The 72,089-nt window shown below is 37.7% G+C and overlaps 1 protein-coding gene across 1 annotated transcript; it reads right to left on the bottom strand.

Annotated features, from left to right (window-relative positions):
* Positions 1–8,882: 8,882 nt before the first annotated feature.
* On the bottom strand, positions 8,883–23,611 carry DIO2 (iodothyronine deiodinase 2). The gene is given in 3 exon segments (XM_002919047.4): positions 8,883–13,938; positions 13,941–14,511; positions 22,630–23,611. Coding segments are annotated over 3 exon segments (816 nt in total). The 5' UTR covers positions 22,852–23,611; the 3' UTR covers positions 8,883–13,915.
* Positions 23,612–72,089: the final 48,478 nt, after the last annotated feature.

A 72,089-nucleotide genomic window follows, 5' to 3' on the forward strand; every position in this document is an offset into this window, starting at 1 on the left:
AGTGAGGAGATTAGGATCTTATATTCTGGGTGGGAATTAAGAATGATAATTTATAGGGGTGCCTTCTTGGCACAGTTGATTAAGCAGCCAACTCTTGGTTTGGCCTCAGGTGGCTATCTCAGGGTGGTGATCTCACAGTCCTGAGATGGAGCCCTGTCTACAGCTCTGCACTCAGCATGGAGTCTACTTAAGATTGTCTTCTCCCTCTGCCCCTCCCCCCTGCATGTGCATATGCACATGCATGGGCACACTCTCCCTCTCAAATAAATTAATAAATCTTAAAAAAAAAAAGGATAGTTTACAATACAGATATTAAAGCTAAGAGAGGAGACAGTGACAGGCTGCATAAAGGATAAAAGGTGTTTCTTGTATTTTCAAGGCTTACAGGCTAAAAACTAGGAATACTGTTGATTTGTTAAAGAACAAAATAGCAACATTGGGTAGGAGAATCAATTTCTGGAATAAGATAAATTCCACTTTAGACACCTTGACCTTTAACAGCTGATGAAATATTCAAGTTGCTAGTTCATATTAACAAATGCCTATGGGAGGGGCACCTGGGTAGCTCCATCTGGTAAGCATCTAACGCTCCATTTCAGCTCATGTCATGATCTCTGGGTCATGAGATGAAGCCTTGTGCCAGGTTCCAGGCTGGGGTGTGGAGCCTGCTCAAGATTCTCTCTCCCTCTCCCACTGCCCCTCCTACCATCTCTAAAATAAATAAATAAATTTTCAAAAACAAAAATAACAAATGCTTATGGGAAATAGAAAGCAGATGACAGTGTAGGTCTGAAGATCTAGATTTGGGATTCACTGTCCATTAGCATAGAATTGATGATAATAATGTTGTCCACTAGAATGGACAACATTCCATAGGAATGAATAGCAGCAAGTTCTGCTTTCAGTGATAGGATCAGCTATATATTCCAGAAACTATAAACCCTGAGAAATTCTGGATAAACTAAAACAGACTTTAAAATACGTAGATGAATAACAAAAAAGTTAGAGAAATTCACAGGTTAAAAAAAGAAGGAGGCCAAAAGGGCATGAAACTCAGTGTAAGCAGGTGCTAAAGTCATAGACTACTCAGGGGGCATCTCCAGACAGCAGGAATCTAGATGCTCATGTTTTAACAATTGAGACTTGGAAGGGTGAGAAAGACCTCAGTCTGGATCACAATAATAAGTCAAATCTGAGACTCTTAGAGAAAGTTGGGTTACTTGAAGAGATAGTCCCTCAATAAAAATGTAAGCCAGAAAAAAAATTCATCCACTGTAAAGGAGAGCAAAAGAGGAACCAGTTTGCCTTAGGTCTTGGTAGAAAGGAAAAATGACTCTCCCCTGGAAATTCATAATGACAAGCCTGCCTTCTCAAAGGTTAGGGACTTGAACCCTTGGTATCTTTGCATTCTAGTAAACTGCAAGCAAAATTAATTTTTAAGGGTTTCCAGGTTATTAGTGGCTCAGGACACCTGGCAGAAGGAAACAAGGATCTTGTTTAGAGGAACAATTCCCTTAACCTAGATTCCTCAAAATCTCCATAAATTAATATCAGCCAAGAGGAAGAATATAATATAAAATGATCAAAAACACAAGTAAACAAGGCACTAACAAGAGACAGAGCAAAACAGCCCAAGGTCTTCAGATGTTCGAATAATCAGATACAGATTATCTTAAAATACACTTTAAAAGTTTTGATGGATAAGGGAGAATTAAAAATAAGAACATAGAATATGGCACTTTCAAGAAATAACCAGGAACATTTGAAAAAGAACTCAAAAGAATTTTCACAAATTAATAATACAAATTTTGAACTTCAAAACTCAGCAGATTGCTTAAACAACAGATTGGACACAGCTGAGGAGAGAATTAGAGCCCTCACAAGAGAGATCTGAGAAAACCAAAAGGAAGGCAGTGCCTTTGGAATAAAAAAAATGTAGGAGATTTGGAGAACAGAATAAAGACATGCATACATCTATTTGGAGTTAACAAAGGAAAAAATATAAAGAAATGGAAGAAAATTGACATTCAAAGAATTAATGGCTTTGAATTTTTCAGATTCCCTGAAAGTCATGTATCTTCAATTCTGGAAGCACAACAATACCAATAAGAGTCAATAAAAGGACATTCTCATTTCAGTACACGATAGTGAAGTTTTAAAACACCAATGACAAGAAGAAAATCTAAAAATGCAGCCAGAGAGAGAAAAAAAAAAAAAAAAAACAACGACAACAAGTGGATAACAGACTGTCAGCAGATTCTCAACAGCAATATGGGAAACACCAACAGAATAGCATGTCCAAAAGGTTATCTATAATTTTATTCCTGCCGAAACTTTAATTTAAAAGAGTGAAAAAGGATATCCATAGGGGAAAAAAAAAAAAAGACAGAAAACATTTACCACCAGCACACCCTTACCAAAAGAAGTTCTAAAAAATGTACTTTAGGAAAAAAGAAACTCATCTTGTGAGCTAGGCCTGATATTCAAGAAGGACCAATAAGCAAATAAATTGGCAAATATGTAAGTAAATATAAATGAACGATGTCTGTGTATGAAATGATAGTAATTTGAAAAAGAACTAGATTATTGCACCAAAGTGACATGTCAGAATATGTGTGAGAAATTTATTGAGAAAATTACAAATCTTCATGGTAAGACATTAAAGAATATCTAAATAAATGAAAAGATGTATCATGTTCATAACAGAAAGGTGAGATACTATGTAGATACCAATTATCCCATAAAATAATCTATTAATTCAACAAAATTTCAACTAAAGTGCTAAAAATGTTCTTTCCTGGAACTTGGAAAACAGATTCTAAAATCTATATGAAAGAATAAAGTGCCAAAAATAAGCAAGATGCTCCTTAGAAAGAAAAGTATGTATGAGGAAATAGGGAGAGGAACTTGTAATAACAAGGCTTATTATGAAGCTTTAGGGTTAGTTTTAATTCACATGAAATTGACATTTTTATAGGTCAAAACCAAATATTGGTAACTGCTAATGGACCAACCTAATAATAAAGATGTAGCTTACAGAAAGACAAATAGATATGGTAAATCCAGGACAGAGAGCATAGGGACAGACCCATGCGTGCATAGCAATTTGCCAGAACTGCCATCATAGATCATTGGGAGAAAAGGAATAAAAGATGCTGCAATAATTAATTACCTGATAGGAAAGTAAAGTCAAATTATATTTCTTACCTAATGCCATAAACAAAATTAGCTCCACGTGGATAAAACACATACTTGTGAAAGGCAAATATTAAAACTGCTAGAAGAAAATATAGTAGAATGTCTTTACAAATATGTTTTCCCCTTCTACAGTCTAGAGTTTTCAGATGGGCACATGGCTGCCCAGAATGAAGACTCTATTTTCCCACCATCTTTGCAGGTCAGATTGTCTTATGGCAGAAGTTCCAGCCAAAGGGATGTAAGTGGAAATGTCCATAAAGCAGTTTCTAAGAATCTCTTTCTTAAAAGCAGGTACACACCTGCTTTGCCTTTATTTCTCTTCCTTTTTCTACTCTCCCGCCTGGGAGAGGGTATATAAGGACTTAAGGCCTCACGGGCGTGGAGCTGAAAGCAGGAAGTCACCTAGATCCCTAAGGACTTATGGAACACAGCTTGCATACCTGCTGCAGATTGCCCACCTCAGAAATTTCATTTGAGAGAGAAAAATAAGCTTTCTGTCTTAAGCAATTATTCTTTCAGGTCTCTGCTCCTCACAGGCAGACCTAAGGCTAAGTAGTACAACTTGTGACCACAATTCCTCCCTCCTTACTGCAGAAAGACTACAAGAGGGAAAAAACAGAATACACAGGAATAATCATGTGGGAACATCCACTTTTAACGGGTTAAATGAGAATAAGGAACAGTAAAAGAGAGAGAAGCTTTCAAAGTTCCAAGTGCCAAATGCTGTGAAATACAGAAAGCGAGGGCTGAAAAAAAATGACCTCTGGACTTGTCTAGATTAGAAGGAGGTCACTGGTGACTTTAGAGGATTGTTTCCAAAGAGTGACTAAGAAGCCAGTGAAGCAACACAGCACTCAAAGGATTATTGCCACTTGCACGTTATTTGGAGGCCTTCCAGCTCCACACAAAACCAGCATACAAACACGTTTGGTGTTTCTGCGTGATGGGTGTAACTAGATGTACCTGAATCATCAAGAGACAGAAATAGCCCTTACCCTGGATAATTTCTTGATGTCTTTTCCACGATCATGGCACACCCATTAGCAATACGGTTGGTCACTCCATCTGGTCACTAGAATGGTGACTGACAATTCAGCTGGGGTTCAACCTTTCTCTTTCAGTATATGAGGGGATTCTTTTTTCTTTAGGGTTTAGAAGGTAACTGGGTTTTTGTTTTGTTTTGTTTGCCATTAAATAAAACACATAGGTTACTATTAATGGTATATTTTATAGATGTGTGTATAAGTGTTTACCTGTAACAGAAAATGACAAATCTTCTTAAGATATAGCTAAAATAGTTCTAGATATATCCTTCATCAATCTCTATGTAGAAGCCCTAAGCACCAGATTGAGGGAAGGAGTGGATGCAGGCCAGAACTTTGAACTTTGCAAAACAGAAGGAGGCATTCCTTGGTATATCCAAAGGAGGGACCTTTAAGAAGTCTGCACAAAGTAAGAGCACATATGCCAAAAGAAATTTTCCATAAGAAATAGTGGTAAAGAATGAATTCAGGGGATTTCAGTCATTACAACATACGAAGAGTTGCACATCCCCAAAGTGCAGTAGGGAACACACTCCCATGGGGAAAGTCAGTAGTGGAGTGAGTTGACGGTAAGAGTGCTGGGTTTGATGAAGGAGACCTCTGCAATTACAAAAGCAGGGAGGTTTTTCTCCCCCCCCCCCGCCCCCCCATGACTGTAGGAAATGAGGGATTAGATGTGCCTAGTACCAACAAAGGGTGAGAATTCCTAAAATTCCCCTTAGGGTGTTTTTTCATTTTAAAGAATCTTTCCTAGTCATGCATTTACAAGGCAGTCCTTCTCCCATTAGAATTGGTAAAGCACCTGAACCTTAAACAGTTAAGGTAACAAAGGTAACCAAGGTGTAGATGGATAGAAACACAAAAGGCAATGAAAATGTGGTGGCTGAAGTAGGGTTGCCTGATCAATCTATCCTGCAGCACGAAGTGCATTTGTCACTTAACATCTGTCCTATGGGAGTGGCCTATGAGGATACCTAGGCCTGTGGTCTGGGCACATGCTAATAAATGGCTTGAATTGCCTCCTATGTGTTGACTAAAGCACATAAGTCAAGATTTTTGCCTGAATTGCATGAACTATATCCATTATACAATCCACTCCATCCTTGCCCATCTCCATACTCACTGCAGTCAGGTTAAAGTCCTTATCTTTTTCCGAGGGAGAAGGAAAATATAAAGGGGATGGCAAAGCCAGGGAGGAAAGAGAAGTTAAACTCCCTTTTCTGAAGTGGGAGTGGGAGTGGATGGGTCCCTGGATCCCTAGCATTCTCTCCCGTCCAATTTCCCTGGTTTGGACAAGTTACAATGGCCACAGTTTATCAAGAGAGACCTAGAATCTTCACAACCGCTCTAGTAGACATAGGTAGTTGCAACACCCAGAATTATTCCCCCCCTGGACATTTAAGCTACAAGTATCAGCATGTGTTCCATGAGGAGCCCAAACTAGCATGGCTCCAGCCGGTCTTGGCTCCTGCTAGTAGATCCCTTAAATTCCCAGCGGCTAGGTGTGCAAGCTCACCCAGGACATTGCATTAACTTTGCAACAAATGACCTTGCACTTCCCTGATTAAAAGTCGCCAGTTTTTGCACTGGCATATGTTGGGGGTTTATTCTATGCCTCTAACTCCGGTATACTTTTTGTCTCTTTATACAAATGTAACCCACAGCAGTTAAGATGACTAAGCCATAGTGAATCCTCACTCATGTGAAAATTGGAAAAGGATTATGAATACCTTTGCAAAAAAGGCATTATACTAAGGAATTTTATTACAAATTTTCCTGGAATGTCTTTAAGAGCTCAATGCTGGAGAAAAGATTCCTTTATTTTTTAAGTGCTCTTTTCTCTCTTTTTTTTTTTTCCCCTACAATTTCTTGTGAAGGTCCTTCTAGATGGAGTGAAATGGCAATACTTCAGGGTTTTAAGGCTCAGTACGTTTGGAGGTTGTATCTGGTACATTAGATTTCATGTTTAGATTTTTCATTTACCAACATGATTGTAAACAGTGTGGGAAACCATATTTCATACTGTTTGTATATACACCCACCAAATGTGGTATTTTGATGGCTAATGCTTTATTTATGACTTAGGAGGTGCTTAAAAGATTCATTGGTGGTTGCATTTTAGATATTTAAATGTCTGCTCACCCACGAGAGGGAAAAATACCAATTAAAAAAAACACAGCTTCTATCCTCAGTTCTCTCAACTTTCAATGAAGTGGATTGAATTTTCCCTTCCAAGGATGATGATTTTAATGTTTTACTTTTTGACAAATTTGGCTTTCTTAGTCACATCAAATGCACATTTTGTAAATACAGATTGACTTTCTAAATGAAAGACAGTCCATCTTCCTCTCTTTCTAAATCTTACCCATTCTCTGAGGTCAACTCCTTTTAGCCTCCACAAAGCCTCCTCTGAGAGCTCTACCCAGAGTTCTTTCCTTCCTTCCTCTGAACTTGTTCTTATTGATTGCACATATCCAATCACTTATTTAACTCTCATTATTAGGGAAGTTAAAGATATGGCCACTGAGTTAACTTCTGATACCTTTGGATATTCCCAGCACTTCTCACTCTCCTTTTGGTAGCAAACCCTGCTACCATGACAACAGAGTGGGCATGTAACACAAGCTCGTCCAATTCAAGTCCTTCTCTGGGGATAGGGTCAAACTCTACCTGAAGCATCTTATAGTTAAAATGTAAGTAATGTATGGCACAGTAACTATCATTAATACTGTATTACATACTGGAAAGTTGCTAAGATAGTCATAAAGTACTGATAATAAGGAAAAAAAAGATTTTGGAACTATTGTCGACCTAAATAAAGAGGTAAACTGAGTCAAGCTCAAAATTGTCCAAAAGATGTATCTATTCAGGAATAGCAGAAGAATTGCAATTTGGGACAAGCGAACTATAGCAAGCTACAAGCAAGTCCGCTGAAGGTCTGGGGTAGCTGTGTTTATGGGCAGGAGTGTAAAGAAGGGAGAGCTCAGTTCGGTCTGTTAAAATAAAAAACAAATGAAGACCAATTTTGAAAATTCGCTAAGCAGACAAAACCAGTCTAGTCATATAAACAAAGCTCAATTCAACTCATCTTGAGACACCAACCTGATCTGGGTCATTTCCTGTTCATGCATCTGGAAACCATAATCAAAACTTCCCAATGCTGATTTGAGGCAACTCCTGACCAACTCCCTATCATTTAAGAAAACTCCGATATTATCAGTTTTCTGTAAATCACGCCTCTATGGGAAATCGTCTCTCATTCCTTAAGTTTGGTTTTTTGAGAGTTCGTAGGTTGAAGTTCTTTCAAACTACATACGGTGACAAGTGTTAACTAGACTGATTTTGGTGATCATTTCACAATATATACAAATATCAATTGTTATGTTGTAGATAATATGTCAATTATATCACAATAAAAGAAAAAAATATATAAGTAAGGAACTTCCCCCGACCAGATCACCCAACATGGGAAGCTGATCTGAGAGAAAAAACTGACACCCAAAAAGAGCAGAGACAAAAGACTTAGCAAGCACTAAAGGTTTCTAAAATCCCTGGATCCATCCAACTTACCCTGAGGTAAGTTTCATCCCAGTCATTTCTAGGGTTTAGTTATATTGGCCAATAAATTCTTTTTTTGTTTGTTTGTTTGACTAATTTGAATTTGTCACTTGCAGAGCCTTGACAAACCCATGACAGGCTCCTGGAGGGAGTCGTATCTTTGTGAATTTCGTTTCACGGCTTTGACACATCTCATTGCACCCAGCACAGGTTACACCCAGCAAAGAACAGAATCTCAATCAATAGTTGTCAAAGTCATGATTCCTCAAATTTCCATTAAAATTCTGGCATATTATATAAGACTCCACAAATATTAATGAAATTATTATATGCAGGAAATTATGAGCAAGTTCAGAGTCTCAAGATATATTAATACATTGGTTAAGTCACCTGTTTTCAGGAACGAAATGCACATATTTAACCATGTTGTAAATATATCTCTTGTCATTAACAGACCACTGCCTACATAAACCATTCATATCATACTTTATGCCTTCTCACAATGCAAAGTATTTGATATAAACATGTTCAAATTTTTTTCATTCCACATTAATACCCTGCCAAGCATAGTTTATATATCTGTATGTATATATGTATGTGTGTGTATATATATATAAATATACACAAATATATATACATATATATATATATACACACACACACACAAACTTAAACCAACTCCTGGAAAGTTTATTTATTGCACTTAAAAAACCTGGGGCATAAATATAACAAAGTAAAACTTCGCTCCACAGTCTCAATAGGGCCCTTTCCATGAATTCTGTGTGTGACTTGTTCACGAATATGGAAAGTATCTGAAGATTTTCTTCTAACTTGTCTTGATTTCCTTGAAGACTCTGGCACACAGCATGAGATTAAAATAACCTGGCATCGCTGGTGTCTTTACCCACAAATACCAAGGAATAAATATTAGAATGATGGATTCTCTTTCCCTTGTCAACCATGAATGTGTTCCAGCCAGGGGCAAGGCCTAGAGAGTAATTTAAAAATAAACAGAACCAAAGAGTAACTTTATGCTTTTATTCAACGTTTATTAAAATACAAGAACAAATTTTAAAAGCACACGTACCACTCAGCACCAATATAATAACACTCTTTCTACTGATAACCTCCAAAGCATTTCTGTTTCTGCAACTGAGCAGCAGAGAAATACACACGTGCATTCTCACCACATTTACCCAGGACCCATAGCATCGTGCCCCAAATATTCTCCTTGCCAGGGAGACAAAGACGGGCAGAGGAAAACTAATGTGACTACATCCAACCACTAACTGAGTCGGTGACTCTTTCATCAGTAGTTATCATTCGCACACTGGTCACCTCTGCACATCCCCGTCTCCCTCTCTGGGTGCCTGATTACTTGGGCTAGTGATAGAGTCTGGCAATATGTGATGCAAAACTAAGTAAAACTGGCCAACATTCCCTACCCAATATCTTTTAATTGCTTTGGTTATAAAGTGCTGGATACTTATGTCTTCATAGTCTCTCATCCTAATACACATAAAAAGTACATGGGCCAGTGACATAGTTTGGAGAAATCTTGAGACATTTTTATTTATTCCCCACCCTCTTCTGTGGGCTTCTTTCATTTATATGTTTACCTGTTTGCTTTGGTTGTGGGGGAAGAAGGGGGAGTTTTGAACCCAAATAGTGACTTCATTCAACATCTCCTGGGTCCTTGAGATCTCCTCAGTAAATATTAAATAAACTCCCTGGAGCTCTGGTGCCACTGCCCCAGATGGGCAGCAAGCCCTGACTTGCGTGAGCAGTCTTGTTTGGATGTCTGTGCATGTTTGCTTTCTATTGGTTCAGACTCACCTTAGAACAGAGCTGTGTCTCTTAAGCCTGAGACCTTGCTTCTGCTGCTATCCAGAACATAGGCATTAAGAAGTGGCCCAATGTTTGTCTCATTCTAAAGTCATTCATAGACACCTAGCAGCCTTCTTCCATTGGTGAGAAGTTTCTTTTCAAATTCTCCCAAATCAGTAGACCAAATGGTCAGGGCCTAGCTTTTCCCAATTAGCAACTTCCTGACTCTCCCAGGCCCTACTTCCTTCTTTCATGGAGGACCTCAAGATACTCCAAGAGAATGCTGATCACCAAGCAGAGAATGATACTTGTGCCCCATTTTGGATGTACATATGAAGCCTAAGTTTGGATCCTATTGTTAAGATAAAAGAGAAAGTAGGGAGAAAGTTGAACTATAACCAAAAACATTTTTGCTCTGATTTTTGGCAATATCATTTTGTTTTAAGTTACTGGAAATGGAATTCTTACTGTTAATCTCTAGTGCTGAGAGACATGACATTGGACACGTTCTAAAAAGCTCTAAGTGCTGGAGAGGTTTTCATTAACCCTTCAATGGGACAAAAATTGGTGTCTACATTTTCCCCTTTGCAATGGCCATATGATTTTAATTTAGCTAATTTTTCAAACCATCAGTCAGATTTACAGAATGTAAAGTCCTGTACATCAGTGCATTCCTTTTGCTGTGGATATAACCCATAGGGCATGCTAAGAGCACCTTGTATCCAGCTGGGAATTCTCCCAAAGGCATAGATATTGTCTTTAACATGCCCTCTGGTATTTTATGCAGCAAGGCAGTACCCACACATGACCTTACCACAATTCATATTTTTTATTCAAGAGCCCAAATAGTGAAGTACACTTCAGGCAAAATAAAAGACAGCAGGCTTCTCTTCTTTCCTTGGTCATAGAATAGGCATTTTCTGCTTAAAGGCAGAATTTAAATCAATAGGCCATTTAGAACTTGATATTACCAAAAATCAAGGGTACATTCTATAAACAAGGCAAAGACATAGTACCAGAGATCTAAAACACGAAATAAAAAGTCATATAAGTTAAAGGACTGTCACTTTAGCTATACAAAGAACAGTTACGCGTCTGCCTCTAAGGAGGTCAGTTACATCTTAATATCTATATCAAATATTTCTACATTATTGTGTGGGCATTCATTCATGCCCATTCAAGAAAGTCATTGTTGATTCCACTAATATTTTTTCTAAGTAATAAAATAAAGTAAGTTTGAATAGTTCCAAGACATACGTCTTTCAAACACTAAATGTTTGAGTAAATCCAGATGCTATGATAATATCTAATATCGCTTGGAAACTATTTCAGTAATAGACAAGCTAATTCAGTTTAAAAGGCTAAACTGATAGCTCCATGTAAACAGCCTATGGGAGAGGGGATGTTTAAGTCTCAATTGTTCAAAGAAACATACTTTACAAAGTATGTTTGAACAATTGTTCAAAGGAACATATTTTACAAACAAGATAGGTGGGGTGGACGTTGATGATCTAGTAATTTCTGAGCATACCAGCGAAGCATTGATTCTCCTCTATTTCAACTAATGAGTTCTTGCTATGTTCATAAAAGATACATTACAGAAAATCATAAAAAAATCATGTTGAGATAAATAGGTTATCTAATTACAGGTTTATCATAACTCTGGTAACACCAAGCCATTCTACGTACTGTAGGATTCCTGAGCTTTGTCAATTCACTCTCTTCATTGGCCCCTAACTGCCTTTCTTCCAGAAAGTCTTCTGTGTTCTATTGAACACATCTTTTTCCCTGATATTCAGCCTATGCCTTTGTATATTTACTTCCACTGCTTCGTTTTTCCATTGGAATATCCTCATGGAGAGGAATTGCACACACACGACCTTCTTTTTCCTTAAACATATATCACGACTGGGTGCTTTTTCCCTCATCCTTTTTTCCCAGACAACTAGCACTGCCTTAGCCAAATCTCATCCCCCCACCAGCTTCTCTAACATCCTGTTCCATTATTGTACATGTAGAACAAAGGGGAAGTTTAAGGACAACAGGGCGAGTGTGCTGCAACCAAGTTTTCATTTTACTTTTCTAGGGTACCACATAATCTTGACACTGTTTTAAAGATAAAATTCAATGGGGCCCACTGAGCAGTCTGGAGTATAGAGTTTAACAACTGAGAACTCTGAAACAATCTGTTCTCCATGGGAATTTCCAGAAGTTTGTTAGATGATGCCACATTTTCAAAATTTGCTTTGTTTCTTTGCGGGTGTGTTTTATAGACTTTAAGACATTGGAAAGGTTAAATGTTGCTGTAAAGAAAATAATCAGTTAAAATAGTACTAATATGTCTAAACAATAACTAGTGATATGACTGATACATTGCTCCAGTTCTGTTTTGTTTTTTTTTAATATACTTTTGGTTCTTACACACTCAGTCCCACCTTTTTCTTATTTCAGGCAACTAGTTCCAGAAGATATTTTCAACTTGAGATTTTTTTCTATGACTTTTATTTTATGATTCAATTATTAATGGAATGGTCATAAGAACCTTTGATTGTACATATCAATACAACCATATACTGTGATTTGACAGCATCCTCAAATTTACAATAAAAAATTTATAATACAAAATTAATTGGTCTATTCTTTGGGGGTTATGATATTTAGATATTATATTATAGGTAAAACTATAGTAACTTTATTTTAAAGAGAAATATGGTGTGTGTGTGTGTGTGTGTGTATAGACACACACATACATTGTGTGTGTATATATATAAATATATAGCATTATGATGATGATAGAGGCCTTAGATTACTAGACCTCAGCTAATTGGAACAAAAGAAGACCCCAGTCCTAATTTAAATGTAAATGGGATTCCATTTTGCCAAATTCCATGCCACTGAGGGTTGCCTTATATGAAAGCCTCCAAAATTATTAATGAGAATTGTCTCAAACTAACTTTCTCTTCCTCTATTTTGTAACTGAAGAAATGTTTATTTGCACCTATTATTCATTATGGTTCACCTACTTTGGGAGGAGAACAGTGCGATAGCTGAATGGCCAGTGCTATAGCTGAATGACCTACCTCCCACAGCAGCTGAGAATATACTTATATATATTATAAAGAATATATTATGAAGAATGTACTACCCAGCTCAGCCACCATCATGGAGACTGAGAAACCAAGAATGAGTGGGGCCACATTATAATTGTAGGAATGGAGAGGGACAGACCAGCACCACCAGACCTACTGGTTTTCCATTTAATCAGTATCATGGGGTATAATTCACCCACTGAAAATATACATAAACTTGTTTCAAAAAGAAATTATTTCTACCAAAGAATCCTCATAATTAAAAATAATGAAGTGCGTTTTTTTCCCCTTTCCATCCCCCTTTCTCCCTCAATCGAGGAGTATATCATAAATACATTGATTTCATGTGTATATTCTCAATGCTAATTTCAGTTGAGCTGCTTCTTTTTCTGGCCCATGCATGTTTTATGTTTCCATGTTTCTGTGACTAACAAATTAGTCCCACTCTCTATAGCTTCAAGGTGAAACTCTGTGAAGCTTCCTCATCCTTCTGCCTCCTGTCCCTAGCTTGTCAATTTGACTTTCTTCTAGGGCTTTCCCCACCTGCCTAGAAAGGAACCCTCAGATTTCAGATAATCATCCTAATCCTCTGGGGAGGGATCATTCTTGATATCTGCAAATACACCTGTGAGTTCTGGGATGTTTAGACTGGCATAGAGCACCACATGGCTAGAAACTAGAACAGCAGAAACTACTCGAACATTGTTAAACACAAAAGCCTTAACCACAAGGACTGGGCTCAAGGACTCGTTATAAGCAAATATTTGGGAACTTTCCAGATGGGCTCTATCCGTGCTGAATGAAGCATAGGCAATACCCCTTACACTAATAAGAACAATAGTTCCCTAACATAGTAGTTATTCAGGTAAGTCTTTTCTTCAAGTCCCAAAGCATGCATCAGCTGTATCACTTCTTTCCCAAGGCAGAATGAACACATGTTGAAACAGGGTTTCTTCCTCTCCATCTTGGGATCTTTTCACTCAGGGCTCTTCACTAGGAAGAGTTGTCCTGGGGCTACTATTTAGCCAAATGCCATTTGAGTGGTAAAAGGAGCATGAAGATGTTAGAGGTTTGTGTTCTTCTGACATGTAAATTCTCGTCTTTCAGCAAGACAATGGGACTCCGTTGAAATAGTGGATTCAGTTCTCAGTTTCCTTTTCTTTACATAATTAAAAAAAAAACTCTTTTACCATCATACCTTTAACCAGCTAACCTAGATTTCATCTTTTGCTGAAATTCTTCTCCAGCCAACGCCTGACTTCTTGAAGGTTGTAGCAGAAGGGACCCTTTCCTCCCAGATAAGCAATTTTCTGTCTCTGCACAATACACACACGTTCAAAGGCTACCCCATAAGCTACATTGGCATTATTGTCCATGCGGTCAGCCACAACTCGGCACTGGGGCGGCAAGGAGAAATGCTCCAGAAGCTGGTGGGCTGCTGCACATCGGTCTTCCTGGTTCCGGTGCTTCTTCACTTCAAAAGACAAAGAAGAATCACCAGGCACTGCCCAACCATCTGAAGGATGAGCCTCATCAATGTAGACCAACAGGAAGTCAGCCACTGATGAGAACTCTTCCACCAGTTTGCTGAAGGCTGGCAGCTGGCTCGTAAAAGGAGGTCAAGTGGCTGAGCCAAAGTTGACCACCAGTGGGCGCTCAGGGCTGGCAAAGTCAAGAAGGTGGCACTCGGCTCCATCAACCATCGTCACCTGGGCACCATTTCTACCGTTGTCACCTCCTTCAGAATTGGAGACATGCACCACACTGGAATTGGGGGCATCTTCACCCAATTTCACCTGGTGGTGAACAAAAGAAAGAAGGGAGAGAATACCATATGAAATGCACTGTCACTCCATTTCACCGTATCCAAAAACAACTGGCTCTCATCAAATGTGGTATTTCCTTCATAGGATATCATTAACATATATAGATTTAAGTAAAGAGGCATCATGGCAGGTAATGTAAAAAATGGCCCTAAAAAGAGTAGAAGTCCTTTTCATTCTGTATAGTCACTGAGGATAATTGTTTTCACCATCGAAGGCGCCTTGGTGAACTCTCTTCATCATTACATTGAGGCTGGTATTCTCTACTACCCTTTCTTTGCTGTCAATGGTTAGCACACATTATATAACAAATGATTAATTGGCTTCATTTTAAAAGTTAAAAGTGAATGGTTTACTTTAAGAGAAATTATCAGAGTTGTGGGAGTTAGGTACCACCTTCTGAATTTTAAAATACTCCCAAAAGACCTTTTTATTCTTGCATGATGCTAATTCATTTAATCTCAACCAACGGTCAATGATCCCAATGAGATGTATTTCTGGCCGGAGCTAGAAAACCTGGGCTCTGCCATTTACTGGAAGGGCTACTCCAACTTCACTTCTTCAGGGTCTCAGCTCTTCCATCTGTAAAATGGTGATAATAGTGCCTGCCTTCCTTGGATAGTTATAGGGTGACAACATAAGAAAATGAGCTCTTGTACGCTATAAATCATCTTGTGGGTATAGGTTGCATTATTAAATGCCACCCAAACGTGCGAAACAGCATACCATCTTTCTGGGAAATTCTACATTTTAAAAAAAGATTATCCTTAGAAGTGATTTGAGCTCTTCTCAATATGATGTCCTTCCTGGAGGTTTCTTGATCTGCTGCTGACTTTCAGGTTTCCTACAACTAGAACCTTACCATTTCCATAGAGCAAATTATTAACAAAAACATGCAATTATTCCAGAATTCTTTTAATTCCTCATTTTTCATGTGTTTTTGGTTTGGTTTTGTATTCTTGTTTTTATCTAGGAAATCACAAACCATTTACTTGTCTATCATACATTCTATTAGCAAGCTCCTCTGAACTATAAAATATTCAGGCAGGTATAGAAGGTATGCAAGAAAATTGTTCCACGTGCCCCTTTGCAAGTGGTTTAAATAGCTGAACACAGACTGAAGGAAAGTTTGCTGGCCTTTGGATCTGTAAATTGAAAATAAAAAGCTGGCAATGTAAAAGAACCAATTACTTCAGTTTGAATTAACACAATCGGATCTTCCCCTAGAATGGTTTAATCAAAGCCAATAACATTAGGGACAACTTACGACAGCCCAATTGATTTTTATACACTATACTTAATAGTACAAAACACTTCCAACTGGATCGACTTATTCCCTTCATATAAATACAGCCACACATAACACTGCTAGTAATTGAAGTCACTTAGAAGTAGATGTTAAAGACCCAACAATCCAAACTGATGTAAAATACTCAAGGGCTTTTATTCAGAAGCTTCTATCCAATGTGAATGCATAACTCATTTTAACTGGAGAGAAAGAAGTAAAGAAGTTCTTTCTCTCCCGTCTGAAAAATCCTAGCAATGCAGATTTGAAATGATACTATTAGTTTTTCTAAAAAATCTTAGAATAACAACCTTCTTTTTTAAAAAAGGAAGCTGTTGGTCTGATTTAAATAAATACATTTGTTTTCAGTTAGTATCAGGGAGAAAGTTACTTTATTGATATTAATTTTCTTGGTTAATTTGCAAGCTACACTAGATAGAGAATCTCATAAGCCACTTTCAGCCGGGTTATTTTATACGTGATAAAGAATACCTCACTCATCTCTGAGGTGTTAAAATATACTTACAATTTAAAAATACACATTTTAAAGGTATTATAAACCTTTTAAGGTTGTGGGTAGTATTACCACTACCTTCTCATTAGATTTTTCCCACTTAAAGTACAGGTAACAATTCCAGGAGGGCTGCTTTCAACAATACTGTGCTGTGTTCCTCAATATACTGTCATGTAAAGATCTGAATGCATTCAGACGAGTCTAAACCCATGAACTGTCCTAGTGACTTCTTGTTAAGTAAGCAGCCCATACGCAGGAGAAAAATCATCTCTGGACTGTAGACTTGGAGGTTCTTGGTAGGTGAAAACAACCATCTGTTGTTGGAGTCATTTTAAAGACCTCTGACACCCCTAACTCTCACCCAAGCAGAACTGCTGATCCTTGCATTATTCTGGATTATTCAACTGAATAATCGAATCTGATGCTTCAGTCACAGGTGACTCTCTTATTACCTGTGGTTAATTTTCTTGGAAAGTTAAAGCACCTTCTCCTTCTTCCAGGGACACATAGTTCAGCCACATAATTCTTTTCAAAATACAGACTAGTCTACCTCAGAAAATTTCAAACAAGTATAATACATCCACTCCAAAATTTAAAAAGTTACCAAATACATAATGTGTGTGTGTGTGTGTGTGTGTGTGTGTGTAGTGCCAGGGGCAGGGCTGGCATTTTGTTAAGCTGGGAATTTTGTTGAGTGACTTACTGAATGAATGATAGCTATTATAATCCTAGGAGTAGGGGTCAATGAAGAATTTTATACTTAATAATAATCTTGACCTGCAATGAACATGACTGTGTTTGGGTGATGGATATGCTCACTGAGTCAGATAATTTGGAAATGTGAATCCTGGAGCCCTAATGTAGAGTTCTGCCATAATCAACACCAAATACTATCAATCTGTTCTTGATTATCTCTGCTGGTCTGTGTATGAAATGAAAGTAGCCAATCCTCTTTATTTTGCTAAGCAGCCATGGGACCCTACTGCAGATTGGAAAGTCATAAGCAGATATCTTGTTCATGAGGGTGACTAGGTTAGAGAAAATGTGTAGGTAAGACCAATGACATTAATAACCCTATGAGGGATAAAAAACCACACCATTATTTGTAAATCCCAACGTAAGCAGACCAGTGGTCTGCTTTTGTAAACCTCATCTACTAACTGTGAAAAATTTCTCCATTTTGCTAAAACGTTCTGATGACAACTTAGCAATGATAAAGAAAAAATAAACTTTAGAAATTTAAAAGATGAAAGTTCCCTTTAAACTACAAAAATAAATCTTTTAAAAGGACATTATTGTCCTTTCTCAATTGCCATTTGAGACCAATGTCATTTCTCATCTTTCCATTTGATCTCCGTGACAATTAAATTCCTATTATGACCAGAGTTTCAAATGAAGACTTTCTTGGTTTGCTCAGTTATATGCCCTGCTGAGACAGAATGGGAGAATCACCATTGTCTTCAATGATGGAAGATTCTTTGCTTTCCCCAGGAGCAAAGCATTCCTTGACAAAGAGCCAGAATGATGAAGAAAATAAAGTTCGTCCCACAATAACATTTAGGCTGCAGGAAAGAAGCTCAACAAAAACAAGTTATCCCCTGGTACTCCCAAACTTTGTTTTAATTTCCCACAGTGGCACAGAAAGTCTCCTGGCCACAAGTTACCTATCATCTTAATTTCTCCTTCTTAGAGGGTTTGTGTTTGGTTTTTGTCCTTAATGAGACATATTTGCCAAAGAGGCATTCAAAAGGCATTTTTTACTCTTGCGGAAGAGTAATTAGGTCGGTACCTCTTTCCCTGCCAGCATTAGCTGCTCTAAAGAGAACCCTGCCCAGTATTTAATGCCCAAACACAAGAAGCATCATTTCCACTAATTGGTCTTGAAGTTCCGATGTTCCCAAAGGGTCCCTTTATTTTGCAAGGATCAGAAAGGACATACGTAAAATGTAATATCGTCATCACTGACTTTCTCTCTCATCTGTGCTATTACAGTTGTCCTTTCTTATGTTTGTGTAATCAACATCAACACACCACCACCAAGGGAGGTAAATAAAGGGTTGCATTTTTACAACACAGGGCATCTCTAGGCAGAGCGCAAATGTGATAGCCACATTTATGAATATGAACAAGAGTATAAATATATGGCATATGAATTTGACTCCCTTGATGATGGTATTCCTTTTCCTGACAGTGTTCAGTGCACGAGGAAAAGGATAATACTGTTTTAGCATGTGGACTGTGAAATGCAGGGCAAGGGGAAAAAAGAACCATTCATCAAGCAGAAGCTGGAAATAGAACATATACTACTAACCTTGTTTTTTTTTTTTCCCCTTTTCCACAGCCTGAGAAAGGCTTCTGGACAAAATATCACCTAATCTCGTGATAGGAAGTAAGACAAATGATAAAAACGGGGGGGGTGGGTGGGTGGGTGGCAGAACAATATTTACACATCCTTCTTGCTACCCAAAGCCCTGGAATGGCTTTATTAACCATCAAGAAACTTCAAATTCTTTGACATAAAGACCAGGCTACATCAGTGTCCTTATCAACATGGCCAAAGAATTATTAAGCAGCGATTTACCCATTTACATTCAGATTGGCCAAATAAACCAGGTCGGAGAGGGAGCTACCTACTCTTTCCTCTGAGTCCGATTCCTTTTGGTCCTTCTCTTCCTAATTTGTACCTTGAAAACGTAGCTCTGAGTTCTATCACTTCCTACTGTTTTATCCAAGTGATGGACAAGCACTGGCTGTGGCCTTCTTTGTGTTCTTTTGGGACCGTTTCTCTCTTAAAAGGGCTATTTTCCATTGTAGAAATTGGTGTCAAAAGGTTTGAGGTGAATGAAGAGGAGGAGGAAGAGGAGGAGATCAGAGACCCTTTCAAAGCCAAAATTATGTGTTCAAATGAATATGTTTTCTGTGCTCCTGCAACATTAGCTAAACTGCTTGTCGGCATCTATACGCTGTGTTTACTTTTACACTTCATTTAGGTACGAGCCAGGCTCCCAGACAGGGTGGTTTGTTTATTGGTTGCATTTTTGAGTCCTGGAGCATGAGCACAAGGATGCAGTGTTAGATGCAATGACACAGATTAGGAAAACTTAAAAGAACACACATCTGGTGTTCACCTCTGTCACAAGTTTCCGTAGACTTTCTTTTTCATCAAAACCATGCATGGAACTCCCTCTAACCAAGCGCAAGTTCTCTTGAAAGGTTTCCCTCTGAAGTTAATTTTAAAGCCCGTTCAATGTTTTAATGTAGAAGGGTCATTTTATTTTATTCTGTTGATTTCCTTGTGTCCTCCTGTCGGAGCCAAATACAGGGATAGCACTGCTAGTGCACTTTCTCTAAATATCTTCCCAAATATCTGACCTTCCACAAAGGGAATTAGAAAGGACGTGCCTAACGTATCACAGGTGCCCAAACCCCTTCGCCGGGAAAACTCTGCTTCTGCAGGTGGCAGCCTCAAACCAACGCAAGTCAGGATTGTGAAATATGGTGGTGCTGTGTCACACAGAGCCACCTGCAGTGTGGCCCTACATAGGCTACACCCAAAGACAGTGTCGCAGATGACAACAGCAGCCCGGAAAGTGATTCAACCTGTTTCAGAGATTCAGTGTGACCCTTAAATGCCACCACAGCCACCACCACCTTGTCATACTTGGGAGACGGAAGGAGACCTAAAATCAAGGCAAGCTGTGTTCACAACATTTCTATTAATTAAACACCCAGTCCAGTCTTGTCTCTGGATATATGGGTTTTTGAGTGGCTTCTTCTCATGGTATCTATTATATAAATCATAAAAAGCAAACATAAGAACATCGGTTGTGACTGGTCACTAATCAAATCAATAGAAACAATACTGGAGAAGAATACATAAGCCACATGTGAAAGAAAAGAAAAGAAAAAAGAAAAGAAAGAAAAGAAAAGAAAAGAAAAGAAAAGAAAAGAAAAGAAAAGAAAAGAAAAGAAAAGAGAAAAAGAAAAATCACTTGTCCTTGTCAATTTCTTGGTCCTATGAATCAAAAAATTGGAACACTATATATTAATGAAAAAAATAAATAATAAAGTTTCTTGGAGGAATTTGTTTTTCCCTTTTTATTCCAATAAGCTGGCTTAAGAGGAGAGACACTCTCACTTAATACTTGTGGGTAACAGCACAGCCCCCATATTTTACGTGAGATATTTATACAAAAGCATATATGCATGTAAGTAAAATTCTCCCAAGTGGTGACTTTCCTTTTATAGGCAAAAAGTTGATTATCTTTCAAAGAAGTAAGAGCTTAATATACTGAGTTCAAGCCACTGGCATGGCCATGTTATCTTCCTAATACCTACAAAATACAGATGTCAATGAGGGAACTTGCCAATTAATAACGTGCCTGACATACATGTGCATTCTCCACCCTCTTCTGAAGTCTTTACTTCCAAATCAAAACATAAAAATTTCATAGTCAGTAATACATTGGTGGGAATGAAATGGTCATCTCGATATCTTCCTCCATCAACTCCCCTTCGCCCAGCATATGTAACATAAAGGAGATTATATGGTTAGAACTTTAAGCATTGTTTCCTATTATTATAAAGGAACTTCCACTTACTGAAAAGAGCTCTTACCATTCTTTGGCCTTCAGGACGACACATGCAGACCTTCTGCAGGTAACTTTTGATAACAAAGATGTGTGATATAGTAAAATGCCCCTGACTCATGATGAAAATTTCCTTCTCGAATACTTGTTTCACTTTCAGTGGAAGAAGCCTACTCTGGATTTTTTGTGACTAGAAGTTACTTCTGTTCCTTTCCTGGTGCGTAGATTTCGTTTTCTAGAGCTTATTGATGGGGGACTCATTCCCTTCCCCCTCCCTGATTCTGAGTTTTTACCCTGTTTCTGAGGTGTCACTTGTCTATAATGTACCACTTCACTGGCTTCCCTACGCCTCCCAAACTCCCTTGCTTGGCATCTCGGACAAGGTCCCCCAGTACAGTTAGGGAAAACCAAGATTGTCTACTTTGACTGCCACTTCTGCCAAATGAGTCCGTTCTTCTTAATTAAGCCCAGAGATCTTTAGGGCTCATGTGGGCATGGGCAGAGGGACAACCAACAAAGGACCATTTCCCCTTTGCCCCTTGAGATTTGAGTTGGGGATGTCCTACCAACATCTCCAAGCAGCCAAAAGGCTGAGATGTCAGTAAGTCTTAGGAACGACAATCATCCACTCTGGTTCTGAGCAGCAGCCCCGGACGTGAGTTCCACAGCCAAGTGAGGCCACTGCTCCAGTGCTCCAGACACGTGTTCTACCAGTTTTGAGACCAAAATGAACTATAGACTTATCTGCTCTTTCTAGGACAACTTGTTTTCCTTTTAGAGGGCAAATGTGGTTTCCCTTACAAAGTCTGGATTTCTGACAGCTAGTTCTCAGCTCTTTCTTTTTTTGCAAATTGTTATCCAGTAACCTGGGACTCGGGACTCATTGCCTGATAACCACTTCAAAGGGGTCAAATCAAATAAGTCATGGGGATGAAAAGTGTAGCATAGGGAATATAGTCAATAATTTTGTAATAACTTTGTATGGTGACAGATGGTAACCACACGTATCATGGTGAACATTTCTTAATGTATGTAACTGTCAAATCACCATGTTGGACACCTGTTCATTGTATGTCAACTATTCTTCAATGACAAAAATGTCCGTGTAGAGGAGGACACTGCACGCAGGGCTGCTGTCATTAACTCTTAACTCTACCAGAAAGGAGGGGGCTGTTATGCCAAATCACACAGGCTGTGACCACTTTCTTACATCTTGCCAACTCTGAGGGTTCTGCGTAGCATTGTCTTTTTTTGCCCTTGCTTCTCCGTGCCCACCCCTGAACCGTCTTTCCCCACGCACCTCTGCGTCTCGTCAGGCAGAACGTGAAACTCCCAGCTCGTGACTACAGCGGGTTAAACGCAGCATTCTCCCCTCCCCCGACACTTTCTGACTTTTCCCCAAGTTGTCTAACCGACACAAATATCCTCTACTCCAAAATTGCAGCGACACAGGAATGACCCTTATTAGAAAGCCTCCTCACCAGGTCACGCAGAGTCATGACAGCTTAATACCTGTCACCCCCAAATCCAGCCTGTGTGACAGGTGTGGAAGGTGCAGGCAGGAGCTCCCCGGAACGTAACCACCAGCCCCCCCAAATAGAGCTCCACGATCCCAGCCCAGGGCTCCCCAGGGGCTGCCGTCCCTGGCTTGCCAGCCCCTGCCCCTGCGGACCGCGGGAGAAGCCCCTGTCGGGGCAGCTCACCTGCTTGTAGGCATCGAGGAGGAAGCTCTTCCAGATGCAGCGCATTCCCTCTGAGGTCAGCATGCGCCTCCACTCCCCGCGAGTGGACTTGGAGCGGCTCAGCAGCAGCACCACGTGCTTGAGGAGAATGACCGAGTCATAGAGTGCCAGGAAGAGGCAGTTGGAGAAAAAAACTGGCAGAATTTGCAGTGTGATCAGCAAGTCTACGCTGAGGATGCCCATCTTCTCTGCCTCCCAGTCAGTTCCCTTGTGCGCTCTGGTTCCCCTTCACCCTCTTATTTAAAAGGGGGGTGGTGATAGAGGGGGTGGGGGAAGATAAAGGGGAAGGCCGGGGGTGGGGGGAGAAGGAGAAAAACTAAATTAAAAGGAAGCCCAAGTTGTCTCCTCTTTCAAAGAAGCAGAAATGGCAAGACCAAGTCCAGTCTCTCCAGCCCAGCAGTTGGAGTGTGCCCATCAATTCATTCAATTCGGAGCTGCTGCTTTTTTTTTTTTTTCAGGATTTAAGATGTTAAAAAAAAAAAAAAAAACCACACACACAAACTGGCGTCCCCGTCCCTAATCCAGTTACCCCTCTCAGAGTCGGTTAAAGACAGGCAGTCCTACTTTCATTTCCAAGCACCTATGAGACTGTGGCAGAGACTGCAAAATTTCCTTTAGCTTTTCATTGTCTCTATGTTCAGAAACGTAGCCTGTTTCCTTCTTGAATTGCCAGAGTTTTAAAAAATGTGCTTTAAGGGTAGTTTTTCCCCTTCTTTACTCCGTTTTACACACACTTTCTGTTCTCCTTCTCCCAGGCTGTCTCTCTCTCCCTTCCCCAGGAACGACTGACTCCTCTTTTCCTCACTCCCTCTGGCTTTTCCTTCGTGCTATCTGTCTGTGGTGCACAGTGCCTCTCTCTCTGCAGCCCAGTGAGTCTCCCTGAAGCCTTTTATACATTCCCTGGCTAATTGCTGCAATAGAGAAATGAAAGCCTAATCTTGGTAAAGATCTTGACGTCATTGAGAAAGAGGGCTTTACTTTGGCCAGAACTGCAGTGAATAGAAAAGCAAAACTCGACAACTTTTTTTTTTTTTTAGAAAGGGGGGGGGTTGGTAGAGGGACAGTGGAATTTTGCTTTGTGATTTAAAAAGAGGGAGAGAGAGAGAAAAAAAAATTAATACCTTTGACAGTTTTCAGGAAATGCTTCCAGACTTTGGGAAAAGTAATTTAATGTAACTTGTAAATTGATAGGGAAACACTCTCTCCTCTGATGATGATGATTGTTATTGTTCATTTATGAGGGGGTTTTGGAAAGCAAGGATACTGGATGGCAGGTAGAAAAGAGGAAGAGTACTTAGGGATGGTCTCTGTTCTATTTTTTGGAAGATTCGGATGCTTACATCTGGTCTTTATACCTTTATACTGTGACAGTTTCTCGTCAGATTTGTGACCTAGGTTCTTTAAATATTTTTGAGTCATGATCTTATTTAAGAAAATTCAGAGTTGTGAGGTGGAAAACTTTTCAACTCTTTGAGTCCCATCACAGCATTTCTCTAAAGCTTTTTGCAGAAAATTAATACAAGTTTTCTTTTCAGTGTTACTGAAATTTCCAATGCAAAAAAAGAAAAGAAAAAAAAAACTTCCAGATAAACATGAAAGTAGCTAGGTGACCAGACCTTTTAGTTCCATTTTGCCTATATGCAGATTAAACCTTTCTATCAAATGGCATTAAGATGCCATAAGACTGACAAATAAATTTCTTTATAAGTGATCTCTTTAAATTCTGCACTTTCCCTGCTTCTGTTAACATAATCCTTAAGAGACCTGAAGCTTTAGGGAATTTTCCTTTTTCCTTGAAAAAAAATATTAATTAAATTTGTAGGTGGTGAGGAGCAGACTTTGAATGGGTTCAAGAGCCACACTGAGCCTTGCTCCATGGCTCGCCTCTGCCACGAGTCTCCAGGACCGATGTCTAGTCAGGCAGACGATGCTTTGGCAGAACGCCATGACCCCTACCTCATTCTAGTTTTCCTTCCTCACTTACCTAACCGATCATCTCTAAGAATTATGTTTTCTTGGAAGAAGGAGTAGTACGTACAGACACTGGGGTGGGGATATAGAATTTAAATTGAAAATTAATTAGCAGATTTTTCTATGTACACCGTGCTCTCATTAAACAGGAGCTAAGCAGGAGGTGCAAACCTGTCGTCAGTATATTTCTGTGTTTGGTCCCTGTGGCTATAAACTGCAAGATTACAGAAATAATTTAAAAGCCTACAGCAGGGGTCATTAATTGGTGGGCCAATGGGCCAAATTCTGCACATATATGCACTTTATTTGGTTGGCCCAGTGCTTTTTGCCTTGAAAAAAAAAAAAAAAAACCAATGAGAAAGCTTTTAGTTTTCACAAGACCAGGGATTCCTATCTGCTTTCTCCATTGCTCTCTTCCACCAGTTAGGACCATGCCTGGCACAGAGTAAATTCACGGAGGATGTACTGAATGGACCAATGGGCAGGGTATGCATTGCTCCACACTAGGGGGCACCATTCACATACAATATGATACGATTAGGATGTCCCAGAATTGTACACCTGGCTGGCCCTCAATGTGGCCCCTCCCATTGACACAATCCTGGCCATTCCCTAGCGTCTTAAAACCCGGATTCCGCCAGTTTAGCGCATTAGGAATCTTGGATTTATATTCCATGGACTACATTTTGAGAGATTTCAGAGCTTAGAAAAATGCATATAAACCACATAGAAAGTATTTTTGCTGCGACTAGTATACATTGTTGGCTAGGGAATATTATTCATATAGATCATACACACTTACTCCATTCAATCTCTCAATCTTCTCAATGTCCCTATTGAAGAAAAAAGACAAAGAGAGGGAAGTGACAACATGGCATTTTAACTAGCGTAGAAGGGAAAGCTAAAGTGCCAGATGAAGTCCTACTCCACAATGACAGAAGGCCTGGAGGCAGGAAACGATGTTTCCACTCACTGTTCAAGCCTTAAAATCTCAAACATTCATTTCGACCTGTTTGAGTGAAAGCAGTGCTCATTTAAGGCGGAGACTTTAACAGCTTCTTTTTCACTTGTCATTTGCTTTCAAGGAGAAAGATATGATTAGAAACGTCAAGCTAAGGGGGGGAATTGGTAGAAAATCAGAAAAATGTTTTCTTTTTAAATGCAAAGTTCAAGGCACATCCAAACTACAAATGATTATAAAACAGAATGGCTATTTTTTTTTTGTCTTTTTATTTTCCTTTATTTCTTTTCCTTTTTTTCTTTGGAAGTCAGATGTGTTTGAGGGTTTTTTTTTTTTTAAATAGAAGAACAAATAGACACATAACCAACCTCTTCGTATCATTTCTCAGATTTCTCCCATCATTTTTTTAAATGAATGAATAAATGAACCACAAAACTGAGAGCCATTCTTTTACCTGTTAGACCATCTGTCCATTCTAGAAATTACATTTTTCCAAAGCCCTTTTTAACACACAGTTTGCTTGCCCTAATTATTAACAGTATTCAGCATTTGGGTTTTCAAGTGATTTTATAACCATAAAGTAAAAAAAATAACACATATGTTGACAGAGAATGATTTGCCTCATCATATGGATGAGAGAAAGTGGATCATGAAGGCTATAGAGTCAGAGCTCATGCTAGGATATTTTCCCTAAAGCTGAACCTTACTTTTTTCTTACGTAATTGTTTTGTGGGTCTTGGTCATACTCTGAAAATCAAAACCCTTGCCAAAAGTGGTTGTGCTAAATTATTTTACCTTCTAAATTGCAAAGGATATCTGGGATTTCACATCTGTTTAATATTGCCCCAATTCAAGCTCCTGGTTTAGATTTCATATGGTCATTTCAAAGGCTTGGATATCTTCTTGGCCATACAAGTGTTCTTAGCAACCAACATTGTAATCAGCTAATGGCAAACCAATGTGTGGCATGTTGATTGAACTTCTCCATACAACGTTGTACACAGGTTTCAAATTCTAAACAAAGGCAGCTTAGGGCAAAATGCTTTGAGGTTTTTAGTAAGCGCAGAACCGCTATAAAATTGTTTAATTGTATTCTCTTTCTATAGTAAGAGAGCATCATGTCCATCATTGCTTCCTTCTGGTTGGAGAAGAAAGAATATGGGTGATAAGTCTTCCTTTGGTCCACTTTTTGACTCAAGCTGAGACAGAGACCTGAGAGCAGACTTGGACATTTCAGGGGTGGAAACTGTCACTGCTATATTGTTAGTGTTTTATGAAGGAGCCAAAGAACATCCAAAGAATTCTGTGGAGTTAATAATTCATGCTGTGAACTTTTAAGAAGTCTTATTTCACACAATTTTATTCCTTGTAATACAAACAATGTTAAATATAGTTTAAAAATGGAGCTTAATTCTTAATAAATGTGTCAAATAAATAGATTATAAATAAAAAAATGTCTGGTCAGGACAGGTGTGTTGATTTGGGGTTTGGGAATATGATTGCCATACACACCACCCCCCAAATATCACAGTTCGTATCAGAGAAGGGAATCAAAAACCGCACGACCTTCCATCTCTCCTAACTCCTGGTTGTGCGCAAGAGGGAGTTATAATGAAGGGTTTGTACTATCACTACTGAATCATTCAGAATTCCCTGTGGGCCCATCCATTTTACAAACACAGCCGTGTTCCCTGCCTTGTGATGAAAGAAGCTCAATGGATAAAATAGACAACCCCAGAGTAAACTCTGACACACCTTGAGCAAAGCAGCTCAGGGCTGGGGCAGAGAAGGCAGACGCTGTGGGAGGTATGAGCATTCTATCCCAACAGCTAGTCTTAGGTCCCTTTGCAAGCCCTGGCAGAAAACAACAGGCTAAGGTGTTAATGCATTTTTCCCTGAGGAACTGCTGCTACTCTTTTGTTTCCAGGCCACCTACTTGTAAAACAGAGAAGGAAAGGGAAAGGGAAGAGACGACCGGAAGGGAAAAGCAGAAATGAAGAGAAGGAAGAGAGGGGTGGAGAGGAGAAGGGAAGGGAGAAAAGAGAAATTTCAATGAACTGCCTGCAGGAGGCTATGAGCAAGAGAGCCAAGTAATGCCAATTGTGGCAATGCTTTCTGTGAGGAAGACAGCTGTCCAGAAACTGGATGGAAGCCACCACCTCATTTCACGGAGGCCACCAAACAGCTGTTTCAAGACAACAGCCTTCGTTTGCTATTGACCTGGTCTAGATCTGAATTGATGGCCAATCTCCACCCCCAGCTGCCCAAACCTCTCTGGTCCTACGAGGCTCTCGAGGCTCTTGGAATGTTATTTAGTTTTGTTGAGAATAGTTTATTAACCTCTAGAGACAACCAAGGTTGGTGGTGCGGAGGGCAGGAGAATAGAGAAGAACACTCCATAAAGTTAAACAAGATGAATTCCTTCAGGACAAGAAGCTCTCAGGATGAATACATTGAACTCATCCTCTTCGCCTAAAATTTGACTCAATGTCTTCATTCTCCCTAACTCTTTGACCCAATGAAGCAGACCAAAAGAAACAAAGGAAAATGGTCAAAAAGTCATCACTTTGGAACAGCTTTCTTCTACTTTGTTCCACCCTATAGCTCATAGGAAACCACCAGCTGATACTAAGTTTTAAAATAAAATAGGCCATTCTTTATATACAGTTTTACAGTTGCTTTTTAAAAAATCACTTCTACATTGCCTCACTCATATCCTGAGTACATGAGCAGAGCATGACAAAATATATTAAGATTCATGCTGGTTCATGCAATTCCAGAGGCAACAGTAGCTTGTTCTTACTGAGAGCAAAGGAAGCCACACCTCCTCTCTCAAGAATTGGTAGACACTGATGCACAGACAAAATAAACTAGGTATTTTATTGTAATCTCAGTGGAGATGGTGAAACTAATAGAATTACTGTAGCATAAAAAAATACCCATTTGATATGGGCATTAAATACCTGCAATGAGGATGACTATACAATGATATATGTTACCAAGGGAGGTTATGAAAATGTTATCAGTGGGCTTATTTTCAAGGTAGGGAGAGAGGCTAATAAGACAATCTCTCAAAACCTTCTTAAGTCCATGGTGCTCTTAAAATAATAGTTTAGAATAAGTTAGTATGCAACACATACATAAAACCATCCAACTGGGCTAATGGCAGAATACCATAATGATAAATTATTGCTCTGTTTCCATTTCAATTTTGAAGACACATTTTTTTTTTGGTAAATTAAGTAAAACCTATGCTTTTCTAAAAGGTAGTAGACAGGAAAGCATTTGTGTGTCTTCTACGGACAAAATATAAGGCATGAAACTCAAATCTATTTTTAAAATCCAGCCTCATTTATTAGACGGATACTTGTAGTCTCTTATCAAGACACAACCACTTAGCTAAATGATTATTTTAAAAATAGATGTGTACAAATTCCTGAATACTCTTATTTTGTTTTCTCAGGAGAATTTTCTACCATGATTTAAAGACTCAAAATCTGTTTTCCCAAAGTAAAACCAATACACTTCATGATTTTTGCATCAGTAATGAACTAAATGATACAGAAATCTAAGATGCTGAACTCCTCAACCCAAGTATCTCAATTTCTTCTTGATAACTGTTAAATAATAGCAGCTCACTCAGCACATTGGCACTCACCAATCATCAAGAGATGTTTTGTTCTAGCGGACTTCAATCATCAGAGACAGAATCTATTTCTGGGGCCATATAGGCCCATAGGATCAGAAACAAACCTCTGGATTGATTTTCTACCTATAAAATGGAGCTAAAGATGTCTTCCCATACTTATCTCATGTTGATGGCTAATGTATCCATGTTTTTAAGAAACTTAGTCTCCTTCCAAAAATTTTCAAAATAAAAAGCAATCCTGGCTGGTAAGTTAATTATTTGGACCTATCTGTATCAACAGATCCCCTCTAATAAAAACTTCTGGAAAAAAATATTCCTAGCAGGCCAGATCTGATTTTAGTATGAATTACCAACCTGTTCTAAATGACTTTAAGGAAACTTTGGTTACTTAGTGGAAAACAGAAAAGATTACCTGTAAAGGTGGGTATTAGGAATGCACAAACTTTGCCTAAAAAATAATAATAATCGACCCAAATCTTTAACCAGACTCAACCCTGAAATGAACCCATTTGAGAGCACTTTAGAGAGGCATGTTCCTTAACTCTATGAATTATTCACCATATAACCACTCTTGCATCTTCCATGATTCTTGAGAGACTAGAAAGAAAATCTACACAAATATGCCTGGATCCTAGAAAACAATTGATCTCCTAAGCTTTCCTGGACCAGAATAGGGTAAAAAAGTGCTCAATAGCAAACGAGGAAAACCACTGATATTTTAATGGACAATGTGTTTGTCAAAGTGAAGCTTCAACAAAATCCAGGGCCTGCCATTATGTGTGGCACTACCTTGTATCTTATTTAAGAGACTCTACTCATCCAGCATAGAACTATTTCTCTTCTACCATGGGACTTTAGAACTATGGGTCTGAGAGCTATCAAAGCTATTTGGTTTTTTAAACAAAATGACTCTTCTAGAAGGTGTTAACAGGCAGTGGGAATGGGGGAGAAAAGGGATAAGGCAGAAAAATAGAAGACAAGGCTGGATTTAGAAGGATGAATATAATAAGGATTTGGGGGGGGCAGTGCACATTCAATAACATTTGATTCTCTGGTCACAATAGATATTGGATCTATTAATTAATATATTAAATATTGGGAAAACAGAGAAACACAAAGAATGTAGAGGTTAGTTCAGTGAAAGGACAAGAAATTAGAAGTCAGTGGGTAAAGTATTTTTCTCTTCTGTGTGTAGCCCCAGTGAAAGGATATGGGAAAGGTGAGAAGAAGGATAGGAAACAGCCAAAGTCATCTCCTTACATAATAAAATAAGCTCAAATTCACTCAAAAGATCAGCCACCAGAAGACATTTATTCAATTTGCCAATCTACTTACAACAAACATTTATTAAAACCTACATAGAGCTTGTCATTTTGCAGGGCATTGAAAAGGATTACTGGCCTAAAACAAATTTGGAGTCCAGTAGGGGGAGACAAACATGTAAACTGAAGAAGGCAACTCATGGTATAGTTGCTATAATAAATAGAGTTGCAGTATGCAGTATGGTATAAAAGAAGAATTAGCCAATTCTATGTTGGATAAGAGTCAAGAAAGTGTTAATGAAGGAAATATACAAGCTGCACTAAATATAGTACTGCAAAATCAAATTCAGAAATGTGGTATTTGATAGAACAAGTTCAAAACAATGTTTATGTATTACCCTAATAGAGACTACTGACAAAATAACCTCTATTAGAGTTATACATACATAGTGGGGTTTTTTGGCCTTGGAACTAAGTTATTTAGGTATAGATAACCTTTTCTTGATAAATGATAAAGTTGTTATGGCTACACAAAATGAAAACAAAGGTTTGATTAAAGCTTTGTTCTGACAGATTCTACCAGTAACACCCAGGAACAGGGACCTAAATGTATCTTTCCTCTCCTTGTATGATTGAAAGTTAGCATGTACAAGTTCAATCTTAATATCTGAATGTTATGGACATATCATGGGAGGTAGGAAGTACTTCTTGATAATGCTGTTCACATCCAGTTAAAGAATAATCAGTGACGGGGATAAGAATAATCAGATCAATTCTAGTCTAGTCTTCCAGTACCAACCACACTTGTATGATTTCAAGCCATTCGTTTCATTTTTAGGTTCTCTAGGTACGCCACAAAGGCAAGCTCATAAAGTGCACTGAGATCCCAAATTAGTGACTATCTAATATGGTAGCCTTTGGAACCTTTATGCTACTACAGGGAAAAAATGGGTTGAGTAACTCAGAATCTAAATTTTCATTCTTCCAGTTCTCTTTAGTCTATAGCTTAGGGTATCCCTCTTGCTTCTTCTTCTGTGATTTTTATGACTTCTGTCTTCTCGTGACAAATCACCCTGACAGTGTATAGGATGCAGGGTCAGAAACATCGAATATGTTTACTTGTTGGAAAATTTTATAAGCTACTGCAAGAAAGATGCGGATATCAAGATTTTATGGATATGGGAAATATTTATAAAATATAGAGACTGCAGTATACATGCACAAACGAACATTCTTATTTCCATATTTAAAACTCTTGCTGGGAAATAGTTAAATCCTGGAATTTTAGAAAAATTTATTATGGAAAAATTCAAACATATGCAAAAGTAGAGTGATGAGAATAAGGAATCTCATGTATCCATCAACCAACTTCAAGACAAATAAACTCATGACCAATCTTGTTTGATCTCTACCACCCTCACCTGCTTCCCTGCTTTCCATGTAATTCTGAAGGAAGTTCAAGTCAGTTTTTTTTTTATTTTCCCAAAACATCTGTGATGTTTCTTTGCCTACAGAAAGCATCATATAAATTAGCTAGCTAATTGATTTATTTTCTTATATCTACCTTTTTACTCACTGTGACATTTATCTGTCAAGCCTCTAAGAAAGAAATGGGAAACAGACATTCCTCCCCATCATTTTTGAGCTTGAATCCAATTTTTCATCTGAGTACCCTGGTGCTACAGTGATGGGTGTTGTAAAAAAAAAATGCATAAACAATAAAACCGTAATATTTTTCAGAAATTATTGAATCAGTCATTTCCTTTTTTCCCCCATTTTTAATGGTAGGCAATACACATGTTGACTCAGAGTGAGATTGCTTTTTAAATTATGAGGTGGTCTCAGTTGACTCATTTACATCCATCCCAAAATGCAGTGTGCTACAAGGTACAACATGAAATTGCCAACTCGGTCGTAAGAATCGGACGATTGTGATAGAACAAAAGCTGATAAAAACTCAAGGAAGTGATCAATGACAAGCTGATATGTCTCTTAATGTGAAATTTCTCACAGGGAAACTTCATTAACACAAGAAAATCATGATATTTGCCATAAGAAACAAAAATCATATGAATATAAAACCTAACTTCTTAGTGAAACCCATAATAATAGGTCTGTGTGCCTGTTCCCTAAAGTCATTCTCCTTCCCTGAGTCATCATACATTCCCCAAAGGTAATAATCTCTTCCATTAGAGATTTTTCCATCTTCCCAACTACTTACCATTCCAGAACAACTCCCAGCCTAAAAAGTGATGAATGGATGTTTGGAGGGTTTTATGGAAAATATAATACCTTTCCCCATATCACTGATCACTAAGGGAGAGGGTGCAGGGTGGGAGGGCAGAAATATGTGCATCTATTTGAGTGTCTGCACCTTTTCCAACAGAAAGAATAAAATTTTACCTGACGCTGTGCCGGAATAGTGTACTTGCATATGCGTGTACATTAAATTTTGTAGGTGTGCTTTGCTATATTGGAAAACATATTCAAATAATAAATCTCAATAAATGAAAATGACTTCCTTTTCCTACAGTATATAAAAATGCCAGGGCAATCTGCTTTCCATGTTCAGACACCAAAGAGCTAAACAGTGAGTGATATCCAACTTTATGAGACACATAAAAATGAAATAAAAATGGGTAAGAAGATAAACATTTAAAGAGATAAACATTGTCAAACAGAAATGATTACAAAGTTTGTAACAATCTGCAGTTTTCATTGTTTTCTGTTTACCTAGCTCTCCCCACTATGAATTTCTTTTGCTCATTTCCCTTCTTTTAATAATGCATGCTCCCATAATCATTGACATTAAAGTAAAGGATGTGAAACAGGACCCAGTTTATATTTATTGGGAGAAATATCAGTAACTTGAAAATGCAAAAAGTTCCTTATATACTTGAATGTTTCACCTAGCTACTTTCATTTAATAGCTCTGGAAAACTGAGCTCCTTCTTCACGGGGTACTGTCTATTTACTTGTACTATATGAAACCACCACATTCAACCTTTTTTGACCTACTAAAGCAGCAATTTCATATTATTTAACCTAATAATATTTCAAATGTCAAAAGGTCTACAGATTGCCATTGCACTTGAGCTTACATATGGTTATATCTTTCTTGGTGAAATGCACAGAGAAAAATGGAAGTATTCCCAATGGTGCACCCTTGACATTATTTGAAATTTTATTTTTAAAAAATCATATTAATAATGGAAAACAGATTAATATTATTTTTTAGTCTGGCCTGTCATTGTCTCTGTCAGTGGCCTAATGTAGCCCCTGGAAGAAATTATGTCCCCTACCAATTAGTGCAATATGCCTAGTGGTTCCTTCTTCAAAATGGTGACACCTAATGTGTGTGAGAACATAGAATGTCACCAGAAAACCCAGTAATACCTTTGGCTAGAAAACGTTTTGTAGACAATATGCTGTTTTATCACTAACAAATTAGATGTCCTTTTACTGCAATAATGATGGGGGAAAAGGACAATCTAAAGTGTTAGAGGTAGAAAGGCCAATTTGAATGGGAGACTGATATTAAACAAGCCAAGTCATTAAGGATGGTACTCAAATTCAGCAGGAAAGGATTTCTGTTACAGTCTAAAAATTTGAGATTTTACTTATATCCATAAGCAGTTGAAAAAGTGACTCAAACATTTTCAGAGTATAGAATAATTTCTTCTTTGAGAGAATACTACATCTCTGCTATTCCTAAAGCTATTGTTCTTAATGGGAACTTCTGTAAGAAGTTGGTTTCTGAGTTGCCCTCTCAATTTGGGGGTTAACTTAGACTGTCCCGGTTGTAGAAAAAGTTAAATGAACTCCATATCATATTAAACACATTCTGGAGACACTAAGTCACCACTTTACTTCTGTGACTCACCTTCATTAAATTTGTCAAAGCAAAAAAAGTAACAGTAAAGAAATGTGGATTATGTCATAGGCCACCAAGCAAGTACCCAATTATCTTCTCACATAATCCTTTTTTTAAATAATATTGATAATATCAACACAAACAGCACCAACAAGTACTGATAGCTGACACTTACTGAGAACTTCTTATATAACAGTAACTCTTCTAAATATTTTAATTGTATTGAGTCATTTAATCTTTGTAACAATCTTATTGGCCTAAATACCATTATTAGGCTCATTTCATAAGTGAGAAAATCAAGGCTTAGGGAGGGATGAAACAAATTTCCAAAGGTCACAATCTTTGGATCACAAAATCCTAATGCTGGAAGTTACTCATGAAGGAGGGAAACAGTTTATTCCTCAATTTGTGTGGTTGGCTAAAAAAAATTAAAAAATAAAATAAAAAATAAAAAGTCTCCCCTCCTAAAAAAAGAATTTTAAATTCTAATTCTTTTTTTTTTAAGATTTTATTTATTTATTTGACAGAGATAGAAACAGCCAACGAGAGAGGGAACACAAGCAGGGGGAGTGGGAGAGGAAGAAGCAGGCTCATAGCAGAGGAGCCTGATGTGGGGCTCGATCCCATAACGCCAGGATCACGCCCTGAGCTGAAGGCAGATGCTTAACCGCTGTGCCACCCAGGCACCCCTAAATGCTAATTCTTGAAACCCATTAACTGTTACCTTATTTGGAAAAAGGGTCTTTGCAGATGTGATTATGTCAAGGATTTTGAGATGGGGAAATCGTCCTGGATTATTCTGATGGGCCCTAAATGCCATCTCACGCATTCTTGTAAAAGAAAAGCAGGGGTAAATTTCACACACAAGCGTGTGCATGCACACACACTGCCCCTCCCCCCCACCAAAGGCAATGAGAAGACAGCAAAAAGAGATTTGAAGATGCTGGCCTTGAAGACTGGAGTGATGTGGTCACAAATCAAGGAATGATGGTGAAAGAGGCAAAGTAAGATCTTCCCTACCACCTCTGACCTGACCGACACCTTGGTTTGTGGCCCAAAAATACTGATTCCAGACTTCTGGTCTCTGGAACTGTGAAAGAATAATTTCTATCGGCTAGAGCCAACCAGTTTGTGCTAATCTGTTACAACAGCCTTTGGAAACTGACACAGGCCACAATAAAAAGAATATCGAAACTGTTGAAAATAAGTTGAATGTTCTGGTTTTTAAAAACTCTAAAAAAGAGACAATTTTTCCTTCAGTAATGTATTACAACATTTGACCATTCCACTCTCAGGAAATAATCCTTTCTAATTTGTAAATCATTCACTTCCTTTTGCTCTGCTCTCTAAAGGAACAGATACTAGTTTGTTGCTGTTCTTTATGAAATCTTCCATACTCTAAGTAACTTTATGTCACTGTTATATACATAGGATGAACAATGCTCATTTATTTAGTCTCTTTATTACAGGACCAATTTCTGGTATTACAATTATTTTCTAGTTTTCCTCTGATATCCCACTGTAGTTGTGAAATTCAGAAATGGTTCCAGAATTCAAATAAACTAGATTTTCTTCAAGCTCTAAGCATAATAGAGAGACATATGGGATGGGATGAATATGGTTGTATGATTTTCCAAATCAAATGGATCTTTAATTCAAAAACACTTAGATTAATTCAGTCAAAACCCATCCAACATTAACAGTGATTATGTATTCCATAAACATTCCTAACAATTCCACAAAGTTACTTTTAGTCATCCATATGGACTGTAAAAAATTGTTAAATAATGTCATGTTATTTCTATATTGAGTTTAATCTATAAGATAGTATTACTAATTGAAAAAACCAATATTTACTTAATAGTGATAGATAAGAATTTGTGCATACAAAGTCAGACCTCTAGTTTACTTACAGAAATTATAAAAATTACAGATACACTTACTTGCCCTAAGCTATGGCAGACTTTACACCTACCTGATTTTTCTAAAACAACAACTAGATTACTCCATCACAGAAGAGCAAGCAGAGGTGAAGATGTCCACCCCAACCCATTTCTCTTTCTCAGTGAAAATGAAAATAGGGTTCAGCAATCAGAACCTGTTTTACTTGAGCCAGTTGATGAAGCCATAATTAACAAGGACACAAGAGTCTTGGGAGCTCATGGTAGAAGGGATGCATTTTCAGGTTGCCTGTAAAACTTTCAATGCATCATCATCAAAAGGATTTCACTTTTTCTACTTTATGTGCACTGTTTTAGACCAGGTTTTCTCAAACTCAGTGCTATTGACCATTTGGGCCAGATAACGCTTTGTTTTCATGGCTGTCCTGTGCATTGTAGGGTATTGGCACTATACCTGGTCTTTACCTACTAGATGCCAATTGCAACACCTTACCTGATGCCCCAATCAAAAATGTCTCCAGATATTGTCAAATGTCCCAGGGAATGAAATTACCCTTAGTTGAAAACAACTGTTTTAGAGCAAGTATAAATGCTAATGAATATAACCAACTGGCCGAAAAGAGACAAGAAACAGGGAATGGAACTAATATGCCTCTTCCACAGTGGTCTTGTTTTAAAGGAAATCATATAGCTGTAAAGCAGGCAAACAAGGACCCCCTTTAACAGTAAAGATAAACTTCTTTAAAAAAAAAAACAATTGAGAGTTTATTTTTAATCAGACAACTCTGTGTCTGGTCTTGAGGCCAAAGGACAGCTTGTTCATGTTTCATATCTCTTCAATACTTCCTAACTCAGGTTTCTGAGAATGAGGATTTTAAAGCCAATCCTTGATTTACATGGATTATCCGGACATTCAGGGCAGGTGTGCATCTATTCATATATGTATCTAGAGCATATGGAGGTGATGTTCCTGCATCAGACATTAGCAGTTTCATTAATTTAAGTGGCCAGGAGGCACATTTTTAATTCTTTCGGTGATTTAGAAATGAAGGTAAAGAGAAAAGGAATTAGGAGAAGGTCAATTAACATGTTTTTCCCTTGTTTCACCCCAAGATGGGATATTTGTTCTTTCTATAGCAGATAAAAATAAAACTAAGGCACATGGGTGATAGGGCTCCTGATAGTGATAAGCTATCATGACCTTTAAGAGAAATAGAAACTTGTGAAGCAGATTCTCAGCTCTTCATATTTTTTAAAGATTTATTTCTTTATCTGAGAGAGAGCAAGGGAGAAAGTGAGTGCAGAGGGAGGGGCAGAGGGAGAGAGAGAGAAAGGCTCAAGGAGACTCCCCTCTTAGCTCAGAGCCCAATGCAGAGCTGGATCCCACAACCTGGAGATCATGACCTGAGCTGAAATCAAGAGTCGACACTTAACCTACAGAGCCACCTCTATGGGGCCCCCAGCTCTTTATTTTTAAAATAATGGAATAAATGTATAAGCACCAAAGTGTTTAAAATCCATCAACAGAATGGATTTTGTGAATGTTTATAGAAATAACACCATATGAGCTATCAGAACTTCTAGAAGTTTCAACTTGCACTGTGATTTCTCTTCAAATTGTGTAAATACTTGCTATTGTCTTGCTTTTGTTAATAATACCAGGGGTTACGTGATACACTCTAGACATCTACTTTACTTGCATTAGGGTCAAAAAATTACAACTCTGCTTTCAGATCTAAATAATCCTCACAACCCCAAAAGACAGTCATTACAGTCTTCCTCCTATTACCAAGTGAGGGCAAAGCTTAATAACTAGCTTTCACTTCTAATACCCTCAGCCAGCCATTCATTTCTGCTCATCCTGCAAAGATAATGCATGTATAAACAAATATGGGCAAGTGTTTATTGTTGTTATTTTTAATCAGACATCATTTGTGAGAGTATTTGGGCAAAGTTGTTGTAACCCTCCTGTTCCTGGCATCACAACCACTCCCTTCCAAGGCAGAGAACACAAGCCCTGCCCTAGCTCTTGTACCAGCAAGTCGAAAACTTCTGCTGAGGATCACTTTCACAGTCATGCAAAAATTAGTATAAGAAGCTCTGTAGACTGAAAGTAGATGGGGCCAGTTCTGTTGCCAGAGATATGCATTCCTGCCCCTCCTTCTGATTAAGTGTTTTGCTCTTTTGACTGAGGGAGTTTCAGTGGGTGAGGAAAGCTACCCTTGAATTGTCATCTCTTAAGAGGAAGCTGACACTATAAAAAAGAACGAATTCTCAACATTTCCTGCAACATGGACAGCACTGGAGCAGATAATGCTAAGTGAAATAAGTCAAGCAGAGAAAGACAATTATCATATGATTTCTCTTCTATGGAACATAAGAACTAGGAAGATCGGTAGGGGAAGAAAGGGATAAAGAAAGGGGGGTAATCAGAAGGGGGAATGAAACATGAGAGACTATGGACTATGAGAAACAAACTGAGGACTTCAGAGGGGAGGGGGGTGGGGGAATGGGATAGACTGGTGATGGGTAGTAAGGAGGGCATGTATTACATGGTACACTGGGTGTTATATGCAGCTAACGGAGCATCAAACTTTACATCGGAATTCCGGGGATGTACTGTATGGTGACTAACATAATATAATAAAAAATCATTAAAAAAAAAAAAAAAGAGGAAGCTGACAGTGCTAATAGTTCAAGCACAGGTTGATTGATGAGACTGTCCCAGCCTAAGAGGCTGGCAATCTTTGTCATTGTCAGGATCAGGTAAGCAGTTTCACCTGACAAAAGTCTCCACCTCATCCTACCTACCCCCAAAGAGAAAGGAGCAGCACTGTTACTGAAAATAGAAGTTCCATGTGATTTGAGTTTTGTTGACCTTGAAGATCCAAGGACTTTGGTTTGCAAAATGGAGAGTACTCTACCAGTTCTTTGTAGTGAATAAGGTAGCATAAGAGAGAACACAGGAATAAATGCAGGTTTTATGAGGCCAGAAGTTTCTATAGCTTGGGAGGGCCCTCTTTAAGAAAAATAACATGTAGTTATAAACACAAAAATTAGGTATAAAAGTGAATAGCTGTTCAGAATGTTGAAAAGATATGACAACAAATTACAAATTTTATTTTTTTAATTTTTTTAGATTTTATTTATTCAACAGAGATAGAGACAGCCAGTGAGAGAGGGAACACAAGCAGGGGGAGTGGGAGAGGAAGAAGCAGGCTCCCTGCAGAGGAACCTGATGTGGGGCTCGATCCCATAACTCCAGGATCACGCCCAGAGCCGAAGGCAGACGCTTAACCGCTGTGCCACCCAGGCGCCCCACAAATTACAAATTTTAAAAGGCTGAGAAATACCACAAACATCACAAAATCTGGAAAAATAGCAGAGTATTTTTTTTTATTAATTAACTACAGGATACTTTTCTTAAATTTCTGTGACTGTATATTCTTTGATCATCTCTTCATAATATAATAAATAATATTATCAAATAAAAAGATAATAGTCTCTTATATAAAATTGCAAACAGGAATAAAATTTCTTCTTCTTATTGATCATTTAGAAGATTTCAACTGTATAACTCATTAAAGTCAATATAAAATTTTAGAAGGGATGTCAAATGTTCTTTCATAAGAGAGTTGTAAGGTTGGATATTCCAGCAGTAAGCTTCTGATTTTATATATTTCCAACCTTATCTGTCTTCCACAATCACAATATCAGTTGATTTGTTATAGAGGGCAACATTCCTAGAAACAATTCCATACCAGGACAGCTAGCAGTCGCTTAACTATGCACCAGTGACTGCAAATAACAGAAATACATCCCACTAAACCTGAACTAAATGCGTTTCTACTAAAAAATCTCTGCTGCTCTCTAACACCACTGAACACAAAAGTACAAAAGAATAAAAGGGTGTAAAAAGACAGTTGATTTGGGGTTAAAATACCTCCCCTCTGTCCACACATTCCTATCCCTCCCTTATTTTTCCCCACATACTTCAAACTCTGTACTACAAAGTAACTGGCAAAAAGCTTAGTCATGTAGTTTTCATTAGGGAAATTTCCAATACTAGAATGACTATATTAATTGTAAAAAGAAGATGTCATGAGGATTTAAACACACAGGATCCCAGGAACAGGGTAAAGCAAAGACATAGAGATGGTGTAGTTGAAAAAATAACTCGTGAAGAAACAAGCACATGAAGACAATTTCATTCTGTACACAATCATTAAACTACAGGTATGATGTACCTGTTGGTCCAAGCACTTAGTGTTAGAGACAAAAATAGGACTACCATTTGGACATTGCCCTCTGAAGGGGCCTCATTTTAAAAATAATTTGTGTAATTAAATTCACATGTGTGAAATATGTTTCTATATAAAAACTCATAAAACCACAAAAAAATTATGAGAAAAGATAGGTAAATATTTAACTCATCTCTTTTGGAGGATGTATAATTACAGCATATAATGGAAGAAATCACAAGGAAAATCTGTAGATATTATATGGAAATACTATTCTACTTACAAACTATTATCAACAAGTTAAAAGGCAAAGAATAAACTGGAAAAAAAAGTCCAACATATTCATTGCAAATGGAGGGTAAATATAATTTCTCTATAAAGAGTTATTTAAATTAGTTTAAAAAAGATCAACCCAATAGAATAAGCAAGAGACATGAATAGGCAATATAAGAAAAAATATAGCCAAAACAAATATATGAATACATATTTAAAACAAATAGTAATCAAAGATATATAAATTAAATCAATTGATTTTATTCTTCACTTAGAAAATTATAAATATCTTTTGTTTTAAAGACAGAAATTAACCCTGATCAGGATATATTGAGATGACAATTCTAAAATATTATTAAAAGGAGTGTCAATTAGTATAAATATTCTGGTAGAATGAATAATGGCTCCCAAAAATAATGAGGTAAAAAATGAACAAATACTTCTTTTTAAAGTATCCTAAGAAATAATCAAAGATTTTTTTTAAGATTTTATTTATTTATTTGACAGGGAGAGAGAGAGAGAGAGAGAGAGAGAGAGAGAGAACAAGCAGGGGGAGTGCCAGGAAGAGGGAGAGAGAGAAGCAGACTCCCCGCTGAGCAGGGAGCCGGATGTAGGGCTTGATCCCAGGATACTGGGATCATGACCTGAGCCAAAGGCAGACACTTAAACAACTGAGCCACCCAGGTGCCCCCAAAGATTTTTTTAAAAATGGAGAAATGCTGTTCATAATAGTATTACTTTCAATGGCAAAATAGTAGAGGAAAAACTACATGCCCAGTAATAGGGACTAATACAGTAAATTATGGTGTGTGCATATAAATACATATTTTACAATCATGGATTTTTTGAGGATCATGCAATATTAAAACTATGCCATATGTATAATACAGAGATTTTTTAAATAGATCATAAGAATGTATATGTATGAAAAATTTTACAGAATGAGGTTCATCACAGCATGCCTATAATATGGAAAAGGGAAAAACATGAATGTGCAAAATAAATAAATTACAGTCCACCACATGAAAGAATATTATGGAGCTATATCAGGGACTACAGGTCACTTGCCTAATATCTGTTCTACTCTATTCTTATTTCTTAATATCATAACCCCATTCTATTTGAGACTACTTACCAGGTAAAATTCTATATTACCAACCCTCTTTACAGCTAGGTGATCCTGACACTACATCCTAGCCAATGAGATAAAAGCAAAATCTGTTAGGTGGAACTTCTGAAAATATTCCCTAAAAGGTTAGATAACTGGTAGGTTTTCTTTTTTCCATTCTTCCATTTATGTGTCTAATGAGGACATGGTGGCTAGCGTCCTGGCAGCCATCTGAGACTCTGTGACAAACTTGAGGAGGGAAACCACATGCTAAGTCTAGTAGAGGAGAAATATAAAAACATTCTAGGTTCCTAATGACCACAGAAATGCCAAACAAGCACTAGATGGATTATTTCTGGTCTTCTTTAATGTAAGAGAGATATAAACCTTTATGGTATTCAAGTCACTGGTGTTTGCTGTTTTAAGCATCCAAACTTAACTAACACAATAGTTATTTTAGAATTGTGTCTGGTGATACTGCCAAAATAGGTAATTTAAGCAAAAGTTCCCACTGAAAACAAATAGAAAAGTTAGACAAATTTTTTTTTTTAAGATTTCCTGAAGCTATGAGTCCTACGGAGACAGTAAAAAATTATAGGTCAGAGATTTAAGAGAAAAGGTCCCAGAGAGGTGTGTCTGACCTTTGGGGCCACTTTAATGGTAAGAGTGCAGATTCTAGAAAAGCCACTGAGAGGCTAAGAACCTAAGAACAACTTTTGAAAAACTTTTATGATAGAGAGACAAGAATTAAAATCCAAGATCCCAATGCTTTTTATGAAGACCTCAAAAAGCTACACCATAAGAGTAGCAATAAATCAGAAATACACCAAACCTCACAGGGAATAAAGGTAATAATTTCAAATCCTGAAATTAGACTAATGTTGTCCCAGATTGTCTGTGCCCCTATCCCCTTGTTAAGCAAATGTAAAGCCTTGCTGAGGAAAAGTAACATTATCCTAGTTTACAAATTATTTATATACAATGCCTTACACTCAATCAAAAATAAATACACACATACACACAATACAAAACTGTGATGGGGGGCTGGAATGATAGTCAAAGAAACAAAGCAATCAAATATCTAGATAACGGAGTTACCAAAAACAAATGCTGAACCAAGTATCAATAATAGACATTTAAACATTTGATGAATATGTGTGAAGAAATAGCATTCAAGTGGGAAGTATTTTTTTAAAAAAAAAAACCCTAGAAATTGTAAAAGAAGTGAATCAAATCAAAATTTCAGAAAGCAAAACCACAATAATCAAAATTAAGAACTCAATGGATAAACAAGAAGAGCTAAGTTGCAGTTGAAGAGAGAATCAGTGAATTCAAAGACAATTGGGTAGAAGGAAAGGGTTCAGAATAAAGCACTTATTTTTAAAAGCATGAAAAAATACAAAAAAAAAAACCCACTAAGAGAATAAGAGTCTAAGGAGATACGTTAAGAAGGTCTACTGTACCTTCAGGACTACTAGAAGAAGAGAAACAAAGAGCTGAGAACATTCTAAAAATGATGAAAATGCCATAGTTTATTTAGTTCATAGTTTTTCTCATATTATCTTGACTGGAGCATGCTGAACTTCTTAAATCTTTGTAGTGCTATCTTTCACCTGTTTTGGAAAATTCTTGCCCATTATATCTTCAAATATTGCTTAAGTCTCATTCTTTTGCTTTTTTTCTTTTTTGAGACTCCACTTATATGTTTGACTGTCTTGCACGTCTCTTAAACTCTTCTTATTCATTCATTTCAATCTCTGTTGACTCACTTTTGAGTTTTCTTATTTTATACAGCACGTGCAACCTAATACTAAGCCATTCCCATGAAATCTTAATTTCAGATGTTGTTTTGTTTTCAGACCCATAGTATCTGCTTGGATAATTTTTTAAAATTATATTTATCTGTCAAAATTCACCATCTTTCTATCAAATTTATCCATATTTTTCCTATTTTCCATAACAAATTGTAATAGTCATTTCAAAGTCCTTGTCTACTAATCCCAACATCTAGATCATCTGGGGGTCAGGATATGTATTCCTCTTTGATTATGGATCACATTTTCCTCCTTCTTCATATGCTGCATAATTATTTTATGTATGCCAAAAAGGAAAATAGAGACTGGAGTCAATATTATTTTCCCTCAGAGGGCATGAATTTTCTTTGTCAGGCAGACAGGAAGGGTGACTGGCTCTTTTGAACTAATTGGGAATTGAGCTGGGTAAACATTTTGGGTTGTCACTTTAGTTAGACTAAGTCACAGAGGTATGAGCTGTTCTGTGTTTATTATAAACTTTTCCACCTCACAGAACTTTGGCTTCTAAGTATTGCGACTAGAAATGGTTTTTATTGAGTATTTCAGCCCAGTCTCTCTCCTGCAGAACCTGAGACAAGAGTCTTGTGGAGAAATATGATGGGGGATAATAGCTATCCATTTAGGACCCACCCAGTTTCCAAGTGGCGATGCCATCCTTCCAGTGAAAGCTCCTCTGATCTCTCTTTCCCTCAGCAGTTTCTGCCTATCTGTGTGGAAACCTCAACTTACAAATGGACTTGGTAAAAGCCCCCAGAGGAGCATGGCTGCCAAACTTTATCCATGTAGAAGGTCTCTTCCATCTCTGGAAAGTAATTCCTCTAGACCTCTACACATTCACAATTTTCTGATGACTTTTGTAGACATAGATACAGAGATAGAGATATAAGTAATAGGTATATAATTTTTAAATTCATCCAGGTTTTTCTAGTTGTTACAGGAAAAGCAATGTTCTGCCACTATTTTATATATGTCAAAGGAATGTAGAAGTTCTTGGACTATAAAATAATTTAATTCAATTAAATTTTTTTTCTATTCAGAAAACTCCATGCCTGCATGATTTTGTAGATAAATTATACCAAATACTTAAGGAAGCACTAATACCAGTCCTAAATAAGCTTTTCAAGAGAACAGAAAAAAAGAAACACTCTCCAACTCATTTTTTGAGGCAGCATAACCTTGATATCAAAACTTATAAGCGAAATAATAGCCAAATCTCTGTCAGTATTATAACTGCAAAAACAACACAAAACAACAAAAATTGTAAGATTTCACTCTAATCTAAATTTATTTGCAAACACCAAAAGAATAATACATCACAACCAGTTGCGTTTGCTTCAGTAATGTGAGGTTTATCATTTGAAACTTAACATAACTTCCCAGACTAACAGAGAAGAAGTAAAATCATATTGAGTATCTCAATATAGTCAGAGAAAACAGTTACCAAAACTCAACAATTCATAATAGAAGCTCATTGCAAACTAGAAGAAAACTTCTTTGATCTGATGAAAGTCATTTCAACAAAATTACAGCAAATGCCCTACATAATAGTGATATGTTAAAGCTCTCCCTCTACTATCATTAACAAAACAAGGATTCCCATTATCACCAATTTAATAAACATATATGAGAAGCAGCAAAGGAGAAATAAAAACTGATAAGATTTTATACATAGAAAAACGAAAAGAATCTACAGATTAGGTGCAAAGTCAGTATATAAAAATCAATAGTATGTTTTAAACATCAATGAACAGAAAGCATATCATTTATAACATCCAAATACATTACATGTTTAGAAACTACTCTAAGTAAATATGTAAGGAGTCCCACACAGAGAAATACAAAACATTATGAAAAGAAATATGCAATATTCAAATGAGAGGCAAGCATTTTTTCTAAAGGGTCGGATATTAAATATTTTCACCTTTTCAGGCTAGACAGTCTCTGCCACAACCACCCAGCCCTGCCCTGTAATGCCAATGCAGAAATAGACAACATGCAAACAAGTGGGCGTGGCTTGCTCCAGCAAAACTTTTTTTTCAAAAACAGGCAGAGGACCATACTTAGCCAATGGGCTGTCATTAAATAATCAGAGGAATAAAATATATTAAGATATAATGAAGGTATAATAAATGTATCTATTCTCCCCAAATTGACCTTTCCATTCAAATTTCTTGCAGTCAAAATTCAGGAAGTGGGTTTTTGTTGTTGCTGTTTGGTAGAGAGTGACAAGCAAATACTGAAATGAAGTAAATTTACAAAGGGCACACGTTTGCCAATCTTGAAGGACAAGAACTAAAGGACTTCAACAGATGTTAAGACTTATTTTAAAGTTTCAGTCATTAAGGGAGCATGGCATTGCCAACAGAATAGATGCCTAGATCAGCAGAACTGAACAGTCCATTAATACGCTTAGATATACAGACAATAGGTTCATAGCAAAGGTGGCTCTCTAAAGCAGTGGAGAAAGAATGGTGGTCATTCTAAAAATTATTCTAAGTCATCTAGATAGGTGTATCATGAAAGAAAATATTCCTCATATTATGCACAAAGATCAACTAAAGGTATATGGTAGATCTAAACGTGAAAGATAAAACAGTGAAGCCCCTAGAAGAAACTATGGAAAAATATCCTCAGTAATTTGAAGTAAGCCAAAATGTCTTCATTAGGACACGCAGAGCATGAATGCTAAAGGAAAAGAGACTAAAATTAAATTCTTCCATTTATCAAAGGATTTTTAAAAGAGCAAAAAGGTAAGGTGCTGATTGGGAGAAGATATTTATAGACACTTAGTCATAAAGAAGATATCAGACGAAAAGACACTCAACATTATGACACTTTAGGAAAATGTAAACCAAAATCACAAGAAGATATCAACACACACCAGTTGGAATGGCTACAATAAAACTGGTAATCTTAGTGTTGGTGAGAATGTGGGACATCTAAAATTCACATTGAGAGCTGGTGGATTCTAATTCGCGGAACCACTCTGGAAACATACATCCTATGCTAACATTGAATATGTAGATGTCCTACTAACAATTCCATTTTTAGACTTATTTCAAAGAGAAATGCACGTGTGCATACACAAGAATGTTCGTAGCAGCACGATTCATGATAACCTCACACTGGAAGTCTCCCAGATGTTAATCAATACTATAGGAGATAAGTATTTTGTGGCACAGTTACTCAATGGAATACTACACAATAATAAAAATGAATAAACTGGGTGGCACAGCGGTTACGCATCTGCCTTCGGCTCAGGGCGTGATCCCGGCGTTATGGGATCGAGCCCCACATCAGGCTCCTCCACTATGAGCCTGCTTCTTCCTCTCCCACTCCCCCTGCTTGTGTTCCCTCTCTCACTGGCTGTCTCTATCTCTGTCGAATAAATAAATAAAATCTTTTTAAAAAATGAATAAACTACTGTCCCACACACAATGTGAATAGAGCTCACCAACATAATATAGGAAATAATTTGCCAGACACAAAAAGAATGTATATTACTTCATTTAAATAAATGTTTAAAAAACAAGCAAAAGGAACTATAATACTTTAAGTCACTATAGAAACATTTGTAGAGGGGGCGAAAGTAGTCACAGAGAGAGCATATGAGGATTATCTGGGTATTTGCCATAACTATTTCTGGACAGAGCAATAATCACATAGATAGTTCCTTATTATTCTTTTATCTATGTGCATTCACATTATATTAAAAGTTTTGCTTATTCAGGCAAGTGAATAATGATTGTGTTTCTCTAATGCATGGAACAATGACTGAAGGGTAAATAGCAATAAAAAATGCTCATTTCTAGATGGAGATTAAGAATATTTATTTTAATTTTTATTTATATCATTATACTACTAAGTTTCTTTCTAAAATAACAGGATCTTACATCTGTCTATACCAAGGAAAATATCAATATGATTTTTTAAATTGAAAAACAACTACTTCGAGTTTGTCAGGACTGAATGAGAGGATGTTAAAGTCATTAATCAATATAGATAATAATAAAGGGAAAAGGGCAGGTTTTGGCAAAAAGAAAACCCTGCATATAGCTTAATTTTGTGGAGGGTGAAGTAGCCAAATCGAGGAGTCAATCACATATAAAAACTTAGTCAAGGCTGAAGGTATAGATTTAGGTCTTGCCAGCAAAGATGTGACAGTTCACTGTGAGAATGGGGGAAATTTTTAAAGGGAAACGTAGATTGTAAATCTTGTGCCAATTTTTATCAAATATCAAAAGTTTTTGATTATGAGAGCATTATCTATTTGGAGAGAAGTCTTTACCCTGGAGTATCTCCATTTTAATGTTTTTATTTACTACTGGGGTGAATATTGCATTACCTAGCACATTACCTTATACATGGTCATTTTTAAATAAATGCTCAATTAATGAAATACTTGTTTACCAAATTTGCTAATAATGCAAATCTAGGAAGAAAAGTAACACAGATGTCAGAATCAGTACTGAAAAGATCTCAGTAGGCTAGAACAATGTAACCCAATTTCCAAGATAAAACAATAGGAATAAATGTGAAGTCCCAAACACAGTTTTTAAAAAATTAACCTGACAAGTATAGGATGAGAAAGAAAATCTTATTACATAGACTTTCATGTGAAAAGACTTCAGGTTTGAAGTGACGCAGAGCCCAAGATAAATTCATGAGGTGTACAAGGCTACAAAAACCTAGGTCAGTTTTAGGCTATATCAATAAATGCAGTGTCCCAAACAAGAAAGTTAATAGTCCCATCAGACATTTTGCTAGCCAGAACAAACTGGAATGTTGCACTTGGTTCTGGCTGCAGTGTCCAAGGGAAGGTAGCCAAAACGGTGAGGTATCTGGAAACTGATTTAAGGAAGGTTGATTTTTGGGGAAAAAAAAGAAGCCTAAAAGGGGACGAGGCAAACTGTCTTTGAGTACTTAAAAAGCTGCCATGTGTAAGTAGGATATGATTCTCTATGAAACTTTATAGACCAAATAAAGAGTAAGAGCTGGATGTTTCAGCTTAACATAAAGAAAGAGATTATAAGGTAGACATGTTCCAAACCAGAATGGGGTATTCATGAGACTGATCTGTCACTGAAACTTTTTTTTATTATGTAGAAACATTTCATAAAGTGGTACATTAAACCAATTTCAAGTTTAAACAATAATATTTAAAAACCCATGTATTTAGCACTAAGGTAAAGGAAAAAAAATCAGCAGTATTTTAGAAGCCCCTGTGGGACAGAAATATCTTGAATTTATATTTATCGTATCTTTGTTTTTCTTAGAGTTTTACCACCTATGTAGGTTGCCCTAAATAATAGATTGTTAGTATTAAACTTTGTAGGAATTAACCATGCCAATATATTACTTTGCCTCATGCTTTTCCCCCTTAACCTGCCATTTTGCATCCATGCTGATGGTGATGCGTTGTTTTTGCTACTGAATAGTACTCCATTTGTCTGACTATATCACAATGCACTAATTACTGACGTGCATTTCAGCTGATCCCAGCTGCTCTTAGACATGACCCTACTAAGAACATGCTTGTTTTGTATGTTTCCTGATGCACAGTATGGAGTTACTTTGGGTTCTAGAGCAAGGAAGAAACACACAAGTTCAACTTCGCTTGGTAACCCCAGACAGTCACGAAGCAGTTGTACCAACTGACCATTCCGCAGCATCCGATGAGAGCTTCAAGTTATCACCATCCCTTGGTATTTTCAGACTTTTAAAGTGGCCCAACTGACTCTGGGAAACAAACTGAGGGCTTCAGAGGGGACGGGGGTGGGGGATTGGGATAGGCCAGTGATGGGTATTAAGCAGGGCACATATTGCATGGTGCACTGGGTGTTATACGCAAATAATGAATCATGGAACATTGCATCAAAAACTGGGGATGTACTATATGGTGACTAATATAACAAAATAAAAATTATTTAAAAATTTAAAAAATTTTTAAAAATTTAAAAAATAAAGTGGCCCAACTGGTGTGTGAAATGTATCTAATCGTGATTTTAATCTGTTATTCTCTTAATGCTGATGAGGTTGAGTGGCTCTCATATGTTCATGAACCATTTGTGTTTCATATTCTGTGTAAACCTCTTTATGGTTTTTTGTTTGTTTGTTGTTTTCCTGTTTCTCTACTGAGTTCTTATCTTTCTTTCTGATGTTAGCTACTAATCCTTTTTTGGTTGTTTGTTTAATCTTCTGGAATATGTCTTGCTGTTTTGCATTCGTTATGGAATTTTTAAATATTAATTTAACATCTTTAAATGTTAATTTAGTACCATTCATCAATCATTTCCTTTATGGTTTACCTTTATTTAACTTTTAAAAAAATTAGTAATATATTCTTCATTATTGAATCCTAAAGTGTTCTCTAGTTTTGGCTTTGGCATTAAGTCTTTATTCAATCTAGAATTGATAGTTGATTATGGTATATGGTAGGGATTCAATTTATTTTATCATTATCATTTATCATTTTCATATGATCACTGATATAAAAGGTATTTGATAATTTTTTTGATAATTTGATAATTATTTTTATAATTGCATGAGTGTGAGGACTCCCTTTTCTATTCCATTTGTCCTTCCCTGCATGTATATCACGTACGTGGCAGGGAAAGATGTACACACATACACAAACACACACACACAAACACACAGAGGCTGCCTTTCCTCTTCAGGAGCATGGGGCCTTAGTTTCTTGGACATATGCTCTACAAAATCTATTTTAAAATCAGCTTATCCAATACCAGAAAAACAAAACAATAGAAGAAATCTTACTGAGGTTTTGTAGAGAATTCTTAACCTATAAATCAACTTGGAGAGATCTGGCAATTTATACCATTGAAATCTTCCTATCCAAGAACATTATTTAGGTTGGTTGGTTTACTGTTTTTTAATAACAAAAAAAATCGTATCATAGAAATTTTAAACACCTTTTGTTAGATTTTTTCACTTTCATACCTTTTGTCGTTGTGTTTCATAGACATCAAACGCCTCTTATTTCATTACCTCTTATTCCAGCCCTCTTGACAGTATAATTTCTAATCCAATTCGGCCAGCATAATTACATACAACCTTATAGATAGTACAGCACCTTCGTTCATATTTCACACAGGCTAACACCTGCCCCGAGCCTCTCTGACACTCAGTGGAAGATACTCATGGAAACTCATCCCACTCATCTGTAGGCAGTCTGGAAGTGCAAGGGAGTTAGCACTCCTGCGCCCGCCCTTGAGCATCGGTGGGCAGGAGCATATGGATAAATGCTTGCCCCCATCACACGGCAGGAGGACATTTCTGAGATGTGTTGCATAAGATCTTCAGAAGTTCTTGTGGCCAGATCACTAACACAGACTTACCTTGGCTTTCTTTCCTTTTTTATTTATTCCCCCATCTCTCACAGTGGCTACATGGCATCACATTTTCCACTTACCCAATTGCACAAAAACCTTTGTTTCAGACTCTACTTCTAAAGAAACCTAGGCTAAGACAGTAATTTCAAATTACATTATCTAGTTGTTGATGTACAGGGACGCAATTGACTTTATTTTAACATCAATAACAATTCTACCATCGGAGTTTCAGGTGATAAGTGCTTTATGGACATTACCCACTTTAATTCCTCACAGACTCTATTATACAGCTATATTATCATACCCAACAATAAACTTTAGTATATGACTTTTGTATATAACGATGTTGCTAAATTCATATTAATTATAATAAAAGTCATTATAATAAAAGTCCTATAGAATCTTTAGAATTTTCCATCTAAATTTTTTTAAAGGCATATTGCTTTTTTTTAAGATTTTATTTATTTATTCGACAGGGAGTGAGAGATAGAGCAAGTGTGCATAAGCAGGGGGAGGGGCAGAGAGAGAAGCAGGCTCCCCGCTGAGGAGGGAGCCCGATGCGGGACTCGATCCCAGGGCACTGGGATCATGACCTGAGCCGAAGGCAGACGCTTAACTGACTGAGCCACCCGGTCGCCCCTCCATCTAAATTTTTTTACTTCATTTTGTTATAGAAAGAAATACTTTCAACATTTCATGGTTAAATATGATGCTTACCATAGGATTTTTGCAGATCCTTATATTAGATCAAGTTTCTTTTATCACCAGTTTGCAAGGAGCGTTTATTTAAAATGGATATTCAGTTCCACCAAATGCTTTCTTTTTAAACCTACTTAGTATTTTGACATTTGGTTTCCCCTCTCTGTTAATGGATAATTTATTTAATTGATCTTAGACTATCATTGAAATAAACCTACCTTAGTCATGGTTATCTTTTTTATATAGGTCACTTGATTTTATTTGCTATTATTATTGTGTTCATGCTTAATAATAAAATTGACCTAATAATTATTAATAGTTTTGCCTGATATTAAATACCAAGGTAATATCAGCCTTATTAGATGCACTGGGGAATAATCTTTTTTGTCTTCTTCATGAGTTTATTTGAATTTAGAATTATCTTATCAATGACAATTTAGTAAAACTTGCCCATAAAGCCATCTGAGCATGGTGCTTTCTTTATGGAAATGTTTTTAAACTCCAATTAAACTTTCTTAATGATTACATAATTAGTCATATATTTCTTCTTGCATCAGTTTCAAAAACTGTATTTTTCTCTAATTTATTGACTTCACCAAGGTTTTCAGATACTTTGGCATAGGTTATTTATAATATTCTCTTAATTTGCATAACATCTGTCCCCTTTTTCATTTCTAATATTGCTTATTTGTAATTTCCATCAAATTTTTCCTGATTGATCTTGTCAGTGTTTCATTTATTAGTATTTTCAAAGAACCAACTTCTAGCTTTGTGGATTTTCATATTTCCTCATTTTCTATTTTATTACTTTCTGTTCTTATTATTTTCTTCCTTCCACTTTTTTAGGATTATCTTGATGTTCTAACCTTTTTAAATTCAATGCGTAAGTTACTTGAGTTATTAATTTTGAGCCTAATTGCTTTCTAATACCACTTCAAATACATAACAAGATTTTGACAGTAGGAGTTTCACTATTATTAAATTCTAATTATATTCCAAATTTATGATTTGTTTTTTGACCCATGAGTGTATTTAATAACATATATTTTAAATTTCAATCATTTTTTTTCGTGTTTTTAAGGAATTAATGACTTCTCTCTTAATGGCATTGAGATTAGACAATGTGGTATTTATGCTATCAATCCTTTGAGATTTGTTGTAGTTAACTTTTTGACACAGCACATGATCAGTTTTCATAAATGTTTTGTAGGTGCTTGGAAAGAATGATTGTTATCTAATTGTTAGATGCAATATTCCATATAGGTGACTTAGACCAATTTTGCTGATTTTGCTGTTCAAATCTTCTATACATAGAGATATAAAATTATTTTAGTTGGCTTGTGGTGTCAAAGACAGAGATATAGTGCCAATATTGATGGTTTTGTGTACCTTTCTCCCTGCAATTTTGTCAGTTTTTAAATCAAATTTTTGAGGTAATTGTGTACATAAAATTTGAGAATGTTTTTCCTAAACTTATCCTTTCATCATTTTTTTGTATTTCTCAAAATCACAAGTAATTCTTCCCCCTTCGTGTTTCCTTTGGATGATACTGATATTGATATGGCAGCTTCTTCCGGTTAGTATTCAACTTGAAGTCCAGAGGAGTTGAATGACAGCCTCAAGTTCACACAGATAATTCACAGAAGCAGAGCTAAGACCCACACTTCCTGACTCCCAGTGCAGGACTCTTGCTAAGGGTCCCAACAGAATGAGCAGGATATGGTAGAGAGGGCAGAAGAGAATCAGAAGAGAGTGAATGTTACCTGCAAATGAGCAATGGGGAATGGCAGGCACAGCTATCGAGGAACAATGGGGGACAACTAAAGCTGGCACCGAGTTTGAATTTTATGACAAGGTGTCATGACAAAGTAGGATTTAAGGAAGCCTATAATTTTAGCAATATTCAGGAGAGAGAGAGAGAAGGAAATGAGACTGCTTACGAGGGTCCTTGGCCTCCAAATCCCATATAATGTCATAAGAAATTGAATCAAGGCAGTGGGAATACAGAGGAAAAGGTAGACTCAAGAGCCACCTTATGGAGAAAATGACACATCAAAATGACTTCATGGATTTTAGAGATGAAGAAAATCATAGAGTCAAAGGTACTATACCTCATTTATGTCTGTTGTACCTTGACAGCTTCATTATTTCTTAGGTTACAAACCTGAGTTAGAAAACAGTAGTTGGCCTAGAGGAAGAGAGAAAATAATGAGTTTTCTCTCTATGCAGTGAGTCTGGTATTTCTAGTAGACAACTGAAAATAGAAGACTAAGAACAGATCCAGATCCAGACCTGCAAGGTTTTTAATTTTCTTTTTTTGCTGATGATGAAGGGGGCTACCTGCATGGAAATGATAGTTGAATGTTTGGATTAGGCTCTAAGTTTCTTAAACACTTCTGTTTTTTAAAAACCAGGTATCATTTTTTTTTTTGCCAAACTTTTTAAATTAAAAATGTCTGTAATTTATTACTGTCCTCTTTTGAAAATTGATATCAAGGATAATGGCTGCATGAATCAACTTCTGGACAACCCAGTGTGCTTTTGGAACAACCACTAGACTCCAGGTTGCTCTTGAACACTACTATATCAAAAAGTAAGGTTCATCGCTGCAGAACTTTAAAATTCCTGCTAGACCTCCCCTGAAAGCAGCGACAAGGCTCAACCCTGTTTAATTCACAACCGTTAAGATCAAAGCTTTAAGTGGTACATCTGTTTGTGTAATTATCACTAATGCCAGAACACGGCTTTGTGAATTTGGTCACAATGAACTCTGAGGGAATAAGCAGCTGGAAAGGCTCTAAGAGCTTTCTCCCCAGAAGTTTAAAAAACTGTACTCAACCCAGTGATTTTTTTTTCAGTGAGTTTGGTTTTGTTTTTTGTTTTTCCAACTGGATATAATAAAAATGTCTGAGATTTTGCTACATAATACGATCTTTTTGGAAGGGTCAACACTAATGTTTTCGGCCAGTTCAGCAGGCTTGAGTTCAACTGTGGAAGTGTATAAGTTTCAACAGGATTCTAACAAATCCACCCAAAAGAGCCGGCATTTGTCCATAGATTATTTATGCTGACTTCCTCCACTAGAAGAAGAGGGAAGGCCCGGGGGAATCATATAGTTGTCTGCGTATCAACTGTAAAATACTTAGAAGCTCTGAAATCACAAATCCAAATCCCCACAAGGCCCACTCGGCCCACTCGGCCCTCCCTACAAGGTGCATTCATGGAATATAATGCCCTCTGCTAAAGAAGGCTTCAGGATGAGACTTTTATATTAATACAGAGCACATGGAACTCTGGCTTTAAAGATCCTCAGCCATATTAGATATCAGGAGAGGCTTGTCTTAGTGCTCTCAGCCAAAATTTCTGGGACTCGGCTAAAGTTTTGGAGCCATTGAAAACTTGGCTATATATATGTAATCTCAGATTAATAATAAAAGACATATTTCTTTATTTAAAATATCAAAATGTATTGGATATCTAGGGTAAATAAAGTGCTTCAAAAATGTCTCCCTACAACAGAACTAGAAGAATCTATATTGGCCAAGTTTTCATCTCTGAACTTCACATAGAACCATGAAGGATTTCCAAAAATTTCGGTAAATATAAAGTTCTTTAAAGTTTTTTGGAAAAAGAGATTTTCTTCTGTTTGTTTCACCGAGAAACCTGCTATCTGTTCATGCTTATCTTAAAGCACCATCTCGTGCTTCTCTCACCCCATTCCCATGCAAGAATGAATGGGGCATGAATGAGACTAACTGTAGTTCTCCTACATTGCTCTCCACCCCCTCCCCGCCCCATGCATTTTCATGTGTGTTTCCTCCTGCTTCCTAGGTTGACCTATCCTACACTCTCTTTTAGTTAAGTCCTAAGGATCCTTTAGCACTCAGCTGAGCTATCCCTTCTTCCAGAAATCTCTAGAAACCCTAATTGTCTTTCTTCTCCTTTGACAAGGTTAGGAAACTTCCCCCAGCTTGCACAGTCACATTTGCTTCTTTCTGTCCTAACATTCCTCTGTGTGTCTCGCCCTCCGGTGAGACGTCTTATTTGTACCTGCAGTCCCAGCACCTAGTTGAATAAACATTTGTTAATAAGTACGTAATGAAGTTCTGGTAAACTGCTTTTTCACTCATCTGGCAGAAGTACAAAAGTGAATCTTTTAAAGTGGTTAACAGATTGCATTCATTCATTAATCCATTAAAGATATTTATTGAGAAACTGTTATGTGTCTGGCACTTTAGACGCAGAAGGCAGAGTGATGAACAAACCAAAAATTGTCCCTCTTCTCATAAGCTTGTATTCTCGTAGGGTGGCCATACTACCAAGCAAACCAAAGCAAACAAACATGTAAGTCTACAAAAGGATGTCAATTAGTGTTAAGTTCTACGAAGAAAAAGCTTTCAGAGCCAGGGATAGGAAGTGAATGTGTGGGGTGGGGTAGGGTGTCATGGGGGTGGGGAGCTCAGGGAAGCCCTTTCTGACCTGAATAATGTGAATGAATGAGAGTTAGCTGTGGAGAGAAGAGCATTCCAGTTAGGGGAACAGGAAGTGCAAGGATTCTGAAATGTAAGCACGTTCGATGTGTGTGGAGAACAAGAAGCCAGAATGGCTACAGCAGAGAGAGTGCGGGCAGAGTGATAAGAGATGGATATAAAGGTGGTTGTAATGAGATAGATACAAAGAGCTCAGACCATCCCTCTTAGGGACTTCGCATGGCATGCATATAATGCAGCTGTGAAGGGACCTCTTTGCTAAGGGACATGATGTGGTCTGATATAGATCTTAGACGGAGCACACTCGCTGCTAGGTAGAATCAGAATGTAGGAACATACGGAAAATTATAAGGAAGTTCTTAGAGTAATCTGAGAAGGGATGATGGTCACTTTAGCTAAGGTGACCACAGTGGAGGTGGGGGGAAGTAGTCCGATTTCAGATCAATTTTGAAGGCAGAGAGACTAGGATTTGGCACTTAGTACTGTGAAGTTATGTTTTAAATTTATTACAAAGTAAATTGGGATCAGGCTAATCCTGTGATTAATTATAATACTAACAACACACACATACACAGACACATATGCATACATACACATGTATCAAGCAGATATGACACAGAATACAGGAAGCCCTTGGTTTGGTCTGATCGAGGCTTTAGGTACCACTTTCAGATGGTATGGGTGACTTAGGACAACTGCTGAACAATTGCTCCAAAAGAGCCACTTCTGGATGCTCTCTACCCATCTGATTAGTCTACGACAGTTTGTCAGCATTCATTTCACACATGCATTGCCCTACGTGAGCCTGAATGTGAGTGTGCCCATGGGAGTTACTGCTACCCCTCCACTATCACAAAACCCTGGTTTGGCGTCAGCCCAGAGAGGCTGAGCTACCCTGACCTCCACTTCAGAGATATGATGGAAAGAGGAGAGGCTTGGAGTTTGAATCTTGACTCTGCCAACGAACTGGCTGAGTAACCTTGGATTGCTTCCTTAACCTCTCTGAACCTTAGTTTACTCATTTGTGAAATGCAGATGTTTAACAAACTTAAAGAGATGAAAAGATATTCTTCCTTATTCTGCCTCCTGTGCTTCTGGACCTCATTCGAAGTCTTTCCCAGGAAAGTATGGCATCAAGGTAACACTGGTAAAGCCACCAACAGGGATACCTGTGGCATATTCAACATTCATAGTCATGTGCAAGGCCAGAATCTGTCTCTGCTCTAAAGACCTTCAGCTTGGAACAACTCCTGTGTACAGTGACATCACCGGGACTGCTTGCTGTCTCGTAACAGAGTCCAATGACAGTTTCTAGTCTTGAGTCTCCATTAAAATCCTTGGTGCTCTTAAGGGTAATAATACTGCCAGCATGGCAATGCACACACAGATGATAATGATGTCTCAGAAAGGAGCCATCAAACTGAGATGTTCTCAAGATTTGGTAAGTCAGTCTCTTTATCTTGCTCTTTTGGTCACTGAAGGGCTAAGGCCACTTTAGTTTCATTAAATTTAAAGTAGCATTTTAGGATAAAGGCTAAAATTGCTCCAGTAGGAGGGAGAGAGAGGGTAGACAAGAGCCAAGGGTTGAGTGTTGTGCAATGTGTCAATACAAACAATGGAAATCATCAGCAGACACTGAGGGCAAATTGCTTTCATATATAGAAATTATACCACAATAAAAGACTGATAGATGCTTACACAGCTGTGGTTATTAGGGCGACATAATAGCGTTTGTTCAAAGCAAATAATGGAGTAACAGCAGGCTCGATATGACAGGCTTTCAGACCTTACCAACAATAAAGAAAGGACAAGTACCAGATAAGGCAATAAAATAATCAGGGGAAAAGAATAAAGATCGAGCCCTGGGTTGATGTGATGGAGTGGAAGTGATGTGAGGAGGGTTTTAACAAGGTGACTTTTCCAGCTTAGTGGTGAATTCTAAATATCTAACAGGTTAACAACTTTCAGACAATTTTATAACCTGCGTGTAATTGAAATGGTGTTTGCGAGTTTGTCTGGTTTCTAACTGAAATTTGGAATTTGGACTTGTAATGATTGGTGTCAGAAGGGAGATGGTACATGCAAAGAGTTGGCAACTTGTCCTCTTTCGAAGGAGATGCCTATGAGCCCAACAGATAACGTACCCTAAAAAACTCTTTCCTGACAGTACCTCAGAATGTATAATTTAGATGAAGTGTATTATTGGAAATGGTGGTCAAGAATGAACTAAAATAAGTGTCTCTTCTGTTGACATTATTTCTTTTTTAAGATTTTATTTATTTATTTGACAGAGAGAGATAGCCAGCGAGAGGGAACACAGGCGGGGGGAGTGGGAGAGGAAGAAGCAGGCTCCCAGCGGAGGAGCCTGATGTGGGGCTTGATCCCAGGACTCTGGGATCACACCCTGAGCCGAAGGAAGACGCTTAACGACCGAGCCACCCAGATGCCCCTGTTGACATCATCAGGTAAAACTAGGCTCTCTCTTCTCAAGAAATGATACGTCTTCTTCCTTTCCTTGGACAAATTTTACCTGAGCAGTAGTGTTTGGTTTTGATAAATATACCCTTCGATGCCATAAGAAAGACAATCGCTATATTTCCTACATGTCTCAACCTGATATGACTCTGGAATGCTACACATTGATGGTGCCAAGATGAACAACTTTGCCTACTATATAAAGTTGAATACTATGATATAGTGATTATTACACAGTGATTTTTACAAATTTGTGGCAAAAAGCAGAAGCTATAGCTATTGTTAAAAAGTTATTGGCATCATCACCCAAGCAACACTAATTGAAGGAATGCTATAACCCACTGACTAAAATCCCCCGATTGTATCTTCTGCAAGCTGTATTCCAGGCCCTGTGACACCCTTAAAAATGTCTTGTTCTTTGGAGCCTGAGAGTCCATTGGTAATGGAAGAGTTAATCATGAGTTTGTAAAGCTTAAGGGCTTCACAGTCTCATTTGTTTCTTTTTGTTCAACAGAAAGAGGCCTTGAGAAAGTTTGACTGACATTTATGATAATTACATTTGAAGATTAAAATAATTTAGGGTTTTGAAAGGTTTAAAAATTATACACCATATTGGGCCTCACATGATTATGGCTTCCTCCATATCATTTTAGTCGGGTGTTGAAATCCATTTGATGTGAATGTAATAGTCATTTTAATGGATATTGTTAATTCCTTGTTTTCAGCATAATAGATAAAGGGGATTTTAATTAAATTCATTGTGTGAGCACTTATCGGGGGTAAAAAGGTTCACAGAATTATTATTTTGCTGGCATGACATGTAAAGAACATTGTAAAAGGGAAGAGAGCAATATCAAAGTGTGGCTGGCAAGAGAAGTCAGGTTCGTTTCATCTCCTGTGCAGATGATAAGACTAGGCTGGCTTCAAACACTGAAAAGCAGAGCCTCGAAACATAGTTTCCACAAGGGACCAGCACCATGAAACAACATTGCCTTCTTTCTTCTTCAAACTTAATGGAACTCTTTAGGTCAGAGTTCAAGTTTCTCCAAAAGTCTCAATAGAGAGCCAAATCTTAAGTCCCTTTAGCAGTCAGCTAGAAAAATGGCAAGAAATGGCAAGAGCTTGTGTCCCAGTGGTTCTGCTGCCCGTGCTAGCTCAGAAAATCAGCAGAGAGCCTCTCCCTCAAGGTTTTAGGACACTCCTGGTTATAATTACTGGATGACTGAAGGGCTCCAAAGTAGCTGGTTACAAAGGAGCTATGACGTCGTGGAGGGTAGCATTCAGGGAATCAAAGGCCCGACAAGAACTGCTGAGATGGTGAGTTTATTTTGGTAGAAGAGAAAAGCCTGAATTATTTATTCTGTAGAATTTTTACAACATATTATCGATTGACCATATCTCTTCGGTCATTAAGCTCAGAACACTGGCCTTAGCTTGCTACTCACAAAGCTCTGTCATAAATTCCTCAATGTTGTTAGACTACATTCAAGCAGCATAGTCATTAAATGTAAAAGCATATTGGGAGCTTCCACTGGAAAAAATAGTTATCAGCAGCTCCAACCAGCAGCCATAGCAAACGAACTCTACAATAAATAAACCCACTACCCTCCTATCTAATCTTTAAAATTTTGAGTTAGGACGCTAAAAGTCATACAATAGGTGTACACACACACACACACACACACACAATATGGATATGCTAGTAGTTTTCTCTGGGAAGAGGAATTACATGTGATTTTTTTCTTTTTATATGACTATATTAAATGGTAATATGTGTTACTTTTTAAAAATCTGTATGCATACTTGACAAATTGAAAAGTTAAGTAACTTATATACAAAGGTCTCTCCCTTTCTCTCTCTCTCCAACACTTGGGTATATATATACACGTATGTATCAGTTTTCCCAAGCCAAACTCAATTCCTTACACATTCAACATTTATCCTAACAATCGCTTCAAGATCCAGAAGTAGTTGGTGTGCAGAAGAAGGCATAAAACGTAACTCCATCACTTTTTTTTTTAACTTTCTCAAATTAAGTGGAAGGGGTGATTTTAATACGTATGTTGGGGGGAGAATTTCTATTTCTAACTGAACTCCATGATACCACTCTTCCTATCTTGGTTAAAATTCTCAGGGGCACTTCTTGCCAACCTCCTTGCCGCACATTTCTCAGTGTTTACCATGTGGTTTCTACCTCCCACCCACTAATCCCTTAAAACTCTTCCCCCAAACCTCACCAATGAGTTCCTAATTACCCAATTACGATATCTTTGCTCACTCTCTCTCTTCTTTGATCCTTCTGCTATATTTGACACTTTTGTACTTCCTCCTTTAGAAACCAAAGGTAAATGGATTTTATTACTCAACAATCTGGTCATTCTTCTCTAATTCCAATGGCTATTCCTTTCTTCTCTAATTTCAGTGGCTATTCTTTCTTTCTTTGTTTCAGCCATTCTCACTCTTTCCCTGGCTCTGCTTTCTCCTCCCACTCCCCATGTGAAAGTCATTTCCAAGTCTGTTTCCGGTCTTCATGCCATTTTATTTCAGCAAACACGAATTTAAAAACTTGCTATATATTTAGGACTGTGTTAGGCACTGCTTTTGGACTGAAAACAGAGTGATATGCATTCAAAGGAGAAAGTGGCAGATTCTGCTTCAGAGGAGTTTAGAATGACCTCTGTCAGGAAAGGACAGTCTCATAGGTGATAATAAAGAGATTAAACTTCTTAGACTTCATCCCATGGATGAAGAGAAACTGAGGATTTTTAAGCCAGAAGTAACACTGATTTGCATCTTAGAAAGATTGTTGAGAGCAGTGGAAGCAATGGGAGAACATACTCAGCAAGAGATGAGGAGACTTATTGGAATTGTTGGCTGGGTGAGAACTGATGCAGGCATGACCTAATTAAGAATCAGGAAGGATAGAAAAGGGAAGATGAACAGGCATGAAGGAAGTGGAGAAGAGTAAGGATTAAGAGGTAAAATCTATAGGATTTGACCCTGATTCCATATAAAAAGGAGGGAGAGAGAGAAAGGAAACCAAGATGACTCCCAGGACTCTGAATGGATGCTGCTGGTGCCTTATCTTACAGACAGGCAATATAGGAAGAAATCTATGTTGGTGGGAAAAACAGTGGCTTGGGTTTTAGAAACAATGAGATCGAGATATCTCTGGGGAATCTGGGGAGTACTGGCTAGATGGGTCTGGACTTTGTGCTTTCAAGTGGAATATAATTTGATACTCAAGTATAAGAGAGTTCAATCATATGATTATAATAGGAAAATAGATGAAGGAGTCAGGGGAAAAGAACAGAATAAGGAGAAAATAATACCAAACCAGAGTCCAGGAAGTATCAGAACTTAATTGATAAGCAGAAGAAAAGTCAGCAAAGGAAAAAGAAATGATTGCCAATTCTATAAACCTACCTGCACTGGCAGTCGCATTCCTGTTTTCCTTCTTGCTACAAGTGAAGCGTCCCACTAGTATTTCCTACCCTCTCAAGCAAATTTGTAAATAACTCCAAAATCTGTATCAATTAATCAACCTCTCTTCTAAACTCCTTAAAAAAGCTCTCCAAATCTGAATCAAGTCTATTTTCTTTCCTACCATAACTCTCACATAGCCCCTGATTTTTAGACAATCAAAATTATCCCTTTTCTGGGGCGCCTGGGTGGCACAGCGGTTAAGCGTCTGCCTTCGGCTCAGGGCGTGATCCCGGCGTTATGGGATCGAGCCCCACATCGGGCTCCTCCACTATGAGCCTGCTTCTTCCTCTCCCACTCCCCCTGCTTGTGTTCCCTCTCTTGCTGGCTGTCTCTATCTCTGTCAAATAAATAAACAAAATCTTTAAAAAAAAATTATCCCTTTTCTTCAAATTTTGCATTCCCTATTCTGCCCTCTGCTTTTGCTCAGGCTGCCCTCTCTTCTTGGGATTCCCACATACCCCACACCCAGCATCTCCACCAGCCATCATTCATCATCATTACCCATGGCCTACAAGAAGCTAAAGAGAGCCCAAACTGAGGTCACTAACATCAAAGGGTAAAGGAGGAAGAGTACGAATATATATTCAGGATTTACTCACATACGAGAACTGTGCTAGGCTGTGAAAGTGTGAGTACTTGTGAATAAATATCATTTAACCTTCACAACAGCCCTAAAGAGTCCCTTCTGTACGTGAACATACCAAGGCTCATTCATGACTTAATAAATATTTATCAAATAAACACCTATTACTTGCTAGGCACTTTGTTAGGTGCTAATGACAGCGCCTCCAGGTTGCACCTACCAAGGGCTAACAATTGTGGGAGAGAAAAATATTAAAAATATAATTATGGAAATAATGTATAATAGAAAGTTGGAGCAAGGGCTATAAAGTTGAAGGATTGGGAAGATAATTCAGGAAAGCAGTCCTTTTTTCTAAGATAGGAACACTTTAGCTAAGACTTCAATATTGAGTACCCAGGTGAAAGGAAGAACAATGATGTGTGAGGCAAAGGAAAGAGTCATTTAAAAGTGTAAGGAACTGGGGCGCCTGGGTGGCACAGCGGTTAAGCGTCTGCCTTCGGCTCAGGGCGTGATCCCGGCATTATGGGATCGCCCCACATCAGGCTCCTCTGCTATGAGCCTGTTTCTTCCTCTCCCACTCCCCCTGCTTGTGTTCCCTCTCTCGCTGGCTGTCTCTATCTCTGTCGAATAAATAAAAATAAAAATCTTTAAAAAAAAAAAAAGTGTAAGGAACTAACGAAAAGCCAGTGAGGTTGGAGTGGCTGAAGCAAACTGGAAAGAGGTGCTCCTTGAGATGGGAAAAGTAGGCAAGGACAAGATTTGCATGTCTTTGTAGGCTGTGTTCAAGAGTTTAGATTTTAGGGGCGCCTGGGGGGCTCCGTCGGTTAAGTGTCAGCCTTTAGCTCAGGTCATGATCCCAGGGTCCACGGATGGAGACCTACATCACCCACATTGGGCTCCCTGCTAAGTGGGGAGTCTGCTTCTCCCTCTCTCTCTGCCTGTCGCTCCACCTGTTTGTGCTCTCTCTGTCATCTAAATAAAGACAATCTTTTTTTAAAAAAAGAGGAGTTTAGATTTTACTCACCAAGCCACTAGAAGAGATTGAAGGATTTTAAGTAGCACAGTTACATAAGGCTAACGTTTAAAACAAATCAGGAAAGCTAAATAAATAAAGTCATCCAGTTAATAAATGGTAGAGCCAAAGATTAAATGCTGGGTCTGGTGTCTACCATTTGCAGGAAGCTTGTAATCTCAGTGCAAACCTAATCTGAAAAATCTGGCCACCCTTATTGGGCGTGGGTGGTCTCAAGTCAGATTCTGATGCTTCTTGTTCATACGCAAAGACTTAGCTGACAATCTGGATTATAGAAACTTTCCTTTTGCCATAGAGAACCCTAGGGCTATCCTTCAAGTGATGGGTGCCTTAAAAGGGCATCAGCCTTTAGTAAAGGCAAATTTGTGTGCCTTTCAACTCAGGATCATCCCCTAGAATGACATTTGTGGTTCAACACGGTGTTTGGGTTGGTGCCGCTGCTGTGAACATCAGGCCTGTCATCACCACAGTTTACTAGAAATACAGCTAGCTAACCAAAGGCAGCATAGAGCGATGGAACCGGATTGCCCAGGCTCCAAATCTGGCTTCACCACTTTCTAGCTGTATAACTCTGGGCTAAGCTCTCTGAGCCTATTTTCTCATCTATAAAGTAGGGATGGTGATGATGATGATGATGATTAATAATAATAATAATAATAATAATAATAAACAACTCGTAGTTGTAAGGATTAAATGAACTCATATATATAAAGCACTTGCAATAGTCCCTAGCACAGAAAAAGTGTTGCCTAAGTGACATCTGTTATTGTCACCAGCTAGCCCCAAGACCTGACCTTTACTGCTTACCTACTAGTACTCACTGACTTTCGTCCCCCATTTTTCCTGAAGCTCTTTTTTCCAGCTTATCTCTTAGCTCAGGCCATGGAAACTGAAAACACCCCTCAAGTGGTAGTGTCTGCCCTGACAAGACCTCTGGCCAGCCCAGACCACCCAGACCAGTTAGAACATAACCCCCTGACTCGTGTCTGTGCAGATGGACCACTGGAATGACCTCTAGAATCACCGATGACTATTTTTACCTCATTATAATACTAAAGTCTCCACCCAAGGAGGGGCACAAGCCTCATTTACATAACATATAATGTATGTAAAGGCAAGTTTCCTTAAGGTGCTTGCATGGCCTTATGCCCACTTCTACATAGATGACAGTCTTCTCTACCTAAAAATTCATCCTAACCCTAAGTAAAAGGAACCCATTTACTTTTGCTCGGGGAGTCGTGGCTTTGGAAGTTCTTCGTGATCTCCTTATTTGCTGCCAATGATGTTTACTGTGTGTGACAACTGCACCTGGTGTATCTGTGACTCAACAAGGAGCGAGTGAACGCATGTTTTGGGTTATATTATTACCAACAGTTATAAAGGCATTCATAATTTCAGGTGTTTCTTAGGAAAAAAAGATGCATATATTCTTTATAACCATTGTGTATAAATGGACTAGACTTTTAAGGTGGAGAATCCAAAACAAAGAGACATGGTCTTTCTTATCCCTACTGTAATATGTAATGCTTGTGCTTCCAGATGCTTCATGACCACGCTGGTGCTTCTGTCCCTACGTGAGAAGTAGGAAAGCCCAGCTAAATGGGCTCTGTTCCATCTGGAGTCTGGTGGAAAGTATACCCTCACAGCACCACTTCTGAAAACACAGTGGCTGGCAGGATCTGAAAGCTACCCAGCCACCTTCTGAGACTGTTTCTGGTGCTTATCAAATCGACAGCCACCAATAAGGAACTGAAACAAACCTTAGAGACCATATCAGATTGTATACTTTACTAAGGGGACAGCTCATCAAAAGATTCTAACTAGAGTCTAGACAAATTACCTGAATAATGTTACAAGTGGTCTCCATAACTAATCCCTGCAAGAGAGAATGCAGGGCTGAGGGGGAGGGGCGTCCCTGATCCTACTACTACGTGGAAGAAATGCAAAGGCTTTGAATCCATTGGTTATTTAAATGGCATTAGTTACTTTGGTTTATTGCTGCCATGTTTTGCCAAATGTTGAATCTAGCCCTAAATTGACGTAGGGAGAGGAAAGAAAGGGAGACTTTAAAAATATTTACAAAACTAAGAGAAAAAGTGTAGAAGTGGAAAGTGGATAAAATCACGGTAATCTTAATTTGGGGGGTGGTGAGGGGCTGTTGCAAGGAAGGGAGAGTAACTAAGCACAAACATACAATTTTAAAGAACAACAGGAGGGAAGGATGCTGGGGAAGAACAGAGTGGCAATACCCCTCCAGCCTGATGCCACTGTGTACGTGAGGTGAGGGCGAGATCAGAGACTGGCTGATGTGAAGGCAAGGTCCAAGACTCAGCCGCATACTTTGGAAATCTGACCTGCAACTCAACAAATCCAAATTCTTATTTGGAATGTTGACATTGCAGCAAGAATTGCACCTATCTTGGGATTTTTGTATATATATATATATTTCTAGTTGATGGTGTATGAGTAGAGTAGGTAATAGGTGCATATTTTTGCATATTTAAAATATTTTCTAATAAAAAAGTGTTTTAGAAGGACTGAAACACTATTACACGAAATGTACCCATCAGTTAGAAGATGCTTCACAATGACAAAAATAATAACACACGGGGTAAGCCTGGGGGTGGGGGGAGGGGGTAGCCTGCTGTACAGTCAAGCAGCACAGTGTTTGTGGACTGCTTCAAACAGCAGCAACCACAAACAGTTAGAACCTACAAATTTTCTTTTTTTAAAAGCTTTTTAAAAATCAGACTTGGGGTTTTCTTAGAAAAAGGTACCCTTGGCTCATTTATCTTGTTGCCTTTATGTCAGGCGACTTCCTTCAAACATGCCTAAGGAATGAATGAGTTCCTTTCATGGTTTATTTGGAAATCTGATACAAGTTATGGACAAAACGACTGAGCCAAAAAAAAAAAAAAACATGAAAATATATGAATTACAATTTCTAGTCCAAACTAAAAACAGGTTGGAAAAGATAAGCTGAAAAATGCCCAAGGGTTCAATTCCTTGTGTGACTCATTTGTTGATTTTAAATGAGAAAATATTTCTTTAAAAACCTGCAATCTTAACATTTTATATGACTTATTTAGACTACAAAGAAACATGAATTTATAAAGTTTGGAAAACTTATTATATAAGTTATATTATACACTTTGGAACTATAGACAAAATTAAGGAAAAATTTCAAGTCTCCATAATATGTCTACCTAGATAATCGTTAACCTTTTGACATGCATACTTCTATTTTTCATGGATATATTTATATAAACTTAAATAAAATTGGAATTATCTTTATGTATTGATTTATAAGCCTTTTACTTAATTAACACTTAAATTATTACTCTTCTAAATTATCATTTTTAATAGCTACATAGAATCTCCTTATATGGCTATACTCTAAATTATTCAATCAATAACTCCTTGTTGGTCATTTCAATTGCTTGCAATTATAGTAATATTGCAATAAGCATCCTTGACATAATTTTGGGACTACATCAGATTATTTCTTTATACTAAGTACATGGAAGAAGAATTATTAGGTTGAAGAATATAAACATTTTTAAGACATGTGATATATATTGTAACTTGTGCCATGAAAGTATACCAATTTGCTTTTCCACTAACAGTATAATCTACATCGATTAAAAAACAAACTACAGACCCTGAATTTAAAGCTACATAACAATTTCTGCTTCTAGCTAGAACCAAACAAGAAGGTGGCAAAAACAAAGGGCTCTAAGTAGTAAGCATAGTTTTTCTTAAATTAGTGAGTATATAAACTCGATACATTTATTTAGGCACTCATTCTAATGTTCTCTAAACTTCAATAAAAACCTCATTTAGTCTTTTAAAAACGTGGTAGAGAATGACTCGGAAAGGTTTTGGAGTGAGAGAGAAGTGGGTTCAAGTCCTAGTTCTCCATTTGAAAAGTGTGGGTTACTGGAACTCCAGGAGGTTAAATTCATTCCTATGTAAAATGAGCATAAGCAAACTTCTCAGGGCTGTTGGGAAGACTGCAGGGCATGATGGATGGACGTTGCCTAGCACAGTGCTTGATTCTTAGTAGGTCTTCACTCCTAGAGAATCTTCCACCTCTTTTAAACATGTTCCATTCATGGTATTTTTTTCAATACTGTGGGAATACGCTGGTAAGTTGTTGAAATGAATCTAAAAACTTTTGTACCCATTCGTTTGTTAATTGGCTTTCTTTCAGCAGGCAATAATAAGAGAGAGGCCATAAATCCTGACATAAATATTTAAGAGAAAGTTTTATTCGTTCAATGTTTTAAAAATTAAAAGTACCAAATCAAATCAGAAAAATCCAGGATCTGTCCAGCAAATGCGAACTGTGTTATCTAAACTCTTTCTCCATTACATCTCTATGGTTATGAAGGACTTTTCCTCAGGGAATCTGCCCACTAAAATAGCCATTTTGGTCTCTTTGTCCTCATGGTTTTCATATGTTTTCCATATCTTCTCTAATGATTATCTTTCCCATAAAACCCGTGCATCCCGAGTTCTTCCTTTCTGCTCTATTTTGTGATTTAAATTCTAGCAGGCAGGAGGGGTGGGGGGCCGAAAAGCTTATAATGAGAGACACTGAAGAATAAAGTGGTAGAGACTTGTCTAATACACTGATGAATAGCTAACATAATTGACTCAAACATAGGAACAAAAGAAAGTCATGAGAACTAAAAATGTGTGGGCATTGAAATATGTCATAAACAAGGGATTAGCCCAATGAGTCACAAAACCATGCTGTCTGAATATGAGAATATGGATCAAGAGAGGAAAACAGATGAATTTCCACCTTTTGCTCCAGAAATTTTATTTTTTTCACTGTGAGTAAATTAAGCTTTAACATGTTTAAAATTCTAATACTGAATGTGAGTATATGTGTTGACGCATGTCATCTTGTCCGCATTTAATGTTCACTGCAAAGTTACCCTTGGGAATCAGCATTCCATTCAAGAAAGCTATAAGTGACCAAATGTTCATATTGGCCTCTGTAATGGCACAAAGATGAGTGCATTTCAAAGGAGGATGTTTGTCCTTTAGGTTTATATAAAATTTGGTATTTTTAAAAGGAGATTATTAAATTGTTGCTATAAACTGCATGTTTTGCCCCTTCCCCCAATTTATAGGTTGAAACCTAATCCCCAGTGTGATCATATTGGGAAGTGGGGCCTTTAGGAAATAATTAGGTGTAGATAAGGTCATGAGTGTGGAGTTCTCATGATGGACTGGTGTCCTATGAGTGCAGAGCCACTATGTACCAGGAAGTGGGTCCTCACCAGACATTGAATTGATCGGTATCTTGATCTTAGACTTTCCCAACCTCCAGAACTGTGAGAAATGTCTGTTGTTTAAGCCATGATATTTTTGTGGTAGCAGACTCAACTGATTAAGACAGTTGTCAATATTGGTGAAGTTTGCCACAGTACATCAATAAAGAAAAGAAAAAATAATAGGGTAAGGGATTTATTCTATGTGATTATTATAAAATGGAAACAGGTAACATAACATTTTCCCAGTGAAGTTTGTTTTATTTTCTTATATAAACCAGATCATACACTTGCCAAACCTCACAGAAGTTTTGAAGGTAAAAGTAGAGGCCATACCATAAGCCCGAACCCAATACTGTATTTCTATGTTGCCAACACATCCAGAAAGTCTACTAAAAAAAAAAAATATCTATTGGCCCCATACTTGAATGTCTATTTTTCTCAATTCTCAACTGTAATTTAGTGCCAGGAGTTACCCAAAGATGCAATTTATATAAATGATTAAAATCAAGATAATATTTACTGAGATGGTCACCCATTCCAAATGTTTAATCTTGAATAGAAAACATAAATCTTGTATCTGTGCATAGTAGACACCACTGGTGTTACCCTCTTTTTTGCTAAGAGAATCCTCATTTTATTCTTCTAGGAAAAGCAGTGTGTTCAGAGAAGGTAAGAACCTCCTCAGACATTATTGTTCCAAATTAATCATAGCAATTCCGTTTCTTTTTACCAGTAATTATTTAGAAGTAGACATCTGAACCTGTTCTAGCTAATGAGATAAGAGGAGTGACCTAAAAATAAAACCATCACACCAAGGTGGCAGGAGAGAAAAGTAAAACTCTATGTTAGTATACACATCCTTCTAATACTGAATGAATCCTAAAATTCATCACCTTAAAACTTCTTGTGTAAGGATATAATGCATATTTTTGTTTTGTTCTTCAAGCTACTTTTTTTTAAAGGTTTTATTTATTTATTCAACAGAGATAGAGACAGCCAGCAAGAGAGGGAACACAAGCAGGGGGAGTGGGAGAGGAAGAAGCAGGCTCCCAGCAGAGGAGCCCGATGTGGGACTCGATCCCAGAATGCCGGGATCATGCCCTGAGCGGAAGGCAGACACTTAACCGCTGTGCCACCCAGGCGCCCCCAAGCTACTTTTAATTAAATATTTTGTTACTTGCAGCTGAGATTATCCTAAGTTATAACTGGTGAGACATTAGATAGTACTTCCAGAAATGGCCATAAACTGCCCATCTACTTAGCTCTAGCCTAGCCCTTTCTATATCATTGTGTCTTTGTCCATTATGTTCTTTCCATTTAGAGTGCCCTTCCTCTTTCTTCCCTGAGCAAATGGCCCAATATCCCCTTTGTAATGCTATCCTACATTCCCCTGCAAGAATAAAGTTACTCCATTACCTCTGTTTCTGTATAATTTAGCCATTGTAATTATTATTGCTGTTATTGTACAATTACCAAACAACATATTTATACTCTGTGCCAGACATTGTACTGAATGCTTTACATATATTACATCTTGTAGTAGATTGTATTTGTTCATGGATGTTTATCTGCTTCTCACTTGTGCCACGCTCCTAGAAGGCAGAGTATTCTTCCTTATCTATTGACTTTGGGCTTGGCCATGAGCCTTGATGTGTAACTGGATACAGGTAGTGAAGGAAGGTAAGGGGAACACATATGGGATGTATTAGAATTCTCCAGAGAAACAAATAGAACGGATGGATGGGTGAATGGATGGATGGATTGAGAGATATTATAGGGAATTAGGTCATGCAATTATGGAGACTAAGAAGTCCCGAGCTTCACAGTTGGCAAGCTAGAGGCCCCAGAGAGCCAATGCATGACTCCAGCCTGAGTCCAAAGGCCTGAGAATTAGGAGAGCCAATGGTGTAAGCCCCAGTCCAAATGTTGGCAGGCTGGAAACCCAAGAAGAGCTGATGTTTCAGGTCATAAAAGACCCATGTCCAGCTCAAGCAGTCAGCCAGGAGGAGTTCCCTCTTACTCAGCCTTTTTGTTCTAGTCAAGTCTTCAACTGATTGGATTAGGTCTGCCCACATCAGGGACAGAGGTCTACCAATACAAATGTTAATCTCATCCAGAAACACCCTCACAGACACACTCAGAATAGTATTTGGCCAGATGTCAGTGCCCTCTTTGGCCCAGTCAAATTGACACATTAATATTACCCATCACACAGTATTCCCTCATGTAATGAATATACACTCAATGTGTTAAATGCCTACTCTATGCTTGAAATAAATCTTCCTATCAACATCCCTGTAGTAACTGAATTTTCATCTTTCATCAAAGAATTCTAAAAGTAAAGTGATCTTAGAAACTATGTTGTTCAGCTGAGTCATTTATACAGGTAAGAAAAATAAGATTCAGGGGGCGCCTGGGTGGCACAGCGGTTAAGCGTCTGCCTTTGGCTCAGGGAGTGATCCCGGCATTATGGGATCGAGCCCCATATCAGGCTTCTCCACTAGGAGCCTGCTTCTTCCTCTCCCACTCCCCCTGCTTGTGTTCCCTCTCTCGCTGGCAGTCTCTATCTCTGTCGAATAAATAAATTTAAAAAATCTTTAAAAAAAAAAAAAAGAAAAAGAAAAATAAGATTCAGAGATACTAAGTGACTTGCTCCAAGCAACATAATTTTACCAGTAAAGATAGAGGTAAGACTAGAGCCAATGTCAAGAGTCAATGCTCTTTCTATTATACTACATGGTTCCACTTCTTCTCAGTACTTGATTGTGAATCCCAATCCCAGAACAAAAAAGAAATTAATAGACATACATATATAAGTCTTGTGAAGTGCTTATCTTGCTGCAGATTTATACACACAAGCATTTATGAACACAGGGAGAGATAAAAGCTTTATTATAGCTTCCAAGCAATAGTAAAACACATTTTAGATATAAAAGACAAGATTCCCATAGATAAAAATGC

This window comes from Ailuropoda melanoleuca, chromosome 14 (genome assembly GCF_002007445.2).
Source record: "Ailuropoda melanoleuca isolate Jingjing chromosome 14, ASM200744v2, whole genome shotgun sequence".
NCBI lineage: Eukaryota > Metazoa > Chordata > Mammalia > Carnivora > Ursidae > Ailuropoda > Ailuropoda melanoleuca.